The sequence below is a fragment of the Mobula birostris genome, chromosome 5 (assembly GCF_030028105.1).
Source record: "Mobula birostris isolate sMobBir1 chromosome 5, sMobBir1.hap1, whole genome shotgun sequence".
In the NCBI taxonomy this organism is placed as follows: domain Eukaryota; kingdom Metazoa; phylum Chordata; class Chondrichthyes; order Myliobatiformes; family Myliobatidae; genus Mobula; species Mobula birostris.
This window is the reverse complement of record NC_092374.1, coordinates 90,094,552-90,166,640: the sequence shown is the minus strand read 5'-3', so window position 1 is coordinate 90,166,640 and position 72,089 is coordinate 90,094,552. Positions and strand designations below refer to the sequence as shown.

Below are 72,089 nucleotides of genomic sequence, written 5' to 3'. Positions count from 1 at the left end.
GGATAACTTCACTCACCTCAACTCTGATCCGACTACACAATCTACAGTCACTTTCAAGGACTCTACAACTCATGTTCTCAGTATTATTTATTTATTATTATTAGATATTTCTGTATTTACAAAGTCTGACTTCTTTTGCACATTTGTTGTCCGTCAGTCTTTGTGTGTAATTTTTCTTTTTTTAAATTTTATTTTTATTTGGATAAGGAATTCACAAATATCATGTACTTTTTTCACACATATAACCTTTTCCATTTTTTTATATGTATAAAACTACAATTATTTATACATTCTTAAGTACACATTGAGATGATATAAAAGGAAAATAAACATTTAAATAGATAATTATGTACTGTGGTAAATCTAACCTATTAGGCTAAGTAATGAAATTAGTTGTTAAGAAAAATGGTAATAATAGTTTCCACACAACCCTTCCGGACCATTTCCACTGATTCTATTGTACTTCTTTGTTCTACTGTGAATGTCTGTAAGAATATGAATCTCAGGTTAGTATATGGTGACAGATTTATTGGAAAATGAAACTCAGGTTAGTATATGGTGACAGATTTATTGGAAAATGAAACTCAGGTTAGTATATGGTGACAGATTTATTGGAAAATGAAACTCAGGTTAGTATATGGTGACAGATTTTGAACTTGAACTTGAAGTCCTACCCTGGTTTAACTTATTGCACTTGACCAAGCTGACTTTAATCTGCCTGTCCCTGGCTCTTTTCCCAAGTTGGTCTAGATTTCATTATAAACGTAGATAACCATCTTCTCTATCCATGACACTATCTTGGTGTTGTCCACAAGCTTTCTAACCAACTTAGCAGCATCATCATCCAAATCATTACTGCCCATAGCAAGCAATAGTGAAAAACCCAGATTCGATCTCATTCTCTGGTGGTGGTGGTGCTGGTGGTGGTGCATTCTCCCTGTGAACACGTGGGTATTCCCCAGGCGCTGCAGCTCCCTCCCACATCTCGACAGTAGTAGGTTTGAGGGACGACAGCCCAGCTACAGATTGCAAGGGTAATCTCCGGCCTTCCTAAACATCTACTCGTGTCGACCTTTTCTCTCACTGTTTCCAGAGTCATATAGTACAGACTACAGTATAGAAACAGGCCCTTTGGCCCACTGACTACGTGCTTGCCACCCATTTACACTGTTACGCTGTTCCCCATTTCATTTTCCTCACATTCCCATCAACTTCCCCCAGATTCTATCCCTCACCCCATACTAGAGGACCACACGCTGCATCTGTAAAGCAAACAACATTATGAAGGACCCCATGCACCCCTCACACAAACTCTTCTCCCTCCTGCCATCTGGCAAAAGGCACCAAAGTATTCGGGCTCTCACGACCAGACTATGTAACGGTTTCTTCCCCCAAGCCGTCAGACTCCTCAATACCCAGAGCCTGGACTGACACCAACCTACTAAACCCTCTACTGTGCCTATTGTCTTCTTTACTATTTATTGTAATGCCTGCACTGTTTTGTGCACTTTATGCAGTCCTGGGTAGGTCTGTAGTCTAGTGTAGTTATTGTGTTGTTTACGTAGTTCAGTGTAGTTTTTGTATTGTTTCATGTAGCACCATGGTCCTGAAAAACATTGTCTTGTTTTTACTGTGTACTGTACCAGCAGTTATGGTCGAAATGACAATAAAAAGTAACTTGACTTGACTTGACTTGACTTGACTTAGGGGAGATAGATTATAGTGACTAATTAACCCAGTGACAGCGACCCCACATGTCATTCGGATGTAAGAGGGAACCAGAGAGCTGCAGGAAACTCACAGCCACAGGTGGGATATTTTTACGGGAAGGAAAATTCGATATTCATGCCATCAGGCTGGAGGCTACCCAGATGGAATATTTATTGCTCCTTCACCCTGAGGGTGGCCTCATCATGGCACAGGAGGAGGCCATGGCCCGACATGTCAGAACTGGAATAGGAATCGGAACTCAAATGTTTGGCCACCAGGTAGTTACACTTTTGTCGGATGGAGTGGAGGTGCTCGATGAAGTGGTCCCCCGATTTATGACGGATCTCACCAATGTAGAGGAGACCACATCGGGAGCACCAGACACAATAGACGACCCCAGCAGATCTGCAGGTGAAGTGTTGCCTCACCTGGAAGGATTGTTTTGGGCTCTGAATGGGGAGGTGAGTGGGCAGGTGTAGCTTGCAGGGTGAAGTGCCAGGAGGGAGATTAGTGGGGAGGGATGAATGGACAAGGGGATTGCAGAGGGAGCGATCCCTGTGGAAAATGGAGTGGGGGAGGTAAAGATGTGTTTAGTGGTAGGATCCCTTTGGAGATGGCAGAAGTGCAGAGGATGATGTGTGGGATGCGGAAGATCCATGGGTGGCAGGTCAGGGCAAGAGAAACCTTATCAATGTCTATTCCCATTCTGATGTGTCGGTCCATGGCCTCCTCATGGTCAGATGAGGCCATCCTCAGGGTGGAGGAGCAACACATTATATATTGTCTGGTTAGCCTCCAACCTGATGGAATGAATATTGATTTCTCTTTCCCATAAAAACAAATTTTCCTCCCCCTCCCTTCTTCTTCTATTCCCCACTTTAGACTCTTACTTCTTCTCACCTGTCTATCACCTCCCCCTGGTCCCCTCCTCCTTCCCTTTCTCCTATGGTCCACTCTCCTCTCCTATCAGATTCCCTCCTCTTCAGCCCTTTCACCAACTTGGCTACACCTGTCAAATTCTAACTAACCCCCTTCCCTTCCCCCTACCTTTTTATTCTAGTGACTTCCCCCTTCCTTTCCTGTCCCGAAGAAGGGTCTCGACTCAAAACGTCGACTGTTTATCCATTTCCACAGATGCCGTCTGACCTGCTGAGTTCCTCCAGCATTTTGTGTGTTTGACACTAGTTCTCTAGCATTTGCAGACTTTCTCGTGTTTATGATTTTTCTTCCTACTTCATTATTCTACCTGTGGGTTAACTTTTCGGCTTCCTAGGGCTAATGAGAGATTGTGATCTCATACTAAATGTAGCCTCAGCCTGTATCTCTGGGTGACACGGTTTGGTATGTAGGTGGGGCAGATCGCTGAAGACCTCCTCACCACTCCCCACGTCACCATTCTATTGATGATTGTTTGATGCTCCACGGCACTGAGAAGGAAGTATCTAATCCGGTTCGACAACATTCCATAGACACAGGTCACCGAACCAATTCCATAGCGTTCACTTGTCCTTGGCTCATCATCCGCTGCTGGTCCGACCATGACCACAGCTCAGAGAGGCAGCAGGGCCAGAAGCTTCAACGTTCTCCCCCTCTGTGGGGTGACCCAATCGGCAGGCAACTGCCTCGGGAGAGAGCCATGTTTGTGAGTGTTAGTGTGAGTGTGTGGGTGAGGCTTGTCTATGTCTGTGTGTCAATCTGTGTTTGAGTAAGACAGTAATATACTGGTTTGTGTGTGTGGAATTTGAATGTTTTCCCTGTGACTGTATGGGTTTCCCCTGGGTGCTCCAGTACCCTCCCACATCGCAACAATATTAAGTTGGTGAGACGATCATGCCATAACTAAAGCCCAGCTACAGACTGCCAGGTAATCTCCAGCTTTGAACATCCACTTATGTCCACTTTTTCTCCCACTGTTCATAGAGTCTACAGCATGGAAAAAGCCCTTCAGCCCACTGACTCTGTGCCAACCATCAGGCATTCATTTACACTGTTCCCCATTTCATTCTCCCAAATTCCCATCAGCTGCCCCCAGATTCTATCCTCACTCACACACTAAGGGGTGTGCAATCTGACGGCAGCCAATTAACCCACCGATCCAACATGGAATTAGGAAGGAAACCAGAGCACCCAGGAGAAATTTTGGTAGCACAGGGAGAATGTGCAAACTACACACACACACACACACACACACACACACACACACACACACACACACACACACACACACACACACACACCAGAAGCTGGGATTGAACCCAGGTTTCTGGAGCAGTGAGGCTCTTACTGCCTGCGACTTATACATTTCTTTGACTTTTACCACTGAGAAATAGCATCCTTCTGCTCTTTATACTTCATGTAGCAATTTTTTCTACAACTTACACTTACATAGAGATGCATCTCTACCAAAGGATGTGTAATGAAATGGAATATCTTTATTGTCATTGCATAGTACAATTTGTCACGCACCAATACAGCGAAAATGAGTTTGCAACTCTTGTACTCAATGCTATAAAACCACAAATAAAATAAATAAGCAATAAATAAAATCAGGTAACCAGCCAGCACAAGCAATGTCCAGCAGTACAAAAGCACAACTCAGATGCATGACAGCCATAAAACCAGTATTAAAGTAGCAATATAACAAATTTATGGATGATGCTTGATCAATTAGTTCAGGGCAATTATAGCCCTGGGGAAAAAGTTATTTTTCGGTCTAGAATTGCAGGCATAGAAAAATCTTTTAACATCTGCCAGATGGAAGAAGTTCAAACAGATGATTGCATGGGTATGTATTGTCCTTACAGGGCCTTAAGACACCCCTTCCCTCCACTAGCCTACGGGTCACCCTTGGGAGAGGTGTAGCATCTGCTTACCCCCTCCACCCCCGATCAGAGTCATGTGAAGCCATGGGAGCAGGTAGTGGATGGTCGTATGAGCAGTTGGTGCACTTCACAAGTTCTGGTTATGTGACCACTGACACCAGGCAGACCATCTCTGAAAAGTATTGACATTGGCTGGGGTCACCATCTGGTAAAGACACTGCCCAGAAGCAGAAGGGCACACCACTTCTGTAGAAAAACTTACCAAGAACAATCATGGTTACCATGATCGCCCACATCATGGCACATGATGATGATGAGGATACCCTAAAACAATGCCCTCTTTGGCCATGGAAAAATTGTTTCCACAGAGAGTTGTGAACACAACTCAGCGCATCATGAAAACCAACCTCCCCTCCATGTCTACATTTCCCGCTGCCTCAGTAAGGCAGCCAGCGTAATGAAAAACCACACTCACCATAGATATCCTGAACCCCCCTCCCTACCCCACCCCATCCCAAAGATATAAACGCTTGAAAGCAGGTTCCACCAGGCTCAAGGACAGATTGTCACCACGGTTCGGGTATGGCCCAAGTGTGGAGTGAGAGACACTGAAGCAGGTTGATAGTTCACAGACATTAATTCGAAAAAGGGAAAATTAAACAATAAATGCTAGGCCAAACAGGGCCGTTAACTAAAACTCTCAAAAGGGAGAATGAAGCCTACACTGTGGCTGAAAAGAACATCTAACCATTAAATGAAAACCACTAGTCTTCAGAGTCAGTTGATTTTGAAAGTCCAATAGCTCAGAGAAGGCCGAATGCAAAACAGCAGCGAAGCTTTGCTATGCTCTGTCCAAGTAGCGACAAACACTACAACAATAAGAATGTAGTTAAATACAATCACGATTAAATAATAATTACCTGACATGTGCAAAGTCACAAGTGCCATTGCCGTATCTACCGCGCTGCCGAATCCGTGGCACAGATTCTACATTGCTGAAATAAGACTTGAAGATCCGGTGCGAGAAGATGGATTCCTGATCTCCTGTTAGCCTCCCTCCCCCTCCATCTGTAGCAGGAGTATTACCTCTCTCTCCCTCATTTGAGAGAAAAAGAGAGAGAACTTGTGAGATGTCGAAGTGTTATGATGGACAGTAGCCTTTAATAGATTTTAGATCATGATCTCTGGGGAGCTTTTCAATTGCTTGCATGGTGGGTATTGGGTGTTTGATGCTTTTGATGAAGGGGGTAGGGGGGAGGAGGGGGAGGGTTGAAGTTTTTGCTGTTGTTTGTGCGTGGGAGGGTGTAGGCAGGCTTTAGGATTCTGATGTCTTCTGTCATTCATTCTTTTGGGGTAAGCTTCTGTTTCATGGATGTCCACAGAGAGTAAGAATTTCAGGTTGTATATTGTATACATTCATTGATATTAAATTGAACTATAGAGCCACAATCTACCTTGTCAAGGCACTTGCACCTTATTGTCCACCTGCACTGCAGTTTTTCTGTCACTGTAACACTTTATTCTGCATTCTGTTGCTGTTTTCCCTTGTACTACCTCAACTTATGGATGAAGTGAAATTATCTGTATGGGTGGCCTGCAACAAAGGACTGTGAATACGGCCGAGAGGATCATAGGGGTCTCCCTGGCATCCATCGGGGACACTTATCAGCCATTCACACTGGACCTTGGTACATGGCACAATAACAAACCAATTTATTCATTTCTCATGCCTACCCTGTTTATGCCTATGATAATTCTGTACATAGGCATCCGTTAGTCTTGTGAGACCATGGATTTGTGCCTTGGAAGGTTTCCAGGGTGCAGGCCTGGGCAAGGTTGTATGGAAGACCAGCAGTTGCCTATGCTGCAAGTCTCCCCTCTCCACGGCACCGATATTGTCCAAGGGAAGGGCATTAGGACCCATACAGCTTAGCACCGGTGTCGTCTCAGAGCAATGTGTGGTTAAGTGCCTTGCTCAAGGACACAACATGCTGCCTCCACCAAGGCTCAAACTAGCAACCTTCAGAGAGGAGACTTGCATTATGGACAACTGCCGGTCTTCCATACAACCTTGCCCAGGCCTGCGCCCTGGAAACCTTCCAAGGCGCAAATCCATGGTCTCACGAGACTAATGGATGCCTATATATAAATTCTGTACACTCCTCAGCCTTCTTCACTCCAGGGAAAGCAAAACCAACCTCTCCCATCATTCCTCAGCACTGAAACACTCCACCCAGGTAACATAAAGACAAGTTCTTCTGCAGAAACTGGAAACTCAGAGTTCATTTATTCATTATGTGCCGTGTTGTATGATATGGGCGATCATGGTCTTTCTGTGACCATGACTGTTCTTGGCAAATTTTTCTGCAGCAGTGGTTTCCGTTGCCTTCCTCTGCGTAGTGTCTTTACAAGAAGGGTGACCCCAGCCATTATCAATATGCTTTAGAGATTGTCTGTCTGGCGTCAGTGGTCACATAACCAGGACTTGTGATCTGCACTGGCTGCTCATATGACCGTCCACCACCTGCTCCCATAGCTTCATGTAACCCTGATCAGGGACTAAGCAGGTGCAACACCTTGCCCAAGGGTGGCCTGCAGGCTAGCGGAGGGAAGGAGCACCTTACACCTCCTTTGGTAGAGACTTATCTCCACCCTACTACTCCAACTAAGCTCATGTTAATGTTATACACCCCTTCACCTTCTTCACTACAGGGAAATCAAAACCAGCCTCACCTGTCATTCCTCAGATCCCAGGTAACATAAACAGAAGAGATTCTGCAGAGGCTGGAAATCCAGAGCAACAAACCCAAAATGCTGGAGCAACTCATCTGATCAGGCAGCATCTATGGAAAAGAATAAACAGTCGACCCTTCATCAGGACTGAGGACTGTTGCTCTAACCTTTCCGCATCCTGGGGTTAATGCAAGATTAGGTTGTTTGACACTCTTTTTTTATGGGTTCTTTTGGGTTTCTTTGTTTCATGGCTGCCTGTTAGGTTGCATAATGTATGTAAACTTTGATGATAAATGTACCTTGAACTTTGGAATTTGAGATTGTGACATACTAAACGCAGGCCCAGCCTCTATCCCTGGTTATGTAGGTGGTGCAGGACCTCCTCACCATTCCCGACATCACTGTTCTATTGATGATTGTTTGATGCTCCAGGTTACTGGGAAGGAAGTGTCTAATCCGCTTTGACAACATTCCACAGACACAGGTCACCGAACCAGTTTCATAGTGTTCACTTGTCCCCGGCTCATCATCCGCTGCTGGCCCGACCATAACTACGGCTCAGAGAGGCAGCAGGGCCAGGAGCTTCAACGTTCTCCCCTCCATAGGGTGACCCAATCAGCAGGCAACTGACTCGGCAGAGACCCATGTTTGTGTGTGTGTGTGTGTGTGTGTGTGTGTGTGTGTGTGTGAGTGTGTGTGTGGTGTGTGTGTGTGTGTGTGTGTGTGTGTGTGTGTGTTTACGTGCCTAAATTCCTCTCCTGAATAAGAAAGCACAGCAACGCCTCCATGTCCCAAGAAGACTGAGGCAAGTGAGGCTCCCCACCTCATCTTAACTGAATTTTACAGGAGCTCCACTGACAGCATCTTGACAAGCTGCATCTCCTTCTGGTGTGGGAACAGCCAAGCACCAGACTGGAAGTTCCTACAAAACACTGTGAATATGGCTGAGAGGATCATGGGGGTCTCCCTGACAGCCATCGGGGACATTTATCAGGAGTGCTGCATACGCAGGGCCCTTAGTATTGTCAAGGATCCCACCCATCCATCCAGTGTCCTCTTTGACTTCCTACGTCAGGCAGGAGACTCCGATGCATGAAAACAAGAATGGTCAGGATGGGAAATACTTTCTTCCCTCAGGTCATTAGGCTTCTGAACTCCCTGCCACATCGCATTCGAAGTGTCACTGGTAAATCTGTTCTGTACCTTAACAATATTTAATTTATGCACTTTAGTGCGTTATTTACATGTGATTCATCTGTAGATTTTATCCTTCCTTTCATTAGTTGTCATGTTCTGTGTATGTTATGTGTACTACTCTGTTTTGTTTATTTATTTATTAGGATAGAGTGTGGAGTAGGCCCTTCTGGCCCTTTGAGCCTCGCCACCCAGCCACCCTTATTTAATCCTAGCCTAATCACGGGAGAACTTACAATGACCAATTAACCTACCAACTGGTACATCCTGTCCTATCAGCTCATGCTGGCTCTCAGACTGATCCCATTTGCCAACCCCCCCCGCCCACCAACTTCCCTGGGAAATATTCTCCTCCTCGTCATCGTCATTCTGTGCCATGCCATATGTCGTGGGCGATCATGCAATCATGGTCTTATCCACGACTATTGTTCTTGGCAAATTCTACAGAAGTGGTTTGCCATTGCCTTCTTCTGGGCAGTGCCTTTACAAGATGGGTGACCCCGGCCATTATCAATACTCTTCAGAGATTGTCTGCCTGGCGTCAGTGGCTGCATAACCAGGACTTGTGATCTGCACCGGCTGTTTCCATGGCTTCACATGATGCTGATCGGGGTCGGGGAGGGGAGATCTAAGCAGGTGCTACACCTTGCCCAAGTGTGACCCGCAGGCTAGCAGAGGGAAGGAGCACCTTATGCCTCCTTTAGAAGAGATGTATCTCCACCCTGCCACCTTATTGGAATATTCTCCTCATAGTACTATCGTAGCACCATAGTTTAATGTTTTGCTTTGAGTGGGTTCCATGTTTTGTTTTGGGAAGATGAATCTCAGAGGTGTATACTGCATGCAGCCCATGGTATTACAGAAAAGTTACTGGCATGGTTGGAACATTGGTTGATAGGCAGGAGGTAGCAAGTGGGAATAAAAGGGTCCTTCTCTAGTTGGCTGCCAGTGACTGGAGTGTTCTTCAGTTGTCAGTGTTGGGACTGCTTCTTTTTATGCTGTATATCAATGATTTACGGCATAAAAAGAAGCATAATCAGATGCCAAGATCGACAGAGAGATTGACAACAGACCGGCAAAGGCAAACAATGCGTTCAGCAGGCTGTACAAAAGAGTTTGGAACAACAAGCATTTGAAGAAAGGCACAAAGATCAACGTGTACAGAGCCGTTGTACTGACCACCCTCCTGTACGTCTCCGAGTCGTGGGTCACCTACTGTCACCACCTATGACTCCTTGAGCATTTCCACCAGCGCTGCCTCCACACCGTCCTCAACATCTACTGGAGTGACTTCGTCACCAACATCGAAGTCCTCGAACAGGCGGAGGTCACCAGCATCGAGGCCATGCTGTTGAAGACACAGCTGCGCTGGGCAGGGCACGTCTCCAGGATGGAGGATCATCGCCTGCCCAAGATTGTGCTGTATGGCGAACTCTCCACTGGCCACTGTGACAGGGGGGCACCGAAGAAGAGGCATAAGGACTCTCTGAAGAAATTCCTTGATGCCTGTCACATTGACCATCGCCAGTGGTCTAATCTAGCCTCCGATCGTGAGGCCTGGTGACACACCATTCACCAGCCTGTCTCCTCCTTTGAGAACGCACGCAGGGCTGGCATTGAGGACAAAAGGAGAAGGAGGAAGAACCGTGACACAGCAGCACCAAACCCAGAACAGAATTTCCTTTGCAGCCACTGTGGCCGAACCTGCCTGTCCCGTATTGGCCTCGTCAGTCACCAGCAGACGTGGGCAGCCCCCTTCCTAAATCTTCATTCATGAAGGCAAGCCGTGAAGATGATGGATTAGGTGGCTTTGTTGCCAAGTTTGCAGATGATACAGAGACAGGTGGAGGTGCCGGTAGTGTTGAGGAAACAGGAAGGCTGCCAAAGGACTTATACCAATTAGAAGAATGGGCAAGAAAGTGACAAATGAAATACAATGCTGGAAAATGCATGATCATACACTTTGGTAGTAGAAATAATTGTGCAGACTATTTTCACAAGGGGGAGAAAATCCAAAAATTTGAGATGCAAAGGACTTGGGAGTCCTTCTGCTGAACACTCTAAAGGTTAGCTTGCAGGTTGAGTCAGTGGTGAGGAAGGCAAATGCCATATTAGCATTCATTTCAAGAGATCTAGCATACAAGAGCAGGGATGAGATGCTGAGGCTTTATAATGCATTGGTGTAGCCTCACCTTGAGCATTGTGAGCAGTTTTGGGCTCGATCTTTCAGACTTTCCCAGTAGATCCTGAAGAAAAATCAAAAGTAAATACACAAATACTGTTGTAATGTGAGCATTATAAAAGTAAGTAATACTAATTAGGATAATAGTAATATAGCAATATTTTCGCTGAAAAGCTGTTTGTAAAGAGAGATTGTTTCCGGGTTGCGGGGGTTTAGTTCCGTTCTTTCTGCCCAGTGCGCATGTGTATAGCTCCCCCGCCATGCACCGCACTTTCAGCGTAGCCTGTGCTGCATCAAAATGACCAATCAGATTAGGGATAAGAGTACTGACTGTCACAAACATCAATATACGGCAGTGATCCCCAACCTCCGGGCCGCGAAGCAGGCAGTGCTGCAGTGGTAGTCCGGATGCACACAGCACATTTTTAAGAAAAAAAAGCCGAAATAAACAAGCTAATTAATTAGGTGCCGCCCAGCACGTAAATGTCGGCTCAGATCAGAGGCGACATAATCGGCAATAACTCGTAATATCCTGATAGCACAGCAGAGGCTCCACAAAAGAAGGCGAAAACATACAAATTCCATCCAGAATGGGAAGAGGAATTTCTATTTACCTTGGTGAAAGACAAGTGTGTATGTATGTTGTGCCACCAAACACAAGCACTGACTAAAAGAGGGAATCTGGAGCGGTACCGCAACACCAACCACCAGGAACTTAAAGACACTTACACCTCAAAGAGCACAATTCGTGCCTGGAAAGTTGAGCTTAAATCGGGGTTGAAGGCCCAGCAATCGTTTTCCACAAAACATGCTGCTCAAAATGAGGCTGCTATTGAAGCATCATTTCGTGTAAGTCATCTTTTGGCTGAACACAAGAAGCCTTTTACAGATGGCGATTTATTCAAGGAAGCAATGGTCATTACCGCAGAGACTGTTTGTAATGACCTTGAAAGCAAAAACGGTATCACAACCGCAATACGTAATATACTGCTTGGTCCTGCAACAGTGACAAGGAGGGTAGAGTCTCCGTCAGAGGACGTGAATATTTTTCACTATAGTTCGATGAATCCCTGGATGTAATGCAAACAGCTCAGCTTGTTGTATTTGTCAGAATGGCTTTCCAGGATTTTACAACAAAGGAGGACTTCCTCACTCTTTTGTAATTAAAGGAAAGAACGAGAGGTGAGGATATTTACAATGAGTTTAAAAAAATATGTCCGTGAAAATGACATCCCCATTCATAAACTGGTGGCAATTACTACTGATGGGGCCAAGCATTTTCACAGATGAAAATTATTAAATCTAAGTACAGGAGTTGACTTAGTGACAGACACCTCACTAGGGTTGCCAACTTTCTCACTCCCAAATAACGGACAAAAGTAGCAGTCAAATACCGGGACATTTGTGTTTACCCCGAAAAGACTACCATGACCATGAAGCCTTGCGCGGGCACTGTGTGCACATGCGCGTACGTGCCGATTTTTTCTCTTTACCCTACCAGTTGGTTTTGGCTTAATTTTCATTATTTCTGCTTTATATAGGCTGTGTATTTATCATATCATTCCTGCTTTTAATATATATTAGTGTTATTTTAGGTTTTACGTGTTATTTGGTATGATTTGGTAGGTTTTTTTTGGGTCTGGGAACGCTCAAAATTTTTTTCCATATAAATTAATGGTAATTGCTTCTTCGGCATAAAGCACTTTGGCACGAAAGGTTTCATAGGAACGCTCTACCTTAGCGGGGGGAATATGCGACAGTTGGCAACCCTGCACCTCACAGACTGTCTCAGACTGGCTGTCTGTAGTTATGAGCCAAATTTCAGGGAACTAGCAGAAAGTATTCAGCCCCAGTCATCATACTGTGCAACAGTCAATTTTTATTCATTTATTTTTCGTGTTGAAATAAAAGTAAATAATGAAACTTAGAATTAAAGGTGTGAAGTATTGTAATATTCTTAAAGAAGGACAGCTATGGCCTGTTTGATATGCTAGTTACAGTGTTTTCTTCTTTGAATTAATTTGAAAGTTTGACTAAAGTATTTTGTGTAATTCAAATACAATTCACCCAAATAAAAGGCCTCAAATTGGAAGTACAATCTGAGCTGTTTTTTCTCTGAAACGATTTAGTAGGTAGATCTTGCCCTTCACTGAGGTCGAGGTAGGGGATCTTGGGCTTAAAAAGGTTGGTGACCACTAGTTTACAGTATCTGTATCTGTGTCTCTTTGTATATGAGTGTCTGTGTCTGTGCGTGTATATGTATGTGTATGTGTTCACATTTTTGTTTGTGTGTATGTGCATGTCTGTGCATCCATGTGTGGATATGTGTGTGTGAGTGTGTGTATGTGTCTCTGCATTTCGTGTGTGTGTAAGTCTGTGTATGTGTCTCTGCATGTCTTGTCTCATTTTGTGTGTGTGTGCGCAGAGTTTGCACGTTCTCCCTGTGATCACATAGGTTCCCCCGTGTACTCCGGTATCCTGCCACGTCCCAACGACGGGTTAGTTTCATGTCATAAGCTGGCATCTGGATGTGAGGAGGAACCTGGGGAAGTCAATTGGAGCATAGCGAAGTAAGGGAAGGATTAAGTGGTCAGCACTGATTCAGTGTGCTGAAGGGCCTGTTTCTCCCCTGTATCTTTCTGCGACTCCATGACGCTAAATCTGAAATCACCCCCGGAAGTCTTTGGAAATTATATTCTCCTGATTGTAGATCTTCAAAATGCTGACACACCCAAAGCTCTTTGTTTGCCTGGCTGGTGTTGATGAGGTAGGGCTCTTTTCCACTGACAAAAAGCAGGGTTTATTCACATCCCTAAAATAAACAGTCACTGTGAAGACCGCACAATCAGACTAGGTGTTTTGTTGGTGAGGGTGAGGAGGGAGCAAACTGTGTACACAAAAATACAGCCTTGCTACGTATACTTTCTCACCTCAGAATCAGAATCAGGTTTAATATCTCTGGTTTATGCTGTGAAATTTGTTATTATGCAGCAGCAGTACATTGCAATACATAATTAGAGTAACTGTAAATCACAGTAAGAAATATATATATTTATAAAGTTATATTAAATAAGTAGTGCAAAAAATGGGAAAAAAAAGTGTTCGTGGGTTCAATTCAGAAAACTTTGGAAAGAGTTAGTAAAATCGTACAAAGTGATCGAAAGGGGAAGGGGATTCGTGAGGACTGATGACTCTAGCCAGCAGAGTCTGGCCTTAAAGAATCAAGCTCTCTGGCACAGGTTTGCCACCGTTGGGAAGGGTGGGATTGTCACTCACCAGATGTGAGGAAGCCTAATTTCATCATGTCAGTCAGTACTTACATGATTGTGAGAACTTAACTCAAATAAAAGTAGAGGCAACATAATCAAGGATCCCTCCCAACCTGGACATTCTCTCTTCTCCCCCTTCCTGTCAGCATGAGATGGAGGGAAACGTTTAACGATGAGTTTAAAGCTTCCTTGAAGAATCACAACATACTGACCAACTCCTTGGGAATGTTTGGACATCCACATCATGCCTTCTTTGTGCCACCACGGAGAAAGAAGGACAACGCTTCTACTTAGATGTTTGCATAGGTGCGACACGTTATCTAAAGCTTTGACAAACTTCTATTGATGCACAATGGAGAGTATACAAACACTAGTGCCCGGGTACAGTTAAAGTTCACAGCCCAGTCCACAGGGCTTGTGCACAGTCCTAACACATGGTGTTGAGGATCCCATTGACCATCCCCAAAGCTTCTTCTGCACCAGGAGTGGGCAAAGTCAAAGTACATTTATTATATTCTATACATGTCACCATCTACTACCTTGGGAGTCATTCTTTTGCAGGTATTTACAGGAAAGAAAGAAATACAATAGAATTGATGAAAAACTACATAAACAAAGACTGACAGACAATCAATGTGTAGAGAAATTGTGCAAATAAATAGAGAGACAGATAAGCAAGCCAATAAATAAATAATACTGGGAACATGAGTTGTAAAGTCCTTGAAAATAAGTCAGTAGGTTGCGGAACATACACAAAATGCTGGAGGAACTCAGCAGGCTAGGCAGCATCTATGGAAAAGAGTACACTTGACATTTCAGGCCAAAACCCAATGTTTGGGTCCTGCGGGAGGGTTTCGGCCCGAAGTGTTGACTGTGCTCAGCAGGCTGCCGGGCTTCCTCCAAACATTTTGTGTGTGTTGCTCAGATTTCCAGCACCTGCAGATTTCCTCCTGTTTGCTATAGGCTGTGGAATCGGTTCAGGAGCCTGATGATCGAGTATTAATTGCTTCTGAACCTGGTGATGTGGTATCTAAGGTTCCTTTACTTCCTTCCCGAGAAGAGGGCATGGCCTGGATGGTGGGGGCTGCTTTCTTGCAGCAGAGTGTTCCTTGTAGGCGTGCTCCATGGTGGGAGGGTCTTGCCTGTGATGGACTGGTCTGTATCCACCACTCTCTGTATGTAGTGGGTTCCATTCCTAGACATTAGTGTATCCATACCAGGCCATGATGTAACCAGTCAGGATATTCAGCACTGTGCATCTATAGAAGTTCTTCAGAGTCTTAAATGATAAGGCTGAATCTACACCAACTTTTAAGTATGTAGAAGCACTTTCATGCCTTCTTTGTGATGGTACTTATGTGTTGGCCCCTCCATCAACTAAATCCTGGGGTCACCATTGATCAGAGCCAACTGGAGCAGCCGAATCAGTATCAGTATCATGGGAGTCTGGGGTTCTGCAGTGAGTGACTCCTCTCCTGACACCTCAAGACCTTTCCATTATCTACGAGGCACACGTCAGCAATACACCACTCTACTTACTGCCCTTAATCCCTGTTGGTGTCTGGGGTAGCAATAAAGGTTCTTCATCTCTGTCTGCCCTTGACCACTCAGATCTAGAAGGATTATCCGTTGCTGTTTCCTTAACAGTTTTGTTTGACCAATCAGGGCTTTTAGTTCTGAGTTGAACCCCTGAACCTGGAGGAGTGATTGACCACTCTTAGTCTGGCCTCTACCCTTTGACCTGCTTGGCATGGGTGACACAACCAAGAGCCAAAGCTTAAAGCCCTGAGTCCAGCCAGCATAGCTTTCCAGGTCACTGAAGCATGTAAGCCTCCAAACCATGGCAAGGTTGCGGTCCTCTCAGACGACACCACTATATCTCAATGTAGAAAAGATTTACAAAGATGTTGTTGCACTCAGTGGACTGAGTTAATGGGAGACAATGGACAAGCTAGGACATTTTTTAACTGGAATGTAGAAAAATGAGAGGTGTCCTTATGGAGGGGTATAACATCATGAGGGGCATGGATAGGGCAAATGCACACTGTTATTTTCCCAGGAGTTGAGAATCAAGAACTAGGGGGCGTAGGTTTAAGGTAACATGGGGAAGATTTAATAGGAACTTGGTGGGCAACTATTGGGTGGTTTGTTTGTCAAGCAAGCTGCCCAAGGAAGTGGCTGAGGCAGATACAATAACAACTTTTAAAAGGCAGTTGGATAGGTACACGGGTTGGGAGGACTTAGAGACTAAATGCTGGCAAAAGGGATTGCTGTGCTTGGATGGGAATCTTGTTCAGGAGGACACAAATGGGCCGAATGGCCTTTTTCCACGCTGTATGACTCCATCTCCTTCGCCAGAAGGACTGTAGTGGCTCATGAAAGCATGTTATTCCCCCAACCCCACCTTGTCAAGGGGCAGTTAAGGGATATAACCATATAACCATAGAACAATTACAGCATGGAAACACGCCATCTTGGTCCTTCTAGTCCATGCCGAACTCTTACTCTCACCTAGTCCCACCAACCTGCATTCAGCCCATAACCCTCCATTCCTTTCTTGTCCATATATCTATCCAATTTTACTTTAAACGACAACATCGAATCTGCCTCAACCACTTCTGCTGGAAGCTCGTTCCACACAGCTACCACTCTCTGAGTAAAGAAGTTCCCCCTCATGTTACCCCTAAACTTTTGCCCTTTAACTCTCAACTCGTGTCCTCTTGTTTGAATCTCCCCCACTCTCAATGGAAAAAGCCTATCCATGTCAACTCTATCTATCCCCCTCATAATTTTAAATAGCTCTATCAAGTCCCCGCTCAACCTTCTACGCTCCAAAGAATAAGGACCTAACTTGTTCAACCTTTCTCTGTAACTTAGGTGATGAAACCCAGGCAACATTTTAGTAAATCTCCTCTGTACTCTCTATTTTGTTGACATCTTTCCTATAATTTGGTGACCAGAACTGTACACGATGCTCCAAATTTGGCCTCACCAATGCCTTGTACAATTTTAACATTACTTCCCAACTCCTATACTCAGTGCTCTGATTTATAAAGGCCAGCTCAGCAAAAGCTTTCTTCACCACCCTATCCACATGAGATTCCACCTTCAGGGAACTATGCACCATTATTCCTAGATCACTCTGTCCTACTGCATTCTTCAATGCCCTACCATTTACCATGTATGTCCTATTTTGATTAGTCCTACCAAAATGTAGCACCTCACATTTATCAACATTAAACTCCATCTGCCATCTTTCATCCCACTCTTCTAACTGGCTTAAATCCCTCTGCAAGCTTTGAAAACCTACTTCATTATCCACAACTCCACCTATCTTAGTATCATCTGCATACTTACTAATCCAATTTACAACCCCATCATCCAGATCATTTATATATATAACAAACAATAAATGCTGGTATGTCTGTGATGGCTAACTTCCAATTAGTGACTAAATGACGGTGGTGGTTGTCCATTGTGTCTGATGATGACAGGAGCCCTGTGGGGTGAGTATTTGCAGTGGAAAAGCCATTGCACTGGGGCAGTTCCAGTCTCTTGACCTCAGAAGTCCAATTCCAATGTCACAACAAGCATCACAAATTGGGGTCTTCCTTGGTTGCAGTGAATGAAGATGACTTCTTCTGTGCCTTGTCATGCCTTTCGTCCATTCTCCATGGAGCGTTGCAGTACCACCTTCCTGGCCATTGGACCTCACTGTAAATCACATGCTCCCAGACCACCGGAGCAGGCTGTGCATGCTGGGCCACGCATGCCCCCAACTCACCTGCTTTAGCCCACCCACCAAAGCAGTGTACTGGGATGTGGTCAATGTCACTTCCAAAACTACTTAGAGCCACAGGTGAGACCTGATTGTCCAGTGGGGACCAAAGGTGAGTGAGCTGTCCTGGAATGGACATGATAAGCCCCTACACCAGAGGTGCTGTCCTTCCTGGATCCGCCATACAACCCAGTGACTGCATCATGGTTATAAAGCAGCACATACAAAATGCCGAAGGAACGCAGCAGATCAGGCAGCATCTATGGAAATGAACAGATAGTCGACGTTTCAGGCCGAGATCCTTCTGCAGGACTGAGAAGGAAGAGGGAAGATACCAGAATAAAAGGTGGGGGAGGGGAAGATGGACAACTAGAATGTAATAGGTGAAGTCATGTGGGTGGGAAAGGACAAGGGTTGGAAAAGAAGGAACTTGACAGGAGAAGAGAGTGAACTATAGGAAAAAGGGAAGGAGGAAGAGACCCAAAGGGAAGTAAAAGGCAGGTGAGGAGAGGTAAAAGGTCAGAGTGGGGAATATAGGAAGTGGAGGGGGAGGAAAATTTTTTCAGTGGAAAGAGAAATCAATATTCATGCCATCAGGTTAGAGGTTACCCAGGTAGAATATAAGGTGTTTCTCTTCTATCCTCAGGGTAGCATCATCTTGGCACAATGGAAGGCCATGGACCAACATGTTGAAACAGGAATGGGAATCAGAATTAAGATACTTGGATATCGGGAATTACTGCTTGCGGCAGAAGGTGCAGAGGTGCTCAACGAAGTGGTCCCCTAATTTACGATGGGTCTCACCACTGTAAGGGAGGCCACATCGGGAGCACCAGACACAATAGATGACCCCAGCGCATTCACAGGGGAAGTGTTACTTCACTTGGAAGGACTGCTTGATGCCCAGGATAGAGCAGGCGAGGAGGTGTATGGGCAGGTGCAGTATTAATAATCACAGCGTAAATCACTATGCTGATACTTTCTGTTTACTTTAGTCACCAAAGAAATTTGACGCGTCCCCCACTAACACTCACCAATTTTTATCAATACTCCATAGAAAGCATTCTATCCAGACCTATTGCTCGGTACAGCAACAGCTCCGTCCATCACCGTAAAAAACTGCAGAGACTTATGGACACAACTCATGACCATGACCATGATTGATCTTGGCAAATTTTTTCTACAGAAGTGGTTTGTCATTGCATTCTTCTGGGCAGTGTCTTTACGAGACTGGTGACCCCGCTCCCCCAACCATTATCAATACTCTTCAGAGATTGTCTGCCTGCTGTCAGTGGTCACATAACCAGGACTTGTGATATCCACCGGGTGCTCACAAGGCCATCCACTGCCTGCTCCCATGGCTTCATATGACTCTGACTGGGGGGAGTGGTGTGATAAAGCAACACCTTGCCCAAGGGTGACCTGCAGGCTAACAGAGGGAAAGAGTACCTTATGATTCCTTTGGTAGAGACATATCCCCGCTCCACCATCCAACCCCATTTATAACAGAATTGAATGATAAGATGGGCTCTTGACCTCACAATCTACCTCAGTATGGCCATGTAAAGTACTTTATTATCTGCATGTACTCAACCTTTCCTGTAAGCGTTATAGTTCACTCTGCATTCTGTTATTGTTTTCACGTGTACTACCTCGATATACTGATGCAAAGAAATTATCTGCATGGATAGCATGCTAAGCAAGGTTGTTCACTGGACCTTGGTTCATGTCACAGTAATAAACCATTTTACTAATTTATGATTAAAAGTTGTAGTTCCTAATATAAATTGTATGCACTCCAGACTAACTTCGGGAAGTAGATAAGTCTACAAGAGGAGAGGCTGTACTTGTTCGGGTATTGGGAAATGAACCTGGTCAGGTGTCAGGTCTCTCAGTGGGAGAGCATTTTGGAGATAGTGATCACAATTCTATCTCCTTTACCATATCATTGGAGAGGGATAGAAACAGACAAGTTAGTGAAATGTTTAATTGGAGTAAGAGGAAAAATGAGGTTATCAGGCAGGAACTTGGAAGCATAAATTGGAAACAGATGTTCTCAGCCAAAAGTACTGAAGAAATGTGACAAATGTTCAGGGGATATTTGTGTGGGGTTCTGCTTAGGTACGTTCCAATGAGATGGAAAGGATGGTAGGGTACAGGAACCGTGGTGTACAAAGGCTGTTGTAAATCTAGTCAAGAAGAAAAGAAAAGCTTACGAAAGGTTCAAAAAACTAGGTAACAATAGAGATCTAGAAGATTATAAATCTAAAAGGAAGGGGATTAAGAATGAAATTAAGAGAGCCAGAAGGGGCCATCAGAAGGCCTTGGCAGACAGGATTAAGGAAAACCCCAAGGCATTCTACAAGTATGTGAAGAGCAAGAGGATAAGACGTGACAGAATAGGACTAATCAAGTGTGACAGTGTAAAAGTGTGTATGGAGCCGGAGGAGATAGCAGAAGTACTTAATGAATACTTTGTTTCAGTATTCACGACAGAAAAGGATCTTCGCGATTGTAGGGATGACTTGCAGCCGATTGAAAAGCTTGAGAATGTATATATTAAGGAAGAAGGTGTGCTGGAGCTTTTGGAAAGCATCAAGTTAGATAAGTCACTGGGACCGGACAGGATGTACCCCAGGCTACTGTGGGAAGCGAGGGAGGAGATTGCTGAGCCTCTGGCGGTGATCTATGCATCATCAGTGAGGATGGGAGAGGTTCCGGAAGATTGGAGCGTTGCGGATGTTGTTCCCTTATTCAAGAAAGGGAGTAGAGATAGCCCAGGAAATTATAGGCTGCTGAATCTTACTTCAGTGGTTAGTAAGATGATGGAGAAGATCCTGAGAGGCAGGATTTATGAACATTGGAGAGGGATGATATAATTAGGAATAGTCACCATGGCTTTGTCAAAGGCAGGTCGTGTCTTACGAGCCTGATTGAATTTTTTTTGAGGATGTGGCTAAACACATTGATGAAGGTAGAGCCGTATATGTAGTGTATATGGATTTCAGCAAAGCATTTGATAAGGTACCCCATGCAAGGCTTATTGAGAAAGTAAGGAGGCATGGCATCTAAGGGGACATTGTTTTGTAGATCCAGAACTGGCTTGCCCACAGAAGGCAAAGAGTGGTTGTAGATGGGTCATATTCTGCATGGAGGTTGGTGACCAGTGGTGTGCCTCAGGGATCTGTTCTGGGACCCCTACTCTTAGTGATTTTTATAAATGACCTAGATCAGGAAGTGGAGGGATGGGTTAGTAAATTTGCTGATGACACAAAGGTTGGGGGTGTTGTGGATAGTGTGGAGGGCTGTCAGAGGTTACAGCGGGACATTGATAGGATGCAAAACTAGGCTGGAAGTGGCAGATGGAGTTCAACCCAGAAAAGTGTGAGGTGGTTCATTTTGGTAGATCAAATATGATGGCAGAATACAGAATTAATGGCAAGTCTCTTGGCAGTGTGGAGCATCAGAAGGATCTTGGTGTCCAAGTCCATAGGACACTCAGAGCTGCTACGCAGGTTGACTCTGTGGTTAAGAAAGCATACGGTGCTTTGACCTTCACCGACCGTGGGATTGAGTTTAAGAGTGGAGAGGTAATGTTGCAGCTATATAGGACCCTGGTCAGACCCCACTTGGAGCACTGTGTTCAATTCTGGTGGCCTCACTATAGGAAGGACGTGGAAACCATAGAAAGGGTGCAGATGAGATTTACAAGGATGTTGCCTGGATTGGGGATCATGCCTTATAGGAATAGGTTGAGTGAACTCGGCCTTTTCTCCTTGGAGCGACAGTGGATGAGAGGTGTATAAGATGATAAGAGGCATTGATCGTGTGGGTAGTCAGAGGCTTTCTCCCTGGGCTGAAATGGCTAGCACGAGACGGCATAGTTTTAAGGTGCTGGGAAGTAGGTACAGAGGAGTAGTGAATCGTAAACACAAAATAATCTGCAGATGCTGGGGTCAAAGCAACATTCACAACATGCTGGAGGAAGTCAGCAGGGCAGGCAGCATCTGTGGAAAAGACCAGTCGATATTTCGGGCCGTAACCCTTCGTCAGGACTGTAGAGGGAAGGGGCAGGGGCCCTATAAAGAAGGTGGGGGGAGGGTGGGAAGGAGAAGGCTGGTAGGTTCCAGGTGAAAAACCAGTAAGGGGAAAAATAAAGGGATGGGGGAAGTGAGGCAGGGAGGTGTTAGGTAGGAAAGGTGAAGAAAGAATAGGGGAAAACACAATGGGTAGTAGAAGGAGGCGAAACCATGAGGCAGGTGATAGGCAGCTGGGGGAGGGGGGCAGAGTGACATAGGGATAGGGGAAGGGAGGGGGAGGGAATTACTGGAAGTTGGAGAATTCTATGTTCAAACAGACAGGATCTCCCAGTAACACACATCAAAATTGCTGGTGAACACAGCAAGCCAGGCAGCATCTGTAGGAAGAGGTGCAGTCAACGTTTCAGGCCGAGACCCTTCATCAGGACTCCCAGTAGCCACCCACTTCACCTCTGTTTCCCACTTCCATTCAGATATGTCCATACATGGCCTCCTCTACTGCCATGATGAGGCTAAACTCAGGTTGGAGGAGCAACACCTCATATACCGTCTGGGTAGTCTCCAGCCTCTTGGCATGAACATAGAATTCTCCAACTTCTGGTAATTCCCTCCCCCTCCCTTCCCCTATCTCTATGTCACTCTGCCCTCTCCCCTAGCTGCCTATCACCTCCCTCATGGTTTCACCTCCTTCTACTACCCATTGTGTTTTCCCCTATTCCTTCTTCACCTTTCCTGCCTATCCCCTCCCTGCTTCCCCTCCCTCACCCCTTTATCTTCCCCCTTACTGGTTTTTCACCTAGAACCCACCAGCCTTCTCCTTCCCACCCTCCCCCCACCTTCTTTATAGGACCTCTGCCCCTTCCCTCTACAGTCCTGATGAAGGGTTCCGGCCCAAAACGTCGACTGATTTTTTCCATGGATGCTGCCCGACCTGCTGAGTTCCTCCAGCGTGTTGTGAGTGTTAGGTACAGAGGAGATGTCAAGGATAAGTTTTTTATGCAGAGAGTGGTGAGTGTGTGGAATGGGCTGCCGGCGATAGTGGTGGAGGCAGAAACAATAAGGTCTTTTAAGAGACACCTGCAGCTTAGAAAAATAGAGGGCTATGGGTAAGCCTAGGTCATTCTAAGGTCAGGACATGTTCGGCACAGCTTTGTGGGCCAAAGGGTCTGTATTGTGCTGTAGGTTTTTCTACATTTCTAATTCTCCAACAGTACACAGTAACTCTTCCTGAACCCGTAGTGTGATTCCGAAGATTTTTATACCTTCTTCTGTGGTTGCTGGGTTGTCCTTGATCATGCATGCTGCTTTCCTGGTACTGTGCTCCATTTAGACATGCTCAATGGTGGGAAGGGCCCTGTGATGGACCGCCCATAATATTACATATTATTTATACTATATTAGATATTAAAACTCTCTATACAGTACTAGATACTAAAAGCCATCGATGAGATACTAAAAATCTTTGGAATATTGCAAAGCCTAGGTCGAGTGGATGTGGAGAGGATGTTTCTGATAATGGGGGAGTCTAGGACCAGAGGTCACAGCCTCAGACCAGGAGGACGTCCCTGTAGAACGGAGATGAGAAGGAATTTCTTTAGACAGAGGGTGGTGAATCTGTGGAATTCATTTCCACAGATTCTGTGGTGGTCAAGTCATTGGATATATTTAAAGCAGTGATTGATAGGCTCTTGATTTGTCAGGGAGTCAAAAGGTTCCGGGGAAAAGGCAGAGGGAAAATAAATCAGCCATGATTGAATGGTGATGCAGAATAGATGGGCTGAGTGGCCTAATTCTCTTCATATGTCTTATGGTCTTATAATCTTTCTGTGCCTCTCATAACCTTTATAGTATATTAGAAATATGTATGCCTTTTAATATTATATAATTTTATGTAATTATATAAATTTTGCCGCTCCTGTTGAAGATAGTACCTTTAAGATTAAACCTTACTTCAAACCTGTTCCACCTTTCTTATTGTTGGGTGAGATAGACGGTGGGGGGGGGGGTATATTTTTCTACGACGTCTCGCGGTCCATGTTCATCCGGCCACAGCGAACTGGCGACCCGGTCACAGTCGACGCGATCTTGCTATCCGCAGAGAGGTCGCCTCTGTCTGCACCCCCCCCCACGTTCCCTCCCCGTTGCTGTGCCCGCAACAACCGCCCCCCCACCCTGCCACCAGGGTGGGGATCAGGGGAAAGGAGGTGGACACCCGCCTCGTGAGGGCAGCCGAAATTGAGCGATCGCCGAGCAGATGGTGCAGGATAGAGGGCACTCGAGGGTTAAGGTTAACACGACAAATGTTTGCCCGCGCTGAAAGCCTTTAAAAATCATAGTGTCAGGCGACAGCAACCCAGAGGTGGGCAGAGACTGAGAGAGCCAACACCCAACACCAGGTACAGTACTAACGCGCGGAACGGAAAGGAAGCGAGGCCCCCGAACAAGACCCCCTTCCTTCGAGGTGTCACAGTGCCCGTTGCTTCTTGTCACGGGCCAGGTATTAACAGCCTTTAATTTAATAATATTGACGTGCAGGCAGGGAAAGCGATCATTTTGAACAGGAAGCTGATTTTAGACTATTTCTATTCTAGCTGTTTCTCCTGGAATTCCAAGTCTGAGATTTTATCAGTTGCGTGTTTAGTTTGCTTGTTTGAATCAAGTGAGGGACAAGGACACTTACGGAATAATTGATTTAGGGGGCCTCTAACACATGTCTCCCTCGATTTTTGGACCCTGAAGAACCTGGGTCTCCCTCGCGGTGTGGGTGGGGGGGGCGCGGTTGGGGAGTGGCACAAAGTAGGAGGGTATCAGAATAGGACCCTCTCCTTGGCATCGCCATCTTCTTCAGCCCTTTCCCTCTTCCACCTATCTCACTTCATCCCAGCTTCCCCCCTCACCTGGTCTCACCTATCACCCGTCAGCTTGTACTCCCTCCCCTTACCCACCTTCGTATTCTGACGTCTGCCCCCGGCCATCTGGGCCATGCCCTTTCCTCGACGCTGTGGAGAGGAGTAATCGGTATTAGGATTGTATTGACCCTCGGAGATGCTCGCTCCCTGCACATAGGCTGTTTGAATGTTCAGGCAAAATTGGAAAGGTCGGGTACGGGCCAACTCGAGGCGCCGGAATCCGGAACAGAGAGCATGGCAAAGCTGTAGGACGCGGGTCCGAGAGCGAAGAACGACCCGCTGTTTGGCCGATTTAAGCGCCGGAGCAGATTGAAAAGATCAGGGGGTCGGGACCGGAGGCGAGGGACGAACTGGTGTTCAGTCCGCGACGTTTTCTCCTCTCTGTGCTAAACTGAGGCTGTGGCCCGTAAATATATGAGCGACTGGATCGGCTGTACGGATGACTGGCTTCGTGGCTGTGGATTCACTTTCGTGAACATCAGTTGTTTGTTTGCGCGATTTTTTTTTCTTCACGTTGAGTGTTTGATGGTCTTTTTTAATGGGTTCTATTGGTTTTCTGTTTCGTGGCTGCCTGTAAGGAGACGAATCTCAAGGTTCCGTATAGTCTACATACTTTGGCAATAAATGCGCAATTAACTTTGAATGTCACCTGTCGCTTATCAGCCCGTGTCTAAATGTTGTTCTGGTTGGGTGACGGTGTGGCGAATGGTTGTGTGCTATCACCTGTACTGAGTTACAATGGAACGCTTTGTTTTGCATGACATCCACATCAGCTCAAATCACATCAATACCTCAAGGAAATGCAAATGACCGCAATGGAAAATGTTTCTCCCCACCCCCGACTGGTAACCACAGTGATCTGAAACCTGTAAATGTGTCTCTGTCCTTCTAATCGACATTAGCGTCTATTTTTAACAAGGTTTGTTCAAAGGTGCTCTTCTGAACACCACTGTTGTAACATGTGGTTACTGTGGCCTTCTTGTCAGCTTGAACCAGCCTGGCCATTCTCCTCTGACCTCTCTCCTTACCAAAGTGATTTTGCCCATGCAACTTCTGCTCCTGGAAATTGTTCTAAACAAGTGGCTTGCCATTGCTTTCTGAGCAGTATCTTTACAAGATGGGTGACACCAGCCATCATCAATACTTTCCAGCAATTGACTGCCTGGCAACAGTGTTCACATAACCAGGTCCTTTTTTTTTGTATTTCACACTATTCTCTGTGAACTCTAGAGACTAATATTGTGCATGAAAATCCCAGGAGATCAGCAGTTTCTGAGATACTCAAACCACCCCATCTGGCAATCATCACTTAGATCACATTTCTTCCCCATTCTGAACAACTGAACAACTGAACCTCTTGACCATGTCTGCATGCTTTAATGCATTGAGTTGCTGTCACATGCCTGGCTGACTAGATATTTGCATTAATGAACAGATGCCACTGAATGTATTCCAGTCCATGACCTCAGAAGCCGGGCTCAGGTGGAAACCCCTAAACAGAACAGAATTAGGATCGGAGTAACATTCAGATTCAGAATTGGGGTTATTATCACTAACAAAATGTCATGAAATTTGTTGCTTTGTGGCAACAGTACAGTGCAGATCCTAAAAATTACTACAAAATTACAAAATAAATAAATAACAAAAGACAAGGAAGGAGGTAGAGTTCATGGTTCATGGCTCCATCAGAAATATGATGGCAGTGGGAAAGAAGCTGTTCTAAAAGCATCGTGTGGGTCTTTAGATTTCTGTACCTCCTCCCCGATTGTACTATTGAGAAGTGGTTCATTCATTATTGCCATGTCATAAATGTGAGTGATTATGGTCTTTCCATGACCGTGATTGTGATAGACAATTTTTTCCCCAGAAGTGGTTTGCCATTGCCGGCTTCTGGGCAATGTCTTTACAGGACAGTGACCCCAGCCATTATCAATACTCTTCAGAGATTGTCTGCCTGGTTTAGTAGTCGCATAACCAGGACTTGTGATGAGTATCAGCTGCTCAAACGACCATCCACTACCCACTCCCATGGCTTGACACGACCCTGGTCAGGGGCTAAGCAGGTGCTACACGTTGCCCAAGGGTGACCTGCAGGCTAGCGCAAGGAAAGAGTGCCTTTGGTAGGGACTTATCTCCACCTTGCCACCCCAATGAGAAGAGGGTACTTTTTATTTAGCCGTTTCAAGGCATCTCACCAGCCTTTGTTCTCACTGGTCTGCTGGTCCGACATATGGTGGGACAACCCACAGATGTCCCTCATCCATGTCGCTGGCCTGTTCTCTAATTCCCTTACATCGCCATGACTAAAACCCTAACCTGATTCCCTCCCACAGTTCAAAGACACACCCGTTACTAGATTAAATGGTTATTGCAAATTGTCCTGTGGGCAGGCAGGTTGCTGGGGTCACAGCTCATTGGGCCGGAAGGGCCTGTTCTGTGATGTAATTCGAGTTTTAAAAAAACACACCCTTACAAATGACCCAGGGAATGTTAAACCCAGGCTGAATGGGTGCTTAGATCTTCTATTGTCAGTAGCAACCTAAAGCACAGGAGGGTTGGATCAGACTGTCTGGTAAGAGGGAACCTCTGCCGGTGTTAAACGTCCTTTTTTGTGTCTCTTACACTGGACAGCAATTTTTTTTTGAAAGTGCTACTTCCTCAGAAATTTATTTTGTTTAACATAGACCTCTTGAACACATAATTTCAGACTACTTGCATCACCTAGGAATTTGGAGAAATAAGAAATTAACTTTTATTGAGTATAATGCCTTTGTCAGCACCATTGTGCAATTAAGTTACAATAGTTCAACTAAGCAAAAAATGCTTTGTTGCTGATTTTCATTTGTACTCAGTGTCTGAGGCTTCTCGTTTATGTGTCCAAAAATAATCAGCCAGCATTGGTGGGTTCGTTACCCTGATACCATTTCTCCATGACCGCAATGTCCTAATGAAACCTTTCACCAGACTCGTCACTGATACCACCAAGGTTTGCAGGGAAGAGTTCTAAATGGGAATACAGAAAATGAATCTTTAGTGACATGTTGCACTTCATGGTTTTGTGAGACTGTGCTAACACAACCATGGCAGAACTTGTTAAATGGCACAGTGAGGAGAGCCACTGGCTCGCGTTCAATCTTGACCTCCAACACTCTGTGTGTGTGTCTGGTTTGTACGGTGTCCCTCCTATCACCCCCCCCCCCACCAAGTACTCCAGCTCCCTTCCACATTCCAATGATGTGTGGGGTCAGTGGATTAATTGACTACCATAAATTGCCCCCCAGTGTGTAAGCGAGCGGAGGAATCTCAGTATGGAAAGAGTAAACTGAGACCCTTGTAAATGTACAGTTGATGGTTGGTTGGTACTTGATGATTCAGTCTCCGTCCTGCATTTGTGTTTGGTGGGGCTGTTTCTACCTTAGGAGGGGTGAGGAGATCCCACCCACAAACCCGGGAGTGACAGGGCTCTCGTCTCTCAGATACAAAGTCCCACACCGAACTGGAAGTAGGCAGGAAGGCTGCCCGAGAGGAAAGGGCGAATCAAATGTTGTCAAAGCAGACAAACAGCCCAGGAGGTGCATCTGTAAATTTCGAGGGATTGCGTAAGAGTAAGTTCAATTAGAGATCTGAGATTCAGAGATTGGAGGCATAAATTTGGCAATGTGCCATTAGGACCGGTGAAAATCTCTTTGTTTCATCTCCCTGTGGTTATCTCTGTAGATGAATGTTCCAGGAAGAGGTGCTCAGTGTCGATGCAAATTACCAGACTCTCTCAATCTCACAATCCACCCCCCCCCCCACCCCAGTACAGAGGATGCACATAGTTTCCGCTCCAGGAAGGTGTTCGCTGGTGTTTGTCCCACTCTGTCTCCACATCCTATAACACCCAATGCAGCTTGCCCGACTTTTAATCCTCTCATGGCTGCAATAATTCTCAAACCTTCTCTGGACCAGCAAATCGTTCCTTAGAAACGCACACAAAATACAGGAGGAACTCAACAGGTCAGGCAGCATCCATGGAGAGGAATAGACCGCTGATATTTCCGGTCAAGACCCTTCATTGTGTTTGTGAGCAATCATGGGCCCTATATCTAATGATAGATGCCATTCTACTCCCACGGTCCAAGGTCCACTGTCCTCTCCTACTGGATTCCTTTTCAGTCTTTTACCCTTTCCACCTATCACCTCCCCCATCCCACCTACTACCTCACCCGTCACCTGGTCTCACCTATCACCAGCCACCTTTAACTCCTTCCTCTCCACCTTCTTATTCCGGCTTCTTCCCCCTCCCTTTGCAGTCCTGACAGTCCTGACTGTTTACTCCTCTCCACAGAAGTGTGTGTCCATATGGTTTGTACGTTCTCCTAGTGACCACATGGGTTTCCCCCAAGTGCCCGGGTTCCCTCCAACATCCCAATGATGCCTGGGGTCAGTGAATTAATCAGCCAATGTATATTAACCCCTTATGAATATAGAGGGGTACAGTTTCTGGGGTGCTACTGAGGAGAACCAGCAATCTGGTTTCCCAGTGTCACAGTGGCATGGTCCATAATGATGAATTTGAGTGTCACAGTGAAGTACTTTGTTTTTCACACCGTGTGTACAGATAATCTAATTGAAGTATTACAAGGAGAATAATAACAGCATGCAGATTAAAGTTCAAAATAAATTTATTTTCACCATATGCAACCCTGAGATTTATTTTCTTACAGATACACTCAATAAATAACGATAGTAGAATCAATGATAGACCACACCAACATGGCCATTCAACCGGTGTGCAAAAGTCAACGAAATGCGCAAATACAAAAGGAAAGACATAATAATAATAAAAAAATAAGCAATAAATACAATGAACAACAAAGATTTTGCTTCCTGAATACCTTTGGGTTTATCTCATGGATTTTGGGCTGTTGATACCCCACTTGGAGTACTGTGCTCAGTTCCGGTCGCCTCACCACAGGAAGGATGTGGAAACCATAGAAAGGGTGCAGAGGAGATTTACAAGGATGTTGCCTGGACTGGGGAGCATGCCTTAGGAGAATAGGTTGAGTGAACTCGGCCTTTTCCCCTTGGAGCGACGGAGGATGAGAGGTGACTTGATAGAGGTGTACAAGATAACGAGAGGAATTGATCGTGTGGATAGTCAGAGGTTTTTCCCCAGGGTTGGAATGGCTAGCACAAGAGGGCATAGTTTTAAGGTGCTTGGAAGTAGGTACAGAGGAGATGTCAGGGGTTTTTTTACACAGAGAGTGGTGAGTGTGTGGAATGGGCTGCCGGCGATGGTGGTGGAGGCGGAAGCGATAGGGTCTTTTAAGAGACTCCTGGATGCCTACATGGAGCTTAGAAAAATAGAGGGCTATGGGTAAAGTCTAGATAGTTCTAAGATAGGGACATTTCGACACAGCTTTGTGGGCTGAAGGCCCTGTACCGTGCTTTATGTTTTCCGTTTCTTGTATATGATATTGAAGATCACCATGACATTTCCCTATCACACACCATTTTTTTAATCGCCTAAATTTGCTAGGTCAATTAATAATTCAAGTCAATTAAAATGCAAGCTGAAAAGTTTTCTATCTTGTCCAGGCATGCCTGGGCATATTTAGGCGGGGCTGATGCCGTACGGCAGGACGGGGTTCAGAAGGGCTACAACAACGTCACACATACACCAATTCTATGCATTGCAAAAAGAAGAAACAATTATATAAATAAGTAAGCAGTAATTATCAAGAACGTGAGATGCCTTGAAAGTGAGTCGATTGGTTGTGGAAACATCTCAATGATGGAACAAGTAAAGCTGAGTGATCCCCTTATCCCCTTTGGTCCAAGAGCAGGATAGTTGAGAGGTAGTAACTGTTCCTGAACCTGGTGGTGTGAGTCCTGAAGCTCCTGTGCCTCATTACTGATGGCAGCAGTGAGAAGAGAGCACGTCTTGGGTGGTGGGGCTTCCTGATTATGGCGGCTGATTTCGTGTAGATATGCTCGATGGTGGGGCAGCAGTGAGAAGAGAGTGCTAGTTACAGGGAAAGTGCAGTGCAGGTAGAACATAAGGTGAAAGGGTCTTGATGAGGTAGAGGTCAAGATCAAGTATCCATCTTAATTTCCATCATAACACAACCCTCCCCACCGCTGGGGACATTTTCAAAAGCAGTGTCTCAAGAAAGTTGCATCTTTCACTATGGATCCTCACCGTATGGAACATGCCCTCTTCTGGATTGGGTGTTGTCCAATGAACCAGAGTTGATTAGAGAGCTTAAGTTAAAGGAACCGTGGATAAGACAGCTTAAGGTAAAGGAACCCTTAGGGGACATGTGATCATAATATGATACAATACACCCTGCAATTTGAGAAGGAGAAGCTAAAGTCATATGTATCAGTATTATAGCAACACACATCAAAGTTGCTGGTGAACACCGCAGGCCAGGCAGCATCCCTAGGAAGAGGTACAGTCGACGTTTCAGGCCGAGACCCTTCGTCAGGACTAACTGAAGGAAGAATGAGTAAGGGATTTGAAAGTTGGAGGGGGAGGGGGAGATCTGAAATGATAGGAGAAGACAGGAGGGTGAAGGATGGAGCCAAGAACTGGACAGGTGATTGGCAAAGGGGATATGAGAGGATCATGGGACAGGAGGTCCGGGGAGAAAGACAAGGCGGGGGGGAACCCAGAGGATGGGCAAGGGGTATAGTCAGAGGGACAGAGGGAGAAAAAGGAGAGTCTCTGCCCCTTTCTCCCTCTTTTCCTTTTTTCTTACTCTCATACCAACCCAATCCATGTGCAAAAAAATCCCACATAAACAACTTGTGTAAATGACAAAAAAAGTGTGAAAATCACAGAATATAAAACACAAAATTGAAAGAGTCGAGGTATACTCAGCTCAGCTCAGTTCAGTTCAGTCTAGGGCTGTGTTGTCTGCTATCTGCAGGCCACCCTGATCAAAGTCACCCAAAATAGCAATGAAAAAGGGAGGGACCAGAAACACCTCATAACTTGTCTTTAGTCCTGCAAAACAACAAATTTCACATCATATAAGACAGCGATAATAAATCTATTTGGATTGTACCATGCCCCCCAGTCCAATCCCAATTTCTCACTCCCCCCACCCATTAATACCCCATCCAGTTTAATTCCACTCTCACCTCACACCCCACACCCTCTAGAATCCTACTTATTCACTGACCACCAGGGTTCAGAACATCTATATGCTTCACTGGTTGTTGTGACATCATTTAATGTGCTGAGCAGACAGAAAAAAATGTAACAAAAGGAGGTGGCATGGTAGTGTAGCGGTTAGCATGGCGCTATTACAGCGTTCCAGAGTTCAGAGTTCAATTCTGGCACTATCTACAAGGAGTTCATACATTTACTAGAATGTTACTTGGGTTTCATCAACTCAGTTACAGAGAAAGGTTGAACAAGTTGGGTCTTTATTCTCTGGAGCGTAGAAGGTTGAGGGGGGACTTGATAGAGGTATTTAAGATTATGAGGGGGATAGATAGAGTTGACATGGATAGGCTTTTTCCATTGAGAGTAGGGGAGATTCAAACAGGAGGACATGAGTTGAGAGTTAAAGGACAAAAGTTTAGGGGTAACATGATGGGGAACTTCTTTACTCAGAGAGTGGTAGCTGTGTGGAACGAGCTTCCAGCAGAAGTGGTTGAGGCAGGTTCTATGTTGTTATTTAAAGTAAAATTGGATAGGAAAGGAATGGAGGGTTATGGGCTGAGTGCAGGTTGGTGGGACTAGGTGAGAGTAAGCGTTCGGCATGGTCTAGAAGGGCCGAGATGGTCTGTTTCTGTGCTGTAATTGTTATATGGTTATATGGTTATTCTTCTTGTGACAACATGGGTTTTCCTCCCATATTCCAAAGACGTACTGCTTAGTAGTCCTGATGAAGGGTATCAGCTTGAAACTTTAACTATTTACTGTTCACATAGATGCTGCCTGACCTGCTGAGCTCCTCCAGTGTTTTGTGTGTGTTGCCTCCTGATGATTGTAAATTTTCCCCTGAGTAGGCTAGTGGGTTGCTGGGCGATGCAACTCATTGAACCAGAAGTTCTGCACTATATCTATAAACAGATAAATAAATAACAAGAAAAACAAATTAATTTTTTAAAAAACCAGATCTGAGATAGTTCCAATAAATAATAAAAACAAATGTATCATAATCCCACACAGAATTGATTAACATAGCCAAACAAGCAAAATATTAGAATAACTACAAACTATCCATAAAAACATCTAAAAGTATTGATGGTCTCCAAAGGGCAGTAAGGTTTCCCTCTATTCTTAACATCCACTAATGTTTCTAATCACCCCTTGTCTATTATAAGAAGTAATTAATCCTATACAACTTTGAATGTACCAGGTCTTTTCTTCCTCCTAGTTCTAGTCAGGGTTTAAATGTGATACTATAATTTTGGTTGTGTATCCAGAAATTATTTTGGATTATGTATAATTATGATGTATTTCATACGTTTGTAGATTGGGCATTGTGTTTCATGGAATTACAGATAATTACATAGAACCTTAGATACAGAGGAGGTGCCATTTGGCCAATCTGATTGAGTGTGTCCCACTCAAGCCTCCTCTGTAACCATCTCTATCCCCAAGTCCTTTCTCTCCCCTTCCAGCTTCCCCTTGCCTCCACCGAGTCATGGGGGAGATGACGACCAGAGGACACGGCCTTAGAATAGCAGTTATCCCTTTAGAACAGGGCTAAGGAAGAATGTTGTTAGGCAGAGGGTGGTGAACCCGAATAATTCATTGCCACATACGGCTGTAGAAGCCAAGTCATTGCGTTTATTTAAAACTGAGGTTGGTAGATTCTAGTAGGTTAAGGGGAGAAGGCATGAGAATGGGATTGAGAGGGAAGATCGATCAGTCATGATGGAATGGTGGAGCAGACACAATGGGCTGAATGGTCTCACTCTGCTCCTATATCCTATGGCCTCGTAGTCACCCCCACTACTCTGTGTGACCACCCTTTGAGGGAGTGAGCTCCCGTCTCTGTTCCCTGATCAATTTCTTTTGGGTTTCCTTTAGATGATCACCTTACATGAACAGTCCAAGTTCTCTATTCATCTGTCAGCAGAAGCAATGAAAATATTTTTTTAAAGATTAGCTTTTCTTGTCACACATAGATTGAAACATATAGTAAAATGTGTAATTTTTTTTGCACCAATGGTTAACACAGTCCGAGGATTGTACAGTGGGGAAGCCCACTAGTATCGCCAACTTAGCATGGCCGGAACCCACTTGCCCCTAAGACGTATATCTTTGGAATGTGGAAAGTGACCAGAGCACCCGGAGGAAGCCCACGCGATCATGGGAGAGCTTACAGACAGTGGCGGGAGTTGAATCCTGCTCTCTGGCACAGTCATAGTGTTGTGCTAACCACTATTCTACTCTGCCACCATAATTTTTCCCTCCATAGAACCATAGAAACTACAGCACAGAAACAGGCCTTTTGGCCCTTCTTGGCTGTGCCAAACCATTTTCTGCCTAGTCCCACTGACCTGCACACGGACCATATCCCTCCATACACCTCCCATCCATGTATCTGTCCAATTTATTCTTAAATGTTAAAAAAGAACCCGCATTTACCACCTCGTCTGGCAGCTCATTCCATACTCCCACCACTCTCTGTGTGAAGAAGCCCCCCCTAATGTTCCCTTTAAACTTTTCCCCCCTCACCCTTAACCCATGCCCTCTGGTTTTTTTCTCCCCTTGCCTCAGTGGAAAAAGCCTGCTTGCATTCACTCTATCTATACCCATCATAATTTTATATACCTCCATCAAATTTCCCCTCATTCTTCTACGCTCCAGGGAATAAAGTCCTAACCTATTCAACCTTTCTCTGTAACTGAGTTTCTCAAGTCCCGGCAACATCCTTGTAAACCTTCTCTGCACTCTTTCAAACTTATTTATATCCTTCCTGTAATTTGGTGACCAAAACTGAACACAATACTCCAGATTCGGCCTCACCAATGCCTTATACAACCTCATCATAACATTCCAGCTCTTATACTCAATACTTCGATTAATAAAGGCCAATGTACCAAAAGCTCTCTTTACGACCCTATCTACCTGTGACGACACTTTTAGGGAATTTTGTATCTGTATTCCCAGATCCCTCTGTTCCACTGCACTCCTCAGTGCCTTACCATTAACCCTGTATGTTCTACGTTGGTTTGTCCTTCCAACGTGCAATACCTCACACTTGTCAGTATTAAACCCCATCTGCCATTTTTCAGCCCATTTTTCCAGCTGGTCCAAGTCCCTCTGCAGGCTCTGAAAACCTTCCTCACTGTCTACTACACCTCCAATCTTTGTATCATCAGCAAACTTGCTGATCCAATTTACCACATTATCATCCAGATCATTGATATAGATGACAAATAACAATGGACCCAGCACTGATCCCTGTGGTACACCACTAGTCACAGGCCTCCACTCAGAGAAGCAATTCTGTACCACCACTCTCTGGCTTCTTCCAACGAGCCAATGTCTAATCCAATTTACCACCTCTCCATGTATACCTAGTGACTGAATTTTCCTAACTAACCTCCCATGCGGGACCTTGTCAAAGGCCTTACTGAAGTCCATGTAGACAATATCCACTGCCTTCCCTTCATCCACTTTCCTGGTAACCTCCTCGAAAAACTCCAACAGATTGGTCAAACATGACCTACCACGCACAAAGCCATGTTAACTCTCCTAATAAGCCCCTGTCTATCCAAATGCTTGTAGATTCTGTCTCTTAGTCCTCCCTCCAATAACTTACCTACTACTGACGTTAAACTCACCGGCCTATAATTTCCCGGATTACTTTTTGATCCTTTTTTAAACAACGGAACAACATGAGCCACTCTCCAATCCTCCAGCACTTCACCCGTAGGCAGCGACATTTCAAATATTTCTGCCAGGGCCCCCACAATTTCAACACTAGTCTCTTTCAAGGTCCGAGGGAACACTCTGTCAGGTCCCGGGGATTTATCCACTTTAATTTTACTCAAGACAGCAAGCACCTCCTCCTTTTCAATCTGTACAGTTTCCATGGTCTCACTACTTGATTCCCTCAATTCCATAGATTTCATGCCAGCTTCCTTAGTAAATACAGACGCAAAAAACCTATTTAAGATCTCCCCCATTTCCTTTGGTTCCGCACAAAGCCGACCACTCTGATCTTCAAGAGGACCAATTTTATCCCTTACAATCTTTTTGCTCGTAATATACTTGTAAAAGCTCTTTGGATTATCCTTCACTTTGACTGCCAAGGGAACCTCATGTCTTCTTTTAGCCCTCCTGATTTCTTTCTTAAGTATTTTCTTGCACTTCTTATACTCCTCAAGCACCTGATTTACCCCCTGTTTCCTATACATTTCATACAACTCCCTCTTCTTCTTTATCAGAGTTGCAATATCCCTTGAGAACCAAGGTTCCTTATTCCTATTCAATTTGCCTTTAATCCTGACAGGAACATACAAACTCTGCACTCTCAAAATTTCCCCTTTGGAGGCTTCCCACCTACCAATCACATCTTTGCCAGAGAACAACCTGTCCCAATCCACGCTTTTTAGATCCTTTCTCATTTCTTCAAATTTGGCCTTCTTCCAGTTCAGAACCTCAACCCTAGGACCAGATCTATCCTTGTCCATGATCAAATTGAAACTAATGGTGTTATGATTATTATCTGAATGGTGGCCGATTAGGAAAAGGGGAGGTGCAATGTGACCTGGGTGTCATTATACACCAGTCATTGAAAGTGGGCATGCAGGTACAGCAGGCAGTGAAAAAGGCGAATGGTATGCTGGCATTTATAGCGAGAGGATTTGAGTACAGGAGCAGGGAGGTACTACTGCAGTTGTACAAGGCCTTGGTGAGACCGCACCTGGAGTATTGTGTGCAGTTTTGGTCCCCTAATCTGAGGAAAGACATCCTTGCCATAGAGGGAGTACAGAGAAGGTTCACCAGATTGATTCCTGGGATGGCAGGTCTTTCATATGAAGAAAGAATGGATGAACTGGGCTTGTACTCGTTGGAATTTAGAAGATTGAGGGGGGATCTGATTGAAACGTATAAGATCCTAAAGGGATTGGACAGGCTAGATGCAGGAAGATTGTTCCCGACGTTGGGGAAGTCCAGAACGAGGGGTCACAGTTTGAGGATAGAGGGGAAGCCTTTTAGGACCGAGATTAGGAAAAACTTCTTCACACAGAGAGTGGTGAATCTGTGGAATTCTCTGCCACAGGAAACAGTTGAGGCCAGTTCATTGGCTATATTTAAGAGGGAGTTAGATATGGCCCTTGTGGCTACGGGGGTCAGGGGGTATGGAGGGAAGGCTGGGGCGGTGTTCTGAGTTGGATGATCAGCCATGATCATAATAAATGGCGGTGCAGGCTCGAAGGGCCGAATGGCCTACTCCTGCACCTATTTTCTATGTTTCTATGTTTCTATGATCACTGGAGCCAAAGTGCTCCCCTACACAGACTACTGTCACTTGCCCTAATTCGTTACCTAACAGGAGATCCAATATTGCATCCCCTCTAGTTGGTCCCTCTATATATTGATTTAGAAAACTTTCCTGAACACGTTTTACAAACTCTAAACCATCTAGACCCCTAACAGTATGGGAGTCCCAATCAATGTATGGAAAATTAAAATCCCCTACCACCACAACTTTATGTTTCCTGCAGTTGCCTGCTATCTCTCTGCAGATTTGCTCTTCCAAGTCTCGTTGACTATTGGGTGGTCTGTAATACAATCCCACTAATGTGGCCATACCTTTCCTGTTTCTCAGCTCCACCCATAAGGACTCAGTAGACAAGCCCTCTAATCTGTCCTGCCTGAGCACTGCTGTAATATTTTTCCTAACAAGCAATGCTACTCCCCCACTTTTCATTCCTCTGCCTCGATCACATCTGAAACATCGGAACCCTGGAATATTAAGCTGCCAGTCCTGCCCCTCCTGTAGCCAAGTTTCACTAATTGCTACAACATCATAACTCCACGTGTCAATCCACGCCCTCAACTCATCCGCCTTCCCCGCAATACTCCTAGCATTGAAATATATACACCTCAGAAGATTTTTACCACCACTCACAACCTTTTTATCAGTGGATTTGCTTAAACTTTCAACATCATTTATTTTCACCCCAGCCACACTGTCAGCTCTGGCACTCTGGTTCCCATCCCCCTGCAAATCTAGTTTAAAGCCTCCCCAATAGCACTAACAAACCTCCCTGAAAGGATATTGGTCCCCCTGTGGTTCAAGTGTAACCCATCTCTCTCTGTACAGGTCCCACCTGCCCCAGAAGAGGTCCCAATGATCCTGAAATCTGAAACCCAGCCCCCTACACCAGTTCCTCAGCCACTTGTTCCTCCTCCAGAGCATCCTATTCCTACCCTCACTGGCACCTAGCACAGGTAGCAATCCTGAGATTACCACCCTTGAGGTCCTGCTTTTCAACTTCCTACCAAGCTCTCTATACTCACTGTCCAGGACCTCTTCACTCTTCCTTGCTATGTCATTGGTACCGATGTGCACCACGACATCTGGCTGGTCACCCTCCCACTTCAGAATGTTATGCAAGCGATCAGAGACATCCTTGACCCTGGCACCTGGGAGGCAACAAACCATCCTGGATTCTCTGTCACGACCACAGAACCTCCTATCTGCACCTCTAACTATCGAGTCCCCTATCACTACCGCTCTCCTCTTTCTCCCCCCTCCCTTCTGCACTGCAGAGCCAGACTCAGTGCCAGAGATCCTTATCCCCGTCAAATTTGCTGTTTGCGTGTGACAGTGGCCACACCCACAGGCAGGCGAAACCAGGTGAGGGTACCTTGGAGAGATAGGGACATGCCTGTCTAGGTGACGGCCTCGTACCTTGGCGAGCTAGGGACATGCCTGTCCTATCATGCGAGGTCTGCTCTGGTGGACTGGGTGGATGAGATCTGCAGTGAGATCCAGCAGCCAGGAAGGCGGCACTGCAATGCTTCATGAAGAGTGAAGGGCATGACAATGCACAGAAGACGTCATGGTCACTGCAACCAAGGAAGATCCCAGTTTGTGGCGCTTGCTCGGACTTCTGAGGTTGAGAGAATAGAACTGCCCCAGTGACTTTTCCACTTTTAAAAACTCTCCCGCACAGGTTTCCTGTCATCATCGGACACAATGGACAACCAGCACATTCTTGTCAAACCTCTGCCTGGTTGGGATGTCTGTGTATCCAGTCCCCCACAACTTGCGTGTTTCAATAAAAACACCCCCTAGCTGAAGATCAAACACAGACCATTCTGATTCCTTTTTATAGATGAGAGGATTAGTCAGTCAAGGAAAATATAGTTCAATTAATGTGGCAACTCTATAGAACCCTGATTAGATGACTCTTGGAATATTGTGCTCAGATCTGGTTGCCTCATTATAGGAGGTGGAAGCTTTAGCAAAAGTGTACAACAGATTTACTAGGATGCTGCCTAGACAAGAGAGCTTGTCTAACTAAGGTCAGGCAAGCTACAGCTTTTCTCTTTGGAGCGAAGGAAGGTGGAAGCTGACTTGATAGAAGTATGCATGATGATAAGAGCCATCTATCAAGTGGACAGCCAGAAACTTTTTCCCAGGGCGGAAATGGGTAACATAAGGGGAGGCAACATTTTAAGGTGATTGGAGGTAGGTAAGTATAAGGGAATATCAGACGTAAGTCTGATACACAAGGAGTGGTGGACATGTGGAATGTGTTGCCAAGGGTAGTGGCAGAGAAGGGACGCTCAAGACTTTACAGAGAACGGAGAGAGAAATAAAGCATGCAGGGGACTGCAATTCTGTGGGTGAAAATGCTTTGTTGATGAGCGAGGCCAGAGGAGAATGGCCAGAGTGGTTCAAGCTGACAGGAAGACAACAGTAATGTGTTATGATGGTGGTGTGCAGAAGAGGATCTCTGAACACACAACATGTTGAACCCTGGAGTGGATGGGCTACCGCAGTAGAAGACCACAAGCATACACTCAGTGGCCACTTTATCAGGTATCAGCAGGTTGAGCAGCATCCGTGGTGGGGAAAGAAATATTGACATTTTGGGTTGAAACTCTGTATGAGCAGCCCTGCAGACCGTGCAGGGATATTGCTTGAGTTTCTCCAAGAGGTTGTATGTTGCTCTGGATTCCAGCATCCGCAGTCTCTTGTGTCCCAGGGGATCTTTGGAAAACTTTAGAAGAAGTTTCACTGTGGACTTATGGGTGAAAGTGTCGGAATGGACTCTAAGGCTGGCTTTGAAGCAATGCAGAGGAAAAGTTAAAAGTACGGATGAGGAGCGGGTTAAGGCCACTCGGCCCCTCAAACCAACCTCTCAGATGATCAGACTGAAACCTCAGCTCTGCCCTCCCGCTCAACACACCCTCATTGCCTTTCCTCCTCTTTGCTTATCACGAATCGACCTCCTTCTGCCTTCAAAACGTTTCCAAAGACACTGCCCTGGCTACCGTTCTGAGGACAGAGTTCTGAATCAGAAACAGGCAACACTTTCCTCCCCACCCCACCCCCAGTGACACCTCACTTTAGATTTATCCACAGGAGGAAACATCCTCCCCACATCTGCCCTGCCAAGACCCTTCAGCGTCCTGGGCATTTGCAATCAGGAGTCCTATTTCAGTGCTCAAAACAACTCCTGGTCAAACCTTCCTTGTTAAGTTACTGTACCTGCCCATTCCAGTAATAAGCAAAGCAATCTTCTCTGCATTGTTTTTAATGTATTAGTATTCTTCCTTGAAGAACAAAACCAATGCTGTGTAGTGCTCTGGTTTCACCATCCCCAACTAAATGTAAACAAAACCACCCGCCCGAAACGTCGACTCTACCTCTTCCTAGAGATGCTGCCTGGCCTGCTGCATTCACCAGCAACTTTGATGTGTGTTGCTTGAATTTCCAACATCTGCAGAATTCCTTGTGTTTATACCCTCCTTTTCTGTTCAGTGGTATTTTTAATTTTTTTTCTGAGTTACTTCCTGCACAATCTGGTGGCTCAGTGGGTGGAGGTTGCTGCCCCAGAGATCTAGAGGCTTGAGTTCAATCCCAACCTTCGGCACTGTACGTGTGTGCGGGACGAGGTCACACTCAGATGGGAAGAATAACTCCTTATATTCTGTGTGAGTAGCCACCAACCTGATGGCATGAACATTGATTTCTCAAACTTCCGGTAATTGCCCTCCCCCCCTTCACCATTCCCCATCTTGTTTCCCTCTCTCACCTTATCACCTTACCTGACCATCACCTCCCTCTGGTGCTCCTCCATCTTCCCTTTCTTCCATGGTCTTCTGTATTCTTCTATCAGATTGCCCCCCCTCTCCAGCCCTTTATCTCTTACACCAAACAACTTCCTAGCTCTTTACTTCACCTTTCTGTAGCAGGCAATTTCCTTTTTAGAGGGTCGGGTTGGTAGCTCGATGCTCAACCCAGCACGGATAGAAAGCGTGCCTGGGGAGCCGGCTGGATTCGAACTCAGGAGCCTTCACTCCGAAGTCCGGCGCTGATGCCACTACGCCACCAGCCGGCTAGTTTAAAGGAGTAATGAGGTAATATTCGTGGACCATTCAGAAATTCGATGGCAGGGGGGAGAAGCTGTTCCTGAACCATCAATTGTGGGTCTTCATGCTCCTGTATGTCTTCCCCAATGGTAGTTACAAGAATGGGCATGTCCTGGAGAGTGAGAAGTCCTTAATAATGGACGCTTCCTTCTTGAGGCTCCGAACCTTGAAGATGCCCTCGACAGCAGGGAGGGTTGTGCCTGTGATAGAGCTGGCTGAGTTTACCACTTTCTTCAGGCTCTTTCGATCCTGCGCATTAGAGGTTCCACGCCGGGTGGTGAGGCAACCAGTCTGAAACTCTTCACTGTACATCTGTAGAAGTTTACTAGAGTCTGCGGTGACATGACAAATTTAAATCCTCTAACAATGTACAGCAGAGTGTATGCCTCCTTCATGATTGATTCAATGCACCGAGACCCTCATAAATCCTCTGAGACTTTGATAGCCCAGGTGTGAAGCTGCTCTCCCTCCCTTCGCTGCTAAAGGTTGGCTACTGTTAAGCACCCCTCAGGAAGGACGTAGGTGGGAAAGGGGTTAAAGGGGAGCTGATGCACGCAAGAGGAAGAATAATTTGCCAGGGTACAGGCATCAAGGAAGATTGAAACAACAAGGGGGAAGGCGAGCGAGTGTTCAGTGTCAACTACCAGCCTCTCATTCACTGCTGACAAAGAAAGGGCGGCCTCTCACTTGCTGCTCCCAAGGGAAGTACCCCTGTGGTTGAATGTCTCTGCCTCTGTCTCTTTGATTATTTTCGTGAACGTCCTCAGAGCCCTCTCCGATGCTAGCACATCCTTTCTTCGATAAGGGGTCTCACTCTCACTCAGTGCTGCCGGAAGGTGCCCCGAGTCCTTTCAGCAAAGTTTGATTGGCGCGGTTTGTGGATTAAACTTGTTTAGAGGCTCTGCAGTTCATGTTGTGATGTGTTTCTCCTTTCTGGTTAATCCTTTTCTCTTCCCCATTTTGTGCAATTTTGATCAGGGCAGACTGTTGCTGTGGCCTGAAGTCAACGAATGACAAATGCTAAATTGAACTGAGCTGAGCTAAACTGAGCAGTCCTAGACTGATTCAAGGACTCTGTGGTTTTTTGTTTGATAGTCTGTGTTACTCGCTCGTTTTCTGCCATTTGCACGGTTTTATTCTTGCACTTTGGTTTGATGTTTTATTGAATGAGTTCTATGGTGCTCCTTTGCTTTGTGGCTGACTGTGGGAAGACAAATCTCAGGGTTGTATACTGCATACATAATTTGATAATAAAGGTACTTTGAATCATTGACTTTGAAGACTGCTTATATTCCAAGTGCAGTCTGACAAATGCTTTGTACAACCTCAGCTCCTGGGCCACTTTAGAGACTACTTCCCTCCCTACCTATCTACCAGCTGCCAATCCATCCCCTGAGTGACTTTACTTAGATCGCACACATGGCAAAATAATGGTCTGATCTGTGCAGCAACTGCTCATTATAACCCAGAAAGGTGCCATTTTTGCTGACTGACTACCCATTCTTCTACCCCTGCTAATATACGATATACCAAGCAGCTATTGTTGACTCTGATACACCTCTTTATTCTGCTGGTAATCTAGTACAATACACTCACCAGTTTCTCATTATCATGTTACCTCTTTACAGAACCCTAATGAATTAACCTGACAATCATTGACTTTTTCATGTTTATTTTGTTTGGAGGCCTCAGTTGCTCAGGGAGATCCAGATGTCTAGATACACAAACCAGTGTAAGCTGCTGCCCTCTCTTCATGCATCTGATGAACACAGAGGATCGGCAGAGACCAAGGCAGTCTGGCACCGGCAGCATCGCAGGAGTTGCCAGTCAGCCTTGAACTCAATGTGGGACTGCCTTCGGGACTCCAGCTCCGGATCTTTCCCTTGGGATTTACTCCCAGAAAACTTCTCTATGTGCGGGTACAGCCTCAGGGCAACAGCGGTTTGGGATCAGAGTCTTCCTTCTCCTAGATAAGCTGCCAACCACGGCGGACGAGCCCCGTCTGCCCGATGACTAGTTTTAAGGCATCAGTAACCTGCCTTTGCCCCTTCTCCTGACAATAGAAATGATTCCACTGGGCTTGGTAGCTAAGTCACAAGTGAAGGCCAGGAACTGGACTTGGTTATCAGAGGCTACTTGAGGCTGTGGTGCTGGCTCGAAGGGCCGAATGGCCTACTCCTGCACCTATTGTCTATTGCCATTGTGAACATTTATAGGTAGTGGGAACTTGCCCTCGTTACCACCTCGATACAGTGCGAAATATGCCCTTCTGGCCTTTCAAGCCACTTTGCCCAGCAACCCACCTAGTTAACCGTAGCCTAATCAGGAGACAATTTAAAATGAACACTTACTCTACTAAACTATACGTCATTAGACTGTGGGAGGAAGCTGGAGCACATCAAGGAGAACGTACAAATGCCTTACAGACAATGGTGGAAGTTGAACCTGGTGCGCTGATACCATTGTGCTAACCTCTAGGCTGCCGTGCTTTGATCCCCTCAAATTTCCACTGTGTTGAAATCAGAAGCTGCCTGGATGGATTGTCACACCATTGGGTCATTGCTATTCTGAACATTAAAAGATCTGTACAGAGTGGAGAGTGCAGGATCTCAGGGTGCAGCCTCAGAATTGAGATGAAGAAGAATTCTTTAGCCTGAGGGTGGAATTTGTGGCCATAGAGAGCTATGGAGGCCAAGACATTGGGTGTATTTAAGGCAGAGATTGCTAGGTTCTTGACTGGAAAGGCAGTTAAGGGTTAAGGTGGACAAGGTGGAATGATGGGATTCAGAAAAACATTTTGTTTATCGCACCATTCTCTGCAAATACTAGAGACTACTGTGCACGTAAATCCCAGTACATCAGCAATTTCTGAGATACTCAGACCTCCCCATCTGGCACCAACAATCATTCCACAGTCAAGGTCACTTAGATCGCATTTCTTTCCCATTTGTTCTGGACAGCCTCTCAACCTCTTGGTCATGTCTGCATACTCTTATGCATTGAATTGCTGCCACATTTGGCTGATTAGATACTTTGCAAAAACAAGCAGGTGTACAGGTGCAGGTGTACATAGAAAGGTGTCAACTGAGCATATGTAAATGTGGGTCGGTGTGTGCAACTCATGCCCTTCATTCAATGTGATCACGGCTGACTTCCCCCCAGACGTCAACGACTCTGTCAGATATTTATCAAACTCCACCACAACCCGCTCAAGGACAGCGAATTCTGGAGATGTATGGCCAGCTGAGAGAAGGAAGATTTACACACCCTGGTTTGAAATGACGGACGTACTCTTTTGATTTTGCAACTGAATGCACCTGTTCAACTTCGCAACCCAGGAAATTCAACAAAGAAAATTACTGAAGTCCAGAACCACAGAAATGAAACTGAAACACAGAGACATTGCTGTAAATTTGAACAGACTCTTTATTAGACTGCATTTGAAGAAATGAAAATCAGAATTAGATTTATCTCACTTGCTAATGTATGACACAAAACACTGGAGGAACTCTGCAGGTCAGGCAGCAATGATGGAAATCAGAATCAGGTTAAATATGTCATGAAATTTGTTAACATTCTGGCAGCAGTACAATGCAATAGATGATAAATATGGAAAAAAATACCGAAGTACAGTAAATATACACCAGGTTTCTGTACCTCCTTCCTGACTGTAACAATGAGAACAAGGTCTGGCCTGGGTGATGGGGGTCCTCAATGATGGACGCCTCCTTTTTGAAGCATCGCTGCTTGAAGATGTCCTGGATACTACGGAAGCTAGTGCCCATGATGGAGCTGACTGAGTTTACAACAACTCTCAGCAGCTTCCTTCAATCCTGTGCAGTAGCCCCCTCCGCTCCATACTAGACGGTGACGCAGCCAGTTGGAATGCTCCCCATGGTAAATCTGTAGAAAATTTTGAGTGTTTTAGGTGACATACGAAATCTCCCCTGACTCCTAATGAAACAAATAAACAGCCAACATTTCGGGCTGAGATCCTTCTTCAGGACTGGAAAGAAAGTGGGAAGATGCCAGAATAAATGGGTGGGAGGGGGGAAGGGAAAGAAGGATTGGGTGAGCTCATGGAATATTGAAGATTAAGAGGAGATTTGATGGAGGTATGCAATATTATGAAGGGTATCGACAGGGTAAAGGCAATCTGCCTTTGTCCACTGAAGTGTGGGACTACAATGAGAGGTCATGGGTTAAGGGTGAAAGGTGAAACGTTTAACAAGAACTTGAGGGGAAACTTCTTCACTCTGAGAGGCATGAAAGTGTTGAATGAGCTTCCAGCACAAGTGGTGCATGCGAGCTCGAATTCAATACTTAACGGAAGTTTGGACAGGTACATGGATGGTAGGGTTATGGAGGGCTATGGCCCCCGGTGGTGGTCATGGGAGTAGGCAGTTTAAATGGTTCAGCACAAACTAGATGGGTCAAAGAGCCTGTTTCTGTGTTGCACTTTTCTATCACTCTATGACTATGGTTGAAGAGTCAAAGGGTAGCAGAGATCACAGAGGAGGAGCAGTGAGAGAGGGTCTCACTGAATTTTCGTTGAAGAGAAGATTTAAACTTCAGGGTAGGGGTCCCTCAAAGAGACTTCACAATAGAGTAGCAAATGGTGAACAGGAGATTCTGCAGATGCTGGAAATCCAGAATCTTCAGATTGTCTCATATTAACGTATGAGGAGCGTTTGATGGCTCTGGGCCTCAAAGTTTCAAGGAATGAGGGGAGATCTCCTTGAAACCTATCGAATATTGAAATTCTAGGTTGAGTGGACATGAAGAGGATGTTTCCTATAGTGAGGGAGTCTTGGACCAGAGAGTGCAGCCGCAGAATAGAGGGATGTCTCCTGAGAACAGAGGTGAGGAATTTCTTTAGCCAGAGCATGGTGAACCTGTGGAATTTATTGCCAAAGGTGGGGGTCAAGTCATTGGGAATATTTAAAACAGATGTTGATAGGTTCTTTATTAAAAACAGTGTCAAAGGTTATGGGAGAATACAGGAAAATGGGGTTGAGAGGGATACTATATCTGATATGATAGAATAGCAGAGTGGACTCAATGGGCTAAATGGCCTAATTCTGCTCCCTTGCTCCCGAGGTTGAGAGAAACGACAACTAAAGGTCATGGGTTAAGGGTGAAAGGTAGAATATTTAAAGGGAAGTCCTTCACTTAGAGAGTGGTGAGAGTGTGGAACGAGCTGCCAGTGCAAGTGGTGAATGCAGTTTTGATTTCAGCTTTTAAGAGAAATTTGGGTAGGTACATGAATGGGAGAGATGTGGGGAGGTATGATCCAGATGCAGGTCGACCGGACCAGACAGATTAATAGTTTGCACGGACTAGGTGGGCCGAAGGGCCTGTTTCTATGCTATAGTACTCTATGTCCATGACTACTATATGATCTATAGTTTTGCAGCAGCATTACAGTCCAATGACACAGAATTACAAATTTAAAAAGTTGATATTAAAAAGAAAAACAAGGCAGAGTTTATGGGTTCATGGACCATTTGAAAACGTGATAACGAAGGAGAAGCTGTTCTTGAATTGTTGAGTCTGGTTCTTCAGTCTCCTGTACTTCCTCCACAATGTTTATTTATCTATTTGAGATGCAGTGCAGAATAGCCCCTTCGAACCGTGATGCCCAGCAATCCCACCCCCCGCCCCACCTGATTGAACCCTAGCCTAATCATGGGACAATTTACAATGACCAATTAACCAGCCAGCCGGTATGTCTTTTGGACTGTGGGAGGCCCACACGGTCATGGGGAGAACGTACAAACTCCTTACAGGCAGTGGTGAGAGTTGAACCCGTGTCGCTAGTACTGTTAAGTACCACCCCCGTGGTAGTAACGAGAAGACAGCATGCCTCAGGTTTTGACAGATTGTGACCTGTACATTCTGGAGAGAGATACAGACATAGTGCCTCTGTTGATTAGAACAATGCAGGTTTCACTGGGGCTCTGTTCCTGAGTACGGTTAGTAACCGGCGTTATCCATCATATGTAAATTAACAACAGTCTGTGGAAAAGGCTCAGCAGCTCAGGCAGCATCTAAGTTGGGGAATAAACATAGTGTGCCCACAACTCACTAACCCCGGCCCATGCACCTTTGGGATGCAGGAGGAAAACCATAGCGCCCGGAGGAAAGCCACACAGTCACGGAGAAAATGTACAAACTCTTTACGGGCAGCAGCGGGAATTGAATGATGATCTTACGGCTGGTCCTACAAAACATCGCGCTAACCGCGACGCAACCGTAACACCAACCTAGATCTCCTCTGGTAGCATTTGGTGTTGGAGTCCGTGTCCAATATCCCTGTGAGCACTTATTTCCCATCTCTGATCCTGATCGCGCCCAGGGAGGGGGTGAGCTGTCCTCTGGAACTGGCATTGGTTGAAGGAGACCCCTCATCTTGGAGGGAGCTCCAGGATTCTGAAGCAGCAGTTGAGAATTGGTCAAACATCTGGATTGACACCTTCATCTGTGAGCTCCTTGGACTGCAGACCCTGAGAATCAGAATCAGGTTTAATATCATGGACATTGTCGTGAAATTTGTTATTATGCGGAATAGTAAAATATATTCCAGAAAGTTGACGCTTGGCATAAGGTGCATTTATGACACAAGTTAAAAAGTAAACAGTACAATACTAGACCCTTCCTGCTGAAAGGTCTCAGCCCGAAACATGGACTGTACTCCTTTCCATAGATGCCGAGTTCCTCCAGCATTTTGTGTGTGTTGCTTGGACTTCCAGCATCTGCAAATTCTCTCTTGTTTGTGATTTGAGTACAACACCACTGGTGCTTCATACATGATGAGACCTGGGTGGTGGCAGGGAGTTCAGTCGCCTCACAATATGGGGGAAGAAGCTGTTTCCATTCCTAACAGTTTTTGTCCTAATGATTTGGTACCTCCTGCCTGTTGGTGGGTGGGGGGGGGGGGGTCAAAAAGATTGTGGGATGAATGGGAGGAATCCTTGACAATGCTAGGGCCCTACATGCACAGCACTCCTGATAAATATCTTGGATGTGTGGAAGAGAGACCCTAATGATCCTCTCTGCTGTCCTCACAATCCTATGTAGGGTTATCTTCATTGGTGATTGGATTACCTCAGTACGTGGGACCAATTACTAACGGGAGGGGTTGGAGAGGATCCGAAGGAGGTGGGGAATGGTCCCAATGTTTCCAGCTTTGAACTGACCTCTTGCCTCTCTCTTCTTCTAGTGATTGGCCATGGCAGCTCCCGTCGTGGTAGTTTCCCAACCGCAGATGACCACCACAACCACCACGGTGGTCACCAATTCAAGACAAGGCTGGAGCACTGGCATCTGTGACTGTTGTGACGACTGCGGCATCTGTATGCACCTGCGCACCCCCACCCTACGTGCCTGCATTCACCCGCACACCGCGCACCGCGCCCCCCGCCACTTCCGACAAACGATGGGAAGCCGGAGATGGAGACAGTTGAAGGGCGGATTCAACAGGAGGGTTCATTGTAGGGATGTCCAAGGACAGGTGCTACAGACACGCTCACAAACACACGCACCAGAGCACCACACATGCTAAAGGGTGCAGGCCACTCACTTACACACACACACACACACACACACACACACACACACACACACACATCTCCCCACACAAGATGTCACACAGGCTGATGCATACATCCATGGGTACCATGCAGTCTCTGCCAAAGGCTTGTGTGGGGAAGCGTATGGTCATGCACTTTGGGAGAAGGAATGAAGGCGTAGACTATTTTCTAAATGGGGAGCAAATTTGGACATCACAGGTGCAAAGGGACTTGAGAGTCTTCATGCATTATTCCCCAAAAGTGAACTTGCAGGTGAGTCTGTGGTGAGGAAGGCAAATGCAATGTTTGCATTCGTCTCAAGAGGACCAGAATATAAGTGCAAGGACGTATTGCTGAGGCTTTATAAGTCATTAGTCAGGCTGCATTTGGAGTATTGTGAGCAGTTTTATCTAAGAAAAGATGTGCTGGCATTGGAGAGAGTCTGGAGGAGGTTCACGAGAATGTTCTCAGGAATGAAAAGGTTAATGTATGGGGGTGTTTGATGGCTCTAGATCTGTACTTGCTAGAGTTTAGAAAAATGAGAAGGATCTCATTGAAACCTACCGAATATTGAAAGGCCTAGATAGAGTCGATGTTTCCTATTGTGGAGGAGTCAAGGGCCAGAGGGCACACCCTCAGGAAAGAGAGACGTCCATTTAGGACAGAGATGAGAAAGCAGCTGGTGGTGAATCTGTGGAATTCATTACCACAAATGGCTGTGGAGGCAAATCATTTGGTATACTTAAAGCAGAGTTTGATAGGTTCGTGTTTAGTAAGGGTATCAAAGGTTATGGGGAGAAGGCAAGAGAACGGGATTGAGAGGGATAATAAATCAGCCTTGATGGAATTCACCTCTATAGACAGCTTTGGAGTCCAAAGCATTGGGTATATTTAAAGCAAATGCTCTTGATTGGTAAGGGCGTCAAAGAGAAAATAGGAGAACGGGGTTTGAGGTGGATAATAAATCAGCTACGATGGAATGGCAGAGTAGTCTCGTTGGACTAAATGGCTTAATTCTGCCCTTGTGCTCTCAGGGTTGATTTGTTGTTGTGCTGCTGAACGTGGTGGACACACTCCGCTGGCACTGGAATATGCGATGTCTCTTGCAGGCTGCCCCCAGCACATCCTTAGGTTTATTAAATACAGACAATGCTTGTCACTGTCCGTGTGATAAATAAGATGATCCGAATTCGGCTATGCACGCAGACGCACTGTAACCGTGTCACTCAAATACAGATAAAAAGCAGAGCACTCATACTCACACTAAAGAGAAACACATGGACAGAGACAGGCACACGCACACGCACACTCACATTCACACACTCACACACACAGACACACTCACACACAGACACACTCACACACTCTCACACACACACACTCTCACACAGACACACTCACACACACTCACACACACACACACACACACACACAGACACTCACACACTCACAGACACACAGACACAGACAGACAGACACACACACACACACACACACACACACACACAAGTCAGGACATGAGCAAGAAGATCTGCATCAAACCTAGTGCCAAATTCGACTAAACTTTTCTAAATCCACAGTCAGTGAACAGCACTGTTCAGCTCTGTCACTGGCCACACCAATCTCCTCCTCTCTCCAGTTGCCTCATGTCAAACCCTCCCACTGGGATCAGATCCAGTTGCCACAGAACAGAGAGAGCTTCCCAGTTTAACCCATTTAATTTGCGGCAGAGCCGTGTGACAAGGTGCAGGTGGGTGGGCCATAGACACAGGAGAAGTGTGTCAGGGACTGACATCTGACATAGACACACTGTGTACATACATCTATTGATGCTTCTGGACACATCTTCAGTGATGTTCCTGGAATCATCGGGTGTTTCGGGTCTTTCAACATCATACAACCTCCTCCAGGTGACCCAGCTAGGGCTGATCAGACCCCAGCTTGTGTCCAGATGGCTAGCTACTTATGACTCCATGGCTCCCCTCTTCTGAGCCACAGCCATCTTGAGGCCCTCTCTGCTGCATCGGTGGTACTGCGGATGGCTCTCCTCTTCCTCTCTCCTTCAATGCCCAAATTGCTGAAGGCTCTAACTAAGGAACGGGCTATGAATCCCCTACAACCAACCTCCACTGGGAGACACTTCGCTCTCCATCCAGCTTGCTGACAGTTGCTGACTAGTCCTGCGTACTTAGAGAGCTTCCTTTCAAAGGCCTCTTCCAAGCTATCTTCCCATGGGACTGTCAGCTCCAGCAGCACCACTTGCTTAGTAGACTCAGACACTAGGACAATGTCTGGTTGCAGGGTGGTAGCTGCGATATGGTTGGGGAACTTCAGCTGCCCTTCAAGGTCCACCAACAGCTGCCAGTCCCTTGCAGAGGTCAGAATGCCTGCAGATGTTCTTTTGGCAGGTATTGGCTGCTCCCCAGCTCTGACAAAGGCAATGGTCTGCTTGGAGGGTCGGGACCGCTTCACCCACTCAACTCCTGCATTGATGGCTTCAGCGATGGTCTTCAGGACCTGATCATGCCTCCACCTGTACCGTCCCTCACCAAGTGCCCTTGCGCAGCCGCTGAGGATGTGCTCCAGGGTTCCTCTCTTGGAGCACAGTGGGCACGCAGATGACTCTGCCTTGCCCCATGTGTGCAGGTTTGATGGGCTTGGAAGCACATCGTACACTGCCTGGATGAGAAATTGGATGTGGTGTGGTTCGGCTTTCCAAAGATCAGCCCAGGTCACTTTCCTCTCAACCACATTCTCCCATCTTGTCCAAGCTCCCTGTTGCTTCATTCCCACCGCCTTGCAGGCTCTCATCTCCTCCACTACTGCTCTCACCTCCTCCTGAACTAGACAACACCTTTCCTTCCCTCTGGTGTCCATTTGGGGAGTTGGAAAGGATCCTAGCCCAGCTCGGCCTCGTGTGACCACTCCCACCAGCCTCCTGTGACGCAGCCTCGCCTCTGCCTCCTGAACAGCTTCCTCTGCCCTCCACTTCCTGCCAGTACTTACTTGGATCTCTGCTCTAGCCACCTTCGGGTCACTTGAATCCCTATACTGCAGCACTTCTCTGGCTCTTGTTACCTTGAATTCTTCCTCCAAGGATTTGAAGGGCAGTTGCAGTTTGTTGTGGAGTCCATAGAGTGCAATGTTGCTCAGGCTCTTTGGCAGCCCCAGCCATCTCCTGAGGTGGTTGCTAACCCTCCTCTCTAAGGTTTCGACTGTCGAGATCGGAACTGCATAGACGAGGAGGGGCCACAGGATTCTGGGGAGAATGCCATGCTGATACACCCAGGCTTTAAACTTCCCAGGTAGGCCAGACTTGTCCACAGATTTCAGCCAGCCATCCAACTCAGTACAGGTTGCCTGAATGGATGTTGTGTCCCTTAAAGAGCTGTCAAAAACTTTGCCTAAGCTCTTGACTGGCTTTTCTGTGATGGTTGGGGTGGCTGTGCCTGCGATGCTGAACCGGAACTTGTTCCCCACCTTCCCTTTCCTCAGCACCATCGATCTTGATTTGGCAGGTTTGAAACGTATCTGGGCCCACTCCACCAGCTTCTCGAGCCCTTGCAGAATCCACCGGCAGCCTGGGACTGATTCTGTGGTGACTGTGAGGTCATCCATGAATGCCCTGGTAGGTGGTTGCCATTGAGCAGAATTCAATCTGGGCCCTCTGGACTCTGGTTCAGCAGACTTAGTGAGCATGTTCATGGCTAGGGAGAACAGTGTCACTGAGATAGTGCACCCTGTGATGATGCCGATCTCCACCTTCTGCCAGGTTGATGTAATTGCTCCTGAAGAGACCCTCATCCTGAAGTTGCTGTAATAATCAGCGATAAGGTCTCTGATTCTGCTGGGGACATGATATTTGGTCAGTATGCGCTGCACCAGCTTGTGCGGAAAGGAGTCGTATGCATTTGCCAGGTCGAGTCCCAACACTGACAGGTTGCCCTTGTTCTCTCTGGCCTCCCTGATGAGCTGTGTCACCACACCCATGTGCTCCAGACAGCCCGGCATCCCTGAAATGCCACCCTTCTGGACTGATGTATCAATATAGGTGTTCTTTGCTAGGTAGGTGCACAGCTGGTTAGAAACTGCACTGCAGAAGATCTTCGCCTCGACACACAGCAGGGAGATGATGCAAAACTGATCTATCTGGGTGGCATTTTCCTCCTTCGGGATCCACACCCCTTCAGCCAATCTCCACTGTTCTGGGATCTTCCCCCTTCTCCAGAAGATTCTCAGGATCTTCCACAGACGCAGCAGGAGTTTGGGGCAGTTCTTGTACACTTTGTACGAGGTGTTGCTTGGTCCTGGAGCCGAGCTTGCACTTGCTTTGCGGACGACCTCTCTGACTTCCTTTAGTTGCAGCTCTGACATGTCGAACTGCACATCCAGTTCAGGTGGGTCTATTAGGATGTCGCACTCTCCCAACTCCTGCTCTCTTTCAGGATCATTATATATCTTCTTCAGATGTTGGTCTATGTCTTCCTGCGAACAGGTCAGTTTCCCACTGCGCTTCTCCCCCAGCAACTCCTTGGTGAACTTGAAGGGGTTGGTGATAAAGGCAACACGTTTTCGGGCCCTTTCACGACGCCGCCTCCAATGCCACTCTGCCCGGCAGAGGACCCTGATCTTCTTTCGTAGTATGCACATCAGCTGGGCCAAGCCAATGCGCTCCTCTTCTCCTGCCTCCTTGTATTGGGACTTCAGCGCTTTCATCTCCTGCCTGATGTTGTGGATCCTCAATGCCCTTTGGTTCTTCGAGTAAGATGTTTTGGAGCCTTCCTTCTCCTCTTCCCCGAACCATTCAGCTGCGATACTGACAATAATTGTTGTCGTGGCTTGCAGCTTCCTATCAACCCCTCCCTTCGCCGTTGCCTCCAGAATTTGGTTAACATTGTCATCAAACTGCTTCCACAGTGAAGTTATGTTAGCTGCAGGCCATTTGATCCGCCTCCTGTTAGACTTCATGTTCGAGGGATTGTGGAAGTTCCGGGCACTATGGGGTGACTCCGGGCCTGGCCCCTCCTTCGTCTCACCAGGTTGGACACCTGCGCGTTGTGCTGCTCCTGCTCCCGCCAAACTCTTCATCCTTGCTTGGTGAATCTTCAAGCCGCGATCATTCTTGCAGATTTTGCCACATGCACACTGCTTCCTCATCGTCGTTTGTTCATTGCCTGGGTCTGATGTTGTTGTGGTGTGTGTGTGTGATCTGTGTGTTGTGTATTGTGTGTGGTTGTGTAGTGGGTATGGTGTGAGTGTCTGTGTGTGTGTGTCTGTGTGTTTTGTTGTGTGTTATGTTGTGTTTGTGGTTGTGTGTGTGTCTGTGTCTCTGTGTTGTGTAGTGTGTGTTGTGTGGGTGTTGTGTTTTGTGTGTTGTGTGTGTGTGTGTGTGTGTGTGTGTGTATTGTGTTGTGTGTGGGGATGTGTGTGTGGTGTGCTTGTGTGGTGTGTGTTTGTGTTTGGTGTGTGTGTGATATTTGTGTTGTGTGTGTGTGTGCGGTGTTTGTGTTGTGTGTGTCTGTCTGTCTGTGTTCTGGGTGTGTCTGTGTGTTATTTGGGTGTTGTGTGTGTGTCTGTGTGTATTGTGTTTGTGTTGTGTGTGGTGTGTGTGTGTCTCTCCTCTGTACCCTTTCCAATGCTTCCACATCCTTCCTATAGTGAGGCGACCAGAACTGGACACAGTACTCCAAGTGTGGTCTAACCAGAGTTTTATAGAGCTGCATCATTACATCGCGACTCTTAAACTCTATCCCTCGACTTATGAAAGCTAACACCCCATAAGCTTTCTTAACTACCCTATCCACCTGTGAGGCAACTTTCAGGGATCTGTGGACATGTACCCTCAGATCCCTCTGCTCCTCCACACTACCAAGTATCCTGCCATTTACTTTGTACTCTGCCTTGGAGTTTGTCCTTCCAAAGTGTACCACCTCACTCTTCTCTGGGTTGAACTCCATCTGCCACTTCTCAGCCCACTCCTGCATCCTATCAATGTCTCTCTGCAATCTTCGACAATCCTCTACACTACCTACAACACCACCAACCTTTGTGTCGTCTGCAAACTTGCCAACCCACCCTTCTACCCCCACATCCAGGTCGTTAATAAAGATCACGAAATGTAGAAGTCCCAGAACAGATCCTTGTGGGACACCACTAGTCACAATCCTCCAATCTGAACGTACTCCCTCCACCACCACCCTCTGCCTTCTGCAGGCAAGCCAATTCTGAATCCACCTTGCCAAACTTCCCTGGACCCCATGCCTTCTGACTTTCTGAATAAGCCTACCGTATGGTCCAAGAACCCAATGGTTGAAGAGAAGTAGTTATTCTGGAACCTGGTGGTGTGGGACTTCTGTACCTTCTGCCCGTTGTTAGTTGTCAGAAGTTGGCATGGATGGAATGGTGGGGATCTCTGATTGCTGTTGCCTTCCTGAGGTAATGCCTCCTGCAGGAACTACTGATAGTGAGGAAAGGTGTATTGGGCAGAGTTCACCACTCTTTGCAGTTTCTTACGTTCCTGCACACTTGAATTGCTCTACCAGAACACAGTGCGGCAAGAGTGGGCTAAAGCACCTGTTTCTATGCTACATCTCTTGTGAACTCTAACACTGAATTTACTACAGAAACCTTTGCTATATTAATGGTTGGATTATAATGTTGAAAACCTTCTGGAAAATTCTGTACAGCCAAAACATGAATTCTGGACTAGTATGTCTACACTAAAGTCAAGTTTAATGCTTGGTGCAAAAAGTTAGTTTTCAGCTTGAGTCTGTGGTGAGGAAAGCAAATGCAATGTTAGCATTCATCTCAAGAGGGCTAGATATAAAAGCAAGGATGTAATGTTGAGGGTTTATAAGGCACTGGTGAAGCCTCACTTGGAGTATTGTGAGGAGTTTTGGGCCCTTTATCTAAGAAAGGATGTGCTAACAAAGGAGAGGTTTCAAAGGAGGTTCAGGAAAATGATTCCGGGATTGAAAGCTTGCCATATGAGAGGTGTTTAATGCTCTACACCTTTACTCACTGGAATTCAGAAGAATGAGGGCTGGCCTCATTGAACCATATCAAATGGTGAAAGGCCTCAGTAGAGTGGATGTGGAGAGGATGATTCCTATGGTGAAGGAGTCTAAAACCAGAGGACACAGCCTCAGAATAGAGGGGTGTCCTTTTATAATGATGAGGAGGAATTTCTTGAGCCAGAGAGTGGTGAATTTGTGGAATTCGTGACACAGGTGGCTGTGGAGGCTAAGTCATTGGGTATACTTAAGGCAGAGGTTGACAGATTCTTGATTGGTCAGGGCATGAAGGGATATGGGGAGAAGGCAGGAGATTGGGGCTGAGAGGGAAATGCATTAATCATGATGTAATGGCAGAGCAGACTCGATGGGCTGAATGGCTTAATTCTGCTCCTGTACCTTATGGTCTTATTGTTAAATTTATTGAAAGGCTTAGACAGTGTGGACATGGGGAAGTCTAGCACCAGGGAGCACAGCTTCAGAATAAAAGGATCTACAATTAGAACAAGGATGAGTAGCAATTTCTTTAGCCAGAGGATGGTGAACCTGTGGAACTCATTACCACAGATTCCTATGGAGGTGAAACCTTTGAGTATATTTAAAGCGGAGGTTGATAGGTTCTCGCTAGTAAGAGCATCAAAGGTTATGGGGAGAAGGCAGGAGAATGGAGTGAGCCATGATGGAAGGGTGGAGTAGTCCCAATGGGCAGAATGGCCTAACTCTGCTCCAATGTCTTGTGGTCTTCAGTTAAGTGTTCTTCATTAACGTTCAAGAGGTCCGTCAGTTGATTAATAACTGTGCATGCAACAGAAGCTGCCCCGGAGCCTGGAGAGTGGGATATTCTTTCAGGTGTTTCTGCCCAATGGGAGGATGAGGGGAGAGAATGTCCTGAGTGGTGGGGGGGTTGGGGGATCTTTATTATGCTGGCAGTGAGGAGTGCAGACAGAATCCCTGGAGGTGAGGCTGCTTTCCATGTTGGCTGGGCTGTCAGTTCAGCTCACGACCTTAGCAATCAGAGACAAGTCCTCGAGTCACAGGGGACCACAGCATCATGTCCATGCTAACTGATGTGCTCTCCAGTTATTCCCAGTTTCCTCTGTTCGGCCCATATCGATCCGTGCGTGCGCGTGCATGTGTGACCTCTGACCTTTAGTCCCTGCTCTCCTCAGGTTGCCTTGCCTGCTGGTGCTTTCCTTGCTTCATGTGCAAGACGGCTGACGAGCTTGGAGAATGCCTTTGCCTCCCGCTGCTGGAGATCTGCTGTAACGGCTCTAGCTACATGTCGCCTGTGATTCCTCCGATCTCCCTCGTCATGCGAACAGCCACCCGTGAGCGCTACAACATCACGGTACGATCAAAGATCCTGGTATGGCACGATCCTGAGCCAAATTTCCAGAGCTGGGATAACCCCAACCATACCATCACCACTTTCCTCTCACTCATGGCCACGTTTCACCCTGTGTTCATTTGTTCTCTGTCTGTCGCGCTCTCTCTCTCTGTCCACCCCACTCTCTCTGTACACCCCGTCCACCCCCGTCCCCCCGCCCCCCCCTCTGCTCACCCCTCTCTCTCTGTCCCCCACTCTCTCTCTGTCCCTCACTCTCTCTGTCCCTCACTCTCTCTGCCCCCAACTCTCTGTCCCCCCTCTCTATCCCCCCTGTCGCCCCCCCTCTGTCCCCCCTGTCGTCCCCTCTCTCTCTGTCCCCCTCTCTCTCTGCACCACCTCTCTCTCTGCCCACCCCCTCTCTCTGTCCCCCCTATCCCCACAGTCCCCCCATTCCCCCTTCCCCCCTCTGCCCACCCCTCTCTCTCTTTCCCCCTCTCTCTGCCCCCCCCATTGCCCCCCTCTCTGTCCACTCCCCTCTCTGTCCACCCCCCTCTCTGTCCCATCTCTCTCTGTCACCCCCCTCTGCCCACCCCCCGCCCCACCACTCTCTCTCTGCCCCCCCTCCCTGTCCCCACTCCCTCTCTGTCCCGACTCCTTCTCTGTCCACCTCCCTTCCCCCCTCTCCCTGCCCACCCCTCTCTCCCTGTCTTCCCCATCCACCCTCTCTGTCCACTCCACTGTCTCTGCCCCCCCTCCCCCCTCTGTCCCCCTCTGTCTTGCCTCTCCCTCTCCCCCCGTCCCCCCTCTGTCTTGCCTCTCTCTCCCCCCTCTCTCTCCCCCCTCCCTCTCCGCCCTCCCTCTCCCCCCTCTCTCCCCCCCTCTCCCCCCCTCTCCCCCCTCTCTCTCCCCCCCCTCTCTCTCCCCCCCTCTCTCCCCCCCTCTCTCTCCCCCCTCTCTCTCCCCCCTCTCTCTCCCCCCCTCTCCCCTCTCTCTCTCCCCCTCTCTCTCTCCCCCTCTCTCTCTCCCCCCTCTCTCCCCCCCTCTCTCTCCCCCCTCTCTCTCCCCCCCTCTCTCCCCCCCTCTCTCCCCCCTCTCCTCTCTCCCCCCCTCTCTCTCCCCCCTCTCTCCCCCCTCTCCCCCCTCCCCCTCTCTCTCTCCCCCCTCTCTCCCTGTCCCCCTCTCTCTGTCCCCCCTCTGTCCCCCCTCTCTGCCCTCTGTCCCCCCTCTCTCTCTGTCCCCCCCTCACTGGCCCCTGCCCCTCTCTGTCCCCACTCTCTCTCCCCGTCCACCCTCTCTCTCCCCATCCATCCTCTCTTTCTCTCTGTCCACCACTCTGCCTCTGCCTCACCACTCTCTCTCCTCCTCCCCCTCTCTCTCCTCCTCCCCCTCTCTCTCCTCCTCCCCCTCTCTCTCCTCTCCCCCTCTCTCTCCTCTCCCCCTCTCTCTCCTCCCCCCCTCTCTCTCCTCCCCCCTCTCTCTCCTCCCCCCTCTCTCTCCTCCCCCCCTCTCTCCTCCCCCTCTCTCTCCTCCCCCTCTCTCTACCCCCTCTCTCCCCCTCTCTCTGTCCCTCCCCTCTCTGTCCCCTTTCTCTCTCTGTTCCCCCCCATCCTTTCTCTCTCTCCCTCCCTCCCTCTCCCCATGTCATATTTTGTCTGTCTTTCTCTGACTGTGTGTCTCACCAGTTCTGTGCCACCGAATGCAGTTCTGGCTGCCGCACTACAGGAAGGAAGTGGTGGAAACAGTGGGAACACAGAGGAGACTCGCTCAGTCTGTACGGGGGACCGTAGTTATAAGGAGAGATTGGATTTCCTTGGGAGTTTGGCTGTGATTGTGTTTTTCTCCTTGAGGGGTGAATTCGTAGAGCTTTCTAAAATTGGGAGGGACCTAGATAGGATGGATAGTCAAAGTTTTTTGTTCTAGGGCAGAAAGTCTAGAACTAGAATACACAGTGTAAGGAAATGTAGAGAAGGTTTGACTCAAATGCAGAGCAGCAGAGGTGATTTAGTGGTGAGTGATCACGTTAATAATAAACTGCACAGTAACAAGCAATGAGGGGACACAAAACAAGAGAGAACAGATACTTAACATGATGAACCTACAAAGTAACAGAAGGCTAGCAGCAACTGGTTGAGGCTGGCTGGTTCAATGGGTGAAGCAGGGCTGTGAATGAGAGCTGGGTTTAAATAGGCTGCAGGTGACAAGTTGGAAATGAGTGGCAGGTGATCACTGTTGGCTGGGTGGAGAGTGGAAGGTGCCTGATTGTGCAGGCCTGGGTTCATAGTCAGAGTGAAGACATTTAAAGGAGATCTGAGGGGTACATTTTCCATTCCGAGGTTGGTGAATATCTGGAACGAGAAGTGACGACAGAAACAATGGTAGTGTTTTAAAGGTGAACACAAGAGATTCTACAGATGCTGCAAACCCTGACTGAAATCCGGAAGGCTGGAAATCCAGTCCTGATGAAGGGTCTGGGCCATATCCACTACTATTTGTAGGATTTTCCATTCAAGGGGATTGGTGTTTCCATACAAAGCTGTATTGGTTTCACTACACATCTATAGAAGTTCATCAAAGTTTAACATGACATGCTGAATCTTCTCAAACATCTGTGACCTAACTGGTGCTTTTTAAAGCTGCAACTAACGTCCCAGCTTTTACCCTCATGGACACTTTATTAGGTTGCTTCTGTACCTAATGAAGTGGCCACTGAGTGTGAGTTCATGGTCTTCTGTAACTGTAGCCCATCCACTTCAAGGTTCCAATGTTGTGCATCCAGAGATGTTCTTCTGCACACCGCTGTTGTAACTCAAGATTCAAGTTTGTTTAATGTCACTTCCAGTATACAAATGTAAAGGAGCGCAAAACAACAGTCCAGATCTGATGACACTCAAAAGAAATTACACAAGAATTGGAATAAATATACATATATAAGATAGCTTATATACCTTGATTGGACATCCATAAAGTGATACTAGGTGCAGGAGAATCTATATAGAAACAATATAGTGTGGTGGGGTGGGTTAGTGGATGCAGGTGTTGATCAGCCTTGCTGTTCGGGGAAAGTAACTGCCTTTGAGTCCAGTGGTCCCAATGTGGATACCATGCAGGGATTGGGACAGATAGTCCATGAGCAGGTGGGTGGAATCCTTCATGTTGTTACTGGCCCTTTTCTGGCACCTTTCTGTAAATAGATATACATCTTTGATAGTGGGTAGGCTGGTGCTGGTGATACGTTGGGCAGTCTTGGCTACCCATTGGAGGCCGCAGTGTGGTTTCCATACCACGCACAGATAATGCTCACTACTGCGCATCTGCAGAATGGCATGGGTATGGATGTGCAAAGTCCAGCTCCCTTCAGCCTCCTCAGAAAGAGAGGTGTTGAGCTTTCCTGATTGTGTTCTGGGACCGTGAGAGGTTATTTAATTTGCTGTCAGCTTGAAGCAGTCTGGCCATTCTCCTCTGACCTCTCTCATTAACAAGCTGTTTTCACTCACAGAACCGCTGCTGACTGAGTGTTCTTTTTTTTGTTCTTCACACCACTCTCTGTAAACTCTAGAGACTGTTGTGTGTGAAAATCCCATGGAGATTAGCAGTTTCTGAAGACTCAAACCACGCAGTACGACACCAGCAATCATCCACACAGTCAAAGTCACTTAGATCGCACTTCTGATGTTTGGTCTGAACAAAACTGAACCTCTTGACCGTGTCCGCATGCTTTTATACATTGGGTTGCTGTCACATGATTGGTTGATTGGATATTTGCATTACATAGAAACATAGAAACATAGAAAATAGGTGCAGGAGTAGGCCATTCGGCCCTTCAAGCCTGCACCGCCATTTATTATGATCATGGCTGATCATCCAACTCAGAACCCTGCACCAGCCTTCCCTCCATACCCCCTGATCCCCGTAGCCACAAGGGCCATATCTAACTCCCTCTTATATATAGCCAATGAACTGGCCTCAACTGTTTCCTGTGGCAGAGAATTCCACAGATTCACCACTCTCTGTGTGAAGAAGTTTTTCCTAATTTCGGTCCTAAAAGGCTTCCCCATTATCCTCAAACTGTGACCCCTCGTTCTGGACTTCCCCAACATCGGGAACAATCTTCCTGCATCTAGCCTGTCCAATCCCTTTAGGATTTTATACGTTTCAATCAGATCCCCCCTCAATCTTCTAAATTCCAACGAGTACAAGCCCAGTTCATCCAGTCTTTCTTCATATGAAAGTCCTGCCATCCCAGGTATCAATCTGGCGAACCTTCTTTGTACTCCCTCTATGGCAAGGATGTCTTTCCTCAGATTAGGGGACCAAAACTGCACACAATACTCCAGGTGTGGTCTCACCAAGGCCTTGTACAACTGCAGTAGTACCTCCCTGCTCCTGTACTCGAATCTTCTCGCTATAAATGCCAGCATACCATTCGCCTTTTTCACCGCCTGCTGTACCTGCATGCCCACTTTCAATGACTGGTGTATAATGACACCCAGGTCTCGTTGCACCTCCCCTTTTCCTAATCCGCCACCATTCAGATAATAATCTGTTTTCCTATTTTTGCCACCAAAGTGGATAACTTCACATTTATCCACATTAAATTGCATCTGCCATGAATTTGCCCACTCACCCAACCTATCCAAGTCACCCTGCATCCTCTTAGCATCCTCCTCATAGCTAACACTGCCGCCCAGCTTCGTGTCATCCGCAAACTTGGAGATGCTGCATTTAATTCCCTCATCCAAGTCATTAATATATATTGTAAACAACTGGGGTCCCAGCACTGAGCCTTGCGGTACCCCACTAGTCACCGCCTGCCATTCTGAAAAGGTCCCATTTATTCCCACTCTTTGCTTCCTGTCTGCTAACCAATTCTCTATCCACATCAATACCTTACCCCCAATACCGTGTGCTTTAAGTTTGCACACTTATCTCCTGTGTGGGACCTTGTCAAAAGCCTTTTGAAAATCCAAATATACCACATCCACTGGTTCTCCCCTATCCACTCTACTAGTTACATCCTCAAAAAATTCTATGAGATTCATCAGACATGATCTTCCTTTCACAAATCCATGCTGACTTTGTCCGATGATTTCACCGCTTTCCAAATGTGCTGTTATCACATCTTTGATAACTGACTCCAGCAGTTTCCCCACCACTGACGTTAGGCTAACTGGTCTATAATTCCCTGGTTTCTCTCTCCCTCCTTTTTTAAAAAGCCGGGTTACATTAGCCACCCTCCAATCCTCAGGAACTAGTCCAGAATCTAACGAGTTTTGAAAAATTATCACTAATGCATCCACTATTTCTTGGGCTACTTCCTTAAGCACCCTGGGATGCAGACCATCTGGCCCTGGGGATTTATCTGCCTTCAATCCCTTCAATTTACCTAACACCACTTCCCTACTAACAAGTATTTCGCTCAGTTCCTCCATCTCACTGGATCCTCTGTCCCCTACTATTTCTGGAAGATTATTTATGTCCTCCTTAGTGAAGACAGAACCAAAGTAATTATTCAATTGGTCTGCCATGTCCTTGCTCCCCATAATCAATTCACCTGTTTCTGTCTGTAGGGGATGTACATTTGTCTTTACCAGTCTTTTCCTTTTTACATATCTATAAAAGCTTTTACAGTCAGTTTTTATGTTCCCTGCCAGTTTTCTCTCATAATCTTTTTTCCCCTTCCTAATTAAGCCCTTTGCCCTCCTCTGCTGAACTCTGAATTTCTCCCAGTCCTCAGGTGAGCCACTTTTTCTGGCTAATTTGTATGCTTCTTCTTTGGAATTGATACTATCCCTAATTTCTCTTGTCAGCCACGGGTGCACTACCTTCCTTGATTTATTCTTTTGCCAAACTGGGATGAACAATTGTTGTAGTTCATCCATGCAATCCTCAAATGCTTGCCATTGCATATCCACCGTCAATCCTTTAAGTGTCATTTGCCAGTCTACCTTAGCTAATTCACGCCTCATGCTTTCAAAGTTACCCCTCTTTAAGTTCAGAACCTTTGTTTCTGAATTAACTATGTCACTCTCCATCTTAATGAAGAATTCCACCATATTATGGTCACTCTTACCCAAGGGGCCTCTCACGACAAGATTGCTAATTAACCCTTCCTCATTGCTCAAAACCCAGTCCAGAATAGCCTGCTCTCTAGTTGGTTCCTTGACATGTTGGTTCAAAAAACCATCCCGCATACATTCCAAGAAATCCTCTTCCTCAGCACCTTTACCAATTTGGTTCACCCAATCTACATGTAGATTGAAATCACCCATTATAACTGCTGTTCCTTTATTGCACACATTTCTAATTTCCTGTTTAATACCATCTCCGACCTCACTACTACTGTTAGGTGGCCTGTACACAACTCCCACCAGCGTTTTCTGCCCCTTAGTGTTACGCAGCTCTACCCCATATCGATTCCACATCTTCCCAGCTTATGTCCTTCCTTTCTATTGCGTTAATCTCCTCTTTAACCAGCAACGCCACCCCACCTCCTTTTCTTTCATGTCTATCCCTCCTGAATATTGAATATCCCTGAACGTTGAGCTCCCATCCTTGGTCACCCTGGAGCCATGTCTCTGTGATCCCAACTATATCATAATCATTAATAACAATCTGCACTTTCAATTCATCCACCTTGTTACGAATGCTCCTTGCATTGACACACAAAGCCTTCAGGCGCTCTTTTACAACTCTCTTAACCCTTATACAATTATGTTGAAAAGTGGCCCTTTTTGATGCTTGCCCTGGATTTGTCGGCCTGCCACTTTTACTTTTCTCCTTATTACTTTTTGCTTCTACCCTCACTTTACACCCCTCCATCTCTCTGCACTGGTTCCCATCCCCCTGTTGTGAACTAACCTCCTCTCGCCTAGCCTCTTTAATTTGATACCCACCCCCCAACCATTCTAGTTTAAAGTCACCTCAGTAGCCCTCACTAATCTCCCTGCCAGGATATTGGTCCCCCTAGGATTCAAGTGCAACCTGTCCTTTTTGTACAGGTCACACCTGCGCCAAAAGAGGTTCCAATGATCCAAAAACTTGAATCCCTGCCTCCTGCTCCAATCCCTCAGCCACGCATTTATCCTCCACCTCATCGCATTCCTACTCTCACTGTCGCGTGGCACAGGCAGTAATCCCAAGATTACTACTTTTGTGGTCCTTTTTCTCAACTCCCTTCCTAGCTCCCTATATTCTCCTTTCAGGACCTCTTCCCTTTTCCTACCTGTCATTGGTACCTATATGTACCACGACCTCTGGCTCCTCACCCTCCCACTTCAGGATATCTTGAACACGATCAGAAATATCCCGGACCCTGGCACCAGGGAGGCAAACTACCATCCGGGTCTGTGGACTGCGTCCACAGAATCACCTATCTGACCCCCTTACTATCGAGTCCCCTATCACAACTGCCCTCCTCTTCTTTGCCCTACCCTTCTGAGCTACAGGGCCGGACTCTGTGCCGGAGGCACGGCCACTGTCGCTTCCCCCGGGTAAGCTGTCCCCCCCAACAGTACTCAAACAGGAGTACCTATTGTTAAGGGGCACAGCCACCGGGGTACTCTCTATTACCTGACTCTTCCCCTTCCCCCTCCTAACCGTGACCCACTTGTCTGCCTCCTGTGGCCCCGGTGTGACCACATGCCTGTAACTCCTCTCTATCAACTCCTCACTCTCCCTGACCAGACGAAGGTCATCGAGCTGCAGCTCCAGTTCCATAACGCGGTCCCTTAGGAGCTGCATCTCGATGCACTTGGCGCATCGTGCAGGTGTACCTCATAAAGTAGCCACTGAGGGTATATTGAAGATGACAATGTCATACTGTATACTTTCTTCACCCGCCCCCCCCCCCGCCCCCATGTAGCTGGTTTGCTGATAGGAATGTGGGGAGAGCGGCTGGTGGTGGGTTTGGACTCCATAGGGCTGAAGGACCAGCTGAAAGGGGTGACACTGTTCGATGTGGGCAACTTGCCAAAGTTTGGACACTGACGGCTCGTTCTGTCTCTTCACTCAGGGATCCATCTGCAATGACTGCTGCATTATGTACTGGTGTCTCTCGTGCGGCTGGTGTCAAATCGCCAGGGAGATAAAGCAACGCAAGCAGCAGGTGACCGTAGTCAACGCCACCACCTCCATGTTGCCTCACCCGACCTATGTACCCCAGCCTATGTACGCAGGCCAGCCTTCCAATCAGGTGGCCCCTCAGTACCCACAGTAAAGCTGTGTGTTTGGGCTGAGAAAGTGATCTATGCAGAGCAATAGAAGTTTGAAATAATGTTTGTTGGATTGCACTCTCCCTATCGGACACTGACCGGTGTCTCTCAGTCCCTCTCTCTCAGGGGATATCTGTAAACTGACTGGTGTCTTTCAGTCCCTCTCTCTCGGGATATCTGTACACTGACCGGTGTCTCTCAGTCCCTCTCTCTCGGGATATCTGTACACTGACCGGTGTCTCTCAGTCCCTCTCTCTCAGGGGATATCTGTACACTGACCGGTGTCTCTCAGTCCCACTCTCTCTCAGGGTTATCTGTACACTGACTGGTGTCTCTCAGTCCCTCTCTCTCATGAGAATATCTGTACACTGACCGCTGTCTCTCAGTCCCTCTCTTTCGGGGAGATATCTGTAAACTGATGTGTATTTGATTGTAAAAGTGAACCCTGATTAGTTAGAGCCCAGCATATCGCAAAGAACTCTGCCAGCTTCAAACAGGCCATTTGTGTGAATCATCTACCCCAACTTGCGTGGGGCAGAACAAAATCTCAATCTCACAGCAAGAAGGTCCAAAACATTTGGAAGGTAGAACCCACACACATGGGCACTTGATCACTCACGTACAGTCACCCAGGCACACAGAGATGCAGACAACACACACATAGTGCATATACACACAGAAACATATGTACATGCACATAGACACATATGTATACACACATACAATAGGCATAAACAGACAACATGAACCCAGATGCTGCACTGCTGCCTGTGAAGAGTTTTCACATTCTCTCTGTAACTCCAGGGCTTTGCTCCGGGTGCTCCAGTTCCCTCCCACAGTCTGAAGACATACCAGTTAGTAGGTTAATTGGTAATTGGTGATTAGGCTAGCATTAAATCAGGGATTGCCGGGCAGTGCAGCTCGAAGGGCCAGAAAGTCCTATTTTGCACTGTAACTCAATAAATAATAAACAAACATACATTCACATATGCACATGCATGCAAGGATCCTTTATCCTGTAAATAGGACACAACTACTCTCCATACAAAGTGGGGTGATCTAGGAACAGCTAGTGTATCCAGTTGTGGTCACATCCAAGGCCACCCACAGAATATCGTTTTCATGCCCCTTTCCTCATTGACAACTTAACCCCAGATTCTGAAACCTTCCCTCCTTCAGAATACTGCTCTTGTTGACAGCGTTTCCTTTCTGAACATTACCTCTAACTTCACTCATCGGTCACAACTGGTCCGTATTCCTATCCGGTTGTTTGTACTTTAAGGAGATATACCATATATTTGTCATAAACCATGCACTAATTCTTTAAATGTTTGATGTTGCTTTTCTGGTCCTGTATCTTTTCAATCACCGGATCCAATGTTTGTTACAATTTTTTCCCAAGTTTATATTTTTGATTTAAATTCCCAGTTTCAAATCCAACATGTGATTTTAATAAACCATGCCATGATTAAAGTTGGTGGATGTAATTATGGTCTACAGTTGGATTGGAATTGGAATGGGTTTATCATCGTCACATGTACTGACATAGTGAAAAAATTGCCTTCCATACAAATCATTGCACAGTGCATTGAGGCAGAACAAGATAAACCAATAGCAGAATGCAGAGTAAAGTGTAGCAGCTAAAGAGAAAGTGCAGTGCAGGTAGAGAGTAAGGATCAAGATCATATTCAATGTTCAAAGTAAATTTTATTTTCTAAGTACATATATGTCATTGTATACAACCCTGAGATTCCCCGTGGGCATACTCAACAATTCAATAGAATAATAACCATAACAGAATCAATGAACGACTCCCAAACTTGGGCATTCCACCTGAATGCAGAAGATAACAAACTGTGACAAGGAACAATAATAAATAAGCATTAAATATCGAGAACATGAGATGAAGAGTCCTTGAAAGCAACTCTTAGGTTGTGGGAACATTTCAATGATGGGACAAGTGAAATTGAGTGAAGTTAGCCCCTTTGGTTCCAGACCCTGATGGTTGTGGAGTAATAAGGTGTTCCTGAGCCTGGTGGTGTGAGTCCTGAGGCTCCTGTGCCTTCTTCCTGACGAGAAGAGAACATGTCCAGCGTGGAGGGGGTGGATATTGCTTTCCTGCAACAGCATTTCATGTAGATGTGCTCAGTGGCTGGGGACCTTACTTCTGATGGACTGGGCCATATCCAGTACTCTTGTAGAATTTTCCAGGCTGTGATGCAGACAGTCAATATACTCTCCACTACACATCTATAAAGTTCGTCAAAAGTTTTAGATATGTCAAATCTCTGCAAACTCCTAAAAAAGTAGAGGCACTGCCATTTTCCTTGTAATTACACTTGCATGCTGAGCCCAAGACAGGTTCTCTGAAATAATAACACCCAGGAATTTACAACTGCAAACCCTCTCCACCTCTGATCCTCCAGTGGGGACTGGCTCATGAACCTCTGGTTTTTTTCCTTCTCCTGAAGTCTATAATCAGCTGCATGATCTTGCTGAGATTGAGTGAGAAGTTGTTGTTCTTACACAATAAAGCCAGGTTTTCAAGTTCCCTCCTATATGCTGATTTGTTACCACCTTTAACTGAGCCTATGACAGTGGTGTCCTCAGCAATATTTTGAATATTGCATTGGAGCTGTGCTTAGCCTCACAGTTGTTAGTGTAAAGTGAGTAGAGCCCCCCTGCTAAGCACACAGCCCTGTGATGCAGCTGTGCTGATAGCGATCGTGCAGAAGACGTTATTGCCAAATCTGAACTGACTGGGGTCTGCAAGTGAGGAAATCCAGGATCCAATTGCACACGGAGGTACTGAGGCCAAGCTCTTGGAGATTATTGATTAGTTTTAAGGGGATTGTGCAGAAGGAGGTAGATTGTGAGGTCAACAGTCCATCTTATTGGACTAGGGAACCGCTCAGTCGTCTTATAACAGAATCAGAATCAGGTTGAAATTTTCCTGACATACATTGTGAAATTTGTTGTTTTGTAGCAGCAGTACAGTGCAATGCATAAAATATACTACAAATTACAATAAAAATATATATTGAAAAAATAGTAGTGCAAAAAGAGAACAAAAATACTGAGGTAGTATTGCTGGGTTCATTGTCCGTTCAGAAATTTGATGGCCGAGGGAAAGAAGCTGTGAAGAACTGTGTTCCTTACAGTTAGAGTCTGCCAGCAATGTCCTTGAGCCTGGTGATATGTGCTTTCAGGCTTTTGTATCATCTGCGGGATGGGAAGGGGAGAAAAATGAAAAGGGGAGAAAGTGTCTGAGATAGGAGATGATAGGAGAGTGGTGGAAGGTGCAACGCTGAACATTAATATCTGAGGTTTCATAAGGGAAGATGTGGTTGAAAAGTGAGGAACCGAGATAGATGTTTTCTGTGTTCCAAAGCCTGTGCGCTGCCAATTCTACAACCAACGCTGGAGAATTGGCTCTGCTAGTTCTGCACTACTTGCAAAGGAAGTGTGAGAGCTTCCATTTCCTGAGACCTTGACGGGATGGTGGAAAGGCTCGTAGATAGGCAGATGACTGAAAGGTTATGCACATTGTGTAGGCAGAAGGGACTAGTCTGGTGAAGCGTTTTAATTTACTCGTTTAGTTACCAATTTCATTCCGTCAGCCGTTCACGAAGGAGTCCAACGAGAGGTTGAGAGGGAGATGCTCGATTCGGAGCTGTGCTGTGAAGGATATGCCCCAGTGACAGACAGAACATAGAACAGAACATAGTAGCAGGCTCTTCAGCCCATTATTGATTGATTGATTTAGAGATACAGTGGGGAATAGTGCGAGCCGTGTCACCCAGCAACCCCCAATTTAACCCTCATCCAACCACAGGACAACTCACAATGACCAATGAACCTACCAACCAGTAACCGCGGGAGGAAGCCCATGCATTCTACAAGGAGAAAGTACAAACTCCTTACAGAGGATGCTGGGATCGAATTCTGAACTTCAAAACCCTGAGATAAAATTATTCGCACGCTAACCGCTATGCTAGCGTAGCATCCACGATATAGTGCCAGGCAAATTATACTAGTAATTAGGTCCTCAACTAAACTAATCCCTTCTGCCCTATACAATATCCACATCCCTCCATTTCTCTGCACGTTCATGTGTATAAGAAGAAGATGAAGAAAGCCCTTAACTCTGAGTGGAGTCATCGGGACGCTGTCATGACGGCGTTTCTTTAGCAGGCTTTCTTATTTTTACGAGGCCGAGTTGCTAGCTCAACTCCCAACCCAGCATGGATGGAAAGTGTGCAAGGGAGCCGGCTGGATTCAAACTTGGGAGCCGTCACTCCGAAGTCTGGTACTGATGCCTCTAGTGGAGGCCCTCCCAATCTAGGGTCCACGGACCCCTTGGTTGATGGCAGGGAGCCATGACATAAAAAATGTTGGGAACCGCTGCTCTAGCGTAACTGCCTACATCACCAACCCTTCCAGTGCATCCCAGGCAACCACCTCTCTAAAAGACCTGCCCCGCTCATCTTGTGAAGATGAGTGGAGTCTGCTTAAGTGCATGCCCTCTAGTGTGGAGACATTTCGACCCTGCAGAAAAGATACCAGCTGTCTTCTCTATCTCTGCCTCTCATAATCTTATAAAACTCTTATCACGTCCCCCCTTAATCTCTGGCATTCCGGAGAAAACAATCTTATTTGTCTAAGCTCTCTTTATAGCATGTGCCCTCAAATCCAGGCAGCATCTTATGAGCCTCTTCTACACCCCCCTCCAAAACCTCCACATCCTGTATTGGGGCAGACCAGAAGTGTACGCAATATGTGGCCTAAGCAGAGCTGTATAAAGCCAACAGATGAGCAAAGAGTAGAAAGGTGCACCGTGGGACCTCCAGTTGCATTTGTGAAGTTTTGGACTCATAGTAACACAGCATGAAAAACTCCTTTCAGCCCAACTAGTCCATGCTAACCCAAGTGCTTCCCTGTTGCCTGAATTTCGCATATGTCCCTCTAAACTTTTCCTATACCCATATCTATCCAAATATTGGAATCAGAGTCAGATTTATTATTGCTGATATATATCATGTCATCTGGTTTTGCAGTGGCAGTACAGTGCAAAGAATAAAAATTAAAATAAGAAAAATATATTCTTACAATAAGAATATATAAAAAATAATAAATGACACAAAAACTAAGCAAAAGTAGTGATACTTTATACTTCATACTTGATACTCTATTGCTGCCAAACAATTGGTACTAGAACGTACAACCATCACAGCGATATTTGGTTCTGCGCTTCCCACTCCCTGATCTGTGATGTAGTGATGTAGTGTTCATGGGTTCAGGGACCAGTCAGAAATCTGGTGGCAGAGGGGAAGAAGCTGTTCCTGAAATGTTAAATGTGGATCTTCAGGCTCTTGCATCTCTTCCCTGATGGTGGTAATGAGACAAGGGCATGTCTGGGACTGTGAGGGTCCTTCATGATGAATACCACCTTCTTGAGGCATGGCCTATTGAAGTTGTCCTCAATGAGAGGGAGGCTGGTGCCCTCGATGGAGCTGGCTGAGCCTGCAGCCCTCTGTGGACATTTCTGATCCTGTGCTTTGATTAACGCAACCAACACACACAAAATCCTGGAGGAACTCAGAAGGCCAGACAGCATCTATGGAAAAGAGTATAGTCGACTTTTCAGGCTAAGACCCTTCTGCAGGGCTGGAGCAAAAAAAAGATGAGGAGTAGAGTTAAAAGTTGTGGGAAAGGGAGGGAGAAACACAAGGTGATCAGTGAAACCTGAAGGGGTGAGGTCAAGAGCTGGGAAGTTGATTGGTGAAAGAGATACAGGGCTGGAGAAGGAGAGAAATGAAGGCCATGGAAGAAATAAAAGGGGGGAGGAGCACCAGAGGGAGGCATTGGGAGGTAAGGAGAAAAAGTGAGAGAGGACAAAGGGGATGGGAAATGATGAAGGGGCAGGGAGAAATACTGGAAGTTTGAGAAATCAACGTTCATGCCATCAGGTTGGAGGCTACCCAGATGGAATATAAGGTGTTGCACCTTGAACCTGACTGTGGCTTCATTGCAGCAGTAGAGGAGGCCATGGACTGAAATGTCGGAATAGGAATGGAAAGTGGAATTAAAATGGGTGGCCACTGGGAGATCCTGTTTATTCTGGTAGACGAGGCATAGGTGCTTGGCAAAGCGGTCTCCCAATCTCTGTCAGGTCTCACCAACATTCAAGAGGTCACATTGGGAGCAACAGACGCAGCAGATGACCCCAGCCTTCTCACAGGTGAGCAAGAGCAGACGTACATGAAATGGAAGAGATACGGTTGAGGGCAGCTTTGATGGTGGAGGAAGGGAAGACCCCTTCTTTGAAAAAGGAGGACATCTCTTTCATTCAGGAATGAAAAGCCTCTTCCTAAGAACAGTTGTGGTGGAAACAGAGGAATTGAGAGAAGGGGATGGCGTTTTTACAAGTAACAGGGTGGGAAGAAGTATATTTTTCAGGTAGCTGCGAGAGTCTGTCGGCTTATAGTAGACATCAGTAAATAAGCTGTCTCCAGAGATAGAGACAGAGAGATTCAGAAAGAGGAGGGAGGTGTCAGACATGGACCAGGTAAATTTGAGGGAGGGTGGAAGTTGGAGGCAAAGTTGATGAAGTCAACAAACTGCAAATGGGTGCAGGAAGCAGCACCAAATAGAGTTGTCGATGCAGTGTAGGAAAAGTAGGGGATAGACACCAGTGTAGGCTTAGAATATAGACTGTTCCATGGAGCTGACAAAGGGCAGGCATACCTGGG

The 72,089-nt window shown here is 46.4% G+C and overlaps 1 protein-coding gene across 1 annotated transcript; it reads left to right on the top strand.

Annotated features, from left to right (window-relative positions):
• The first annotated feature begins 23,787 nt into the window (after positions 1–23,787).
• On the top strand, positions 23,788–67,049 carry LOC140197295 (placenta-specific gene 8 protein-like). Its single transcript, XM_072257232.1, has 4 exons — positions 23,788–24,124; positions 48,439–48,571; positions 56,970–57,148; positions 65,139–67,049. The coding sequence occupies exons 2-4, from the start codon at positions 48,448–48,450 to the stop codon at positions 65,340–65,342; spliced, it is 507 nt and encodes a 168-aa protein (XP_072113333.1). The 5' UTR covers positions 23,788–24,124; positions 48,439–48,447; the 3' UTR covers positions 65,343–67,049.
• Positions 67,050–72,089: the final 5,040 nt, after the last annotated feature.

Excerpts from the sequence above, each read along its gene's own strand:
- LOC140197295 (XM_072257232.1), top strand. The coding sequence starts at position 48,448 with ATGGCAGCTCCCGTCGTGGTAGTTTCCCAACCGCAGATGACCACCACA. Across the intron at positions 48,572-56,969 it reads TTGTGACGACTGCGGCATCT|GTTGCCTTGCCTGCTGGTGC; the intron begins GTATGCACCTGC and ends TGCTCTCCTCAG. Across the intron at positions 57,149-65,138 it reads GTGAGCGCTACAACATCACG|GGATCCATCTGCAATGACTG; the intron begins GTACGATCAAAG and ends CTCTTCACTCAG.